At 40.6% G+C, this 72,089-nt stretch overlaps 2 protein-coding genes across 2 annotated transcripts; both read left to right on the forward strand.

Moving 5' to 3' along the window:
- Positions 1 to 1,204: 1,204 nt before the first annotated feature.
- MMP8 (matrix metallopeptidase 8) lies at positions 1,205 to 15,451 on the forward strand. Its single transcript, XM_052652987.1, has 10 exons — positions 1,205 to 1,315; positions 2,981 to 3,225; positions 4,124 to 4,272; positions 4,360 to 4,485; positions 7,010 to 7,171; positions 12,690 to 12,807; positions 13,546 to 13,679; positions 14,254 to 14,407; positions 15,080 to 15,183; positions 15,342 to 15,451. The coding sequence occupies exons 1-10, from the start codon at positions 1,205 to 1,207 to the stop codon at positions 15,449 to 15,451; spliced, it is 1,413 nt and encodes a 470-aa protein (XP_052508947.1).
- A 6,156-nt stretch (positions 15,452 to 21,607) lies between these two features.
- Positions 21,608 to 35,070, forward strand: MMP27 (matrix metallopeptidase 27). Its single transcript, XM_052652852.1, has 10 exons — positions 21,608 to 21,706; positions 22,507 to 22,745; positions 23,860 to 24,008; positions 24,096 to 24,224; positions 28,709 to 28,870; positions 29,050 to 29,167; positions 30,973 to 31,103; positions 33,112 to 33,271; positions 33,799 to 33,902; positions 34,829 to 35,070. Exons 1-10 carry the CDS (start codon positions 21,608 to 21,610, stop codon positions 35,068 to 35,070), a joined length of 1,533 nt encoding a protein of 510 aa, XP_052508812.1.
- Positions 35,071 to 72,089: the final 37,019 nt, after the last annotated feature.

Here is a 72,089-nt window from a genome sequence, read left to right on the forward strand (position 1 = left end):
GTTATATAAACATGTGTGAATGAATCTATTCAGAGCCCCTATGTGGTAGCAGTGGATATGCACATGGAGTCAGAATTAGTGGGACTGAGGGCCATGGGTTGAAAACAGGCCCAAGGGCCCCTGCCCAGCACAGCTGCTGCAGAATCACATTGTCTGGGAGTCCTCTATGAGTCCTTTGGGCTTACACAAGGCATCCTGTGCCCCTTCTTGCTGTCTTCTCCATCCACACAGCCAAGGTTTCCCAGCTGCCACAGGCCTGGACCTACAGCTCCACCTGGGCCAGCCAGGTGCTGGAGGGGAGACTAGAAAATAAGTCCTGATGAGTCAATCGTAGCTGCCAGTTCAGCCTCTAAACACACGCCCGATGATTGAATCCTGGCTCCTCCACAATGTTAGCACGTGTCTTATATAAGCCATATCACGTCTCTGGATTTCATTTTATCTACAAAGTGCAGGTAACAGTAGCATCCACCCTCCAAGGCCTTGTGAGCATGGGCCAAGTTCATATACATATAGCACGTAAGTCTGGGATGTAAAAAATATTTAGCAAATGATCGTTATTAGCATTACGATCAGAATTGTTTTCTATGTCTTTCCAAGGAAAATCCAGCTTGTGGACTGGGGTTTTCTATTGCATTGATGCCAAAACCACATCTTCCAGAAACTACTCTAGGACTCCCAAATGCATCCAACTTTGTCACAGCACACACAAGCACACATGCTCCTGACCTACCACAATGGGAGGAGGGTAAGTGCAGAGATTCTCCAGTTAGACTCCTTAGTCCCAAGACACCTACCACTAATCAAACAATATTCTACTGTTTAAGTTAACACAGCCTCAGCCTCTGACATATCCAGAAATGCTGTTTATTAACTTCAGAATTAGTCTCCTATTCCTTTTCCTTGACAATTTTGCAAAAGTAAATATGTAAAAGCCCCAAAAGCAGAGTAGCAAATTGTACTTTTTTTCCATTGAAAGGCTCCCCCATTTGAGGGTACTCAATCACATTATAACATTGCAGAACTGTCAGAGTGTAATTAGCCTGCATTGCTTCACATTCCTGATGGAGCAATTGTTTAAGACACAGCTTTATAAGGGACCAAATAAAGCGGTGAGAGACCTGCGATGCTGTGATCTTCAGGGTACCCGTCAGGGGAAGGGGCAGAAGGCAGGCCGGGAGAAGCAGTCTTTGAAGACAAGGCCATGTTCAGCCTGAAGATGCTCCCACTTCTGCTCTTCCTCCACGTCCAGCTTTCCAGGGCCTTTCCAGTATCTTTTGCATCCCTAGAAGAGAAAAATAGAAACATTGTTCAGGTACCTCAGCTATCATTTAGGTGGGTGGTTGATTTGCTGGTGATGAGAAAATTGTTTGGGTTATCTTCTCTTTTTAGTTGAAACCGCCTGAAGGAATTATGTAAATGATTTGCTAGAGGCTGAACATCTTGTTTCAATGATTAGGAGAGTTCCAAACAGGGCTCTCTGAAAGCCGGGCATGCAAACACGCTGAACTCTTCAAACCCTCGGAAAACATGGCTGCCAAGCTGCTCCAGCCGGGAAAACCTTTTAGAAGGAATGGTTTTAATTATAAAATTATTTTCTTTCTCAGTTACCTAAGACTTCCTTTCTAGAATGTCTGCAATACAGTTACTACATGATTGGTGCTTTCTATATGAACGTGTCTGTGCAGCCAAATATCTCAGGCATACAAGAGAGTGTGAGGATGGGAAACTATTAAGAAACCAGAAATCAGTTCATCATGTGGTCTTATTTCCTAAAATCAGACTATGGGGCTGTTTATAAATTCTTGGAAGCATTGTAAAAAGAAAAACTGATAGCTTTTCCCCCATTGTTTAGCTGTATGAAAGGCCAAGTCTTTAAAGAAACACAAAGGAATGCTGTCAGAAATTTGACATGTGCAATTTTCTTAGCATTACAGTTTTAGAAAAGCATTCTTTTCTTGTTGATTCTTTTTGTTTGACTTAAAAAAAAAAAAAATACTTCTTACCATGATACAGTAACCCATGGCTGATAGCCAGAAGTGATTAAGTACTTATTCTGCACAGGGTGTCCTGCTCAGCATTTCTCAAATATTGTCTCATTTCATCCTACAGCAGCCCTGTGAGGACAGATTATTGATTCCACTTTAGAGATAAAAGTGAATCTTAAATCATATAAGTGATGTGTTCAGGACACACAATTAATCCATGGCAGAACTAAGTTTTGAACCCAAAGCTATCTGATCTGTGTGAACACAAAATTGCTGTGTCCTGTGTCGCTTGCAAAGTGCCATTTAAGGATGCTTAAGGTGAAAGAAAGAAGTCTCATAATTGTCTCGTTAACAACCTTCAGAACCTTTACTTAATGAGTTTCTGGCCCCTCTTGAAGAGCTACTGTGGTGGATAAAAGGCTAATGAGAGTGATGTTGCTGTTACTCCAAAACATGTTTGGCATTCTTCTCTTAAAATTCTCAGTTCTCATTTGGGAAGCAATGTGGTGAATTGGGACCCGATTATCATCTTGGCAAGCTCCTTATTTTTTTGCATCTTCATGTCTGTGTGAATGATTAACCCTCCTCTACAATAGTTAAAAGAGGATAAAAAAAAAAGAATCTGCGTTGCTGCAACTAATACGTCAATAAGTCAAGAAATGCTTCTGCTGTTTTGTTTTGTTTGCTTTTTAATAAAATAAGAAGGCAGTCTCCTAACTGTATACTAGCATTTTGCTTGAGATGTCTATCTTACCCCTCACGAAATACCAGTGTTTATGAATAATAGTAACTGTAGCACTGAAGGGATGAACTGTTCTTTCCAGTAGGCGCTTTTCTCTCAAAATCAACCAGCAAATTTGTGCTTTTATCTTTGTGGCAATCAGGTTATTAGCCCTGGTTTGACCTCTGCAATACCTTAAAAAGGAATGCAAAACCCCAGAGAAGTGAAGGCAGTTTCACAGCAAATCCCTTATATGTTTGTCTTTTTCCAGAATTACCTAGAGAAGTTCTACCAGTTGCCAAGGTACAAATATAAGTCTGAAAGAAAGAGCAAAACTAATGTGATTGTTGAGACACTTAAAAGAATGCAGCAATTCTTCCGGCTGAACGTGACAGGGAAGCCAAATGAAGAAACCTTGGAGATGATGAGAAAACCTCGCTGTGGAGTGCCTGACTCGGGCAACTTTATGAGAACCCCAGGAAACCCCAAGTGGGAAAAAACTAAGCTGACCTACAGGTGATATTTCTCGAGTTTCAGAGTTTATTCACTGAGCCAGTGTTCACTGAACTCTTACTGTGTTAGATACTGATACAGAATTTGGAATCCACTAGAGACAAGTAAATATCCCTGTTCTTACACAGTTTAGATTCTAGTGAATGAGTGAGAGGATAAAGTGGCGAAGATCCTATGGGTTCTTGTCAATCCAAAGCCTGCCATTTTTGGTATCCTTTCTCTAACAGTCTAAAGAGGACTGTGGCAAAGTTAGGCTGTCTAAGAACTCATGTCGGTGGTTCGTGGTTTAGTCACTAGGTTATGTCTGACTGTTTATGACCCCATGGACTGTAGCCCACCAGGCTCCTCTGCCCATGGGACTTCCCAGGCAAGAATACTGGAGTGGGTTGCCATTTCCTTCTCCAGGGGATCTTCCCCATCCAGGGATCAAAGCTAAGTCTCCAGCATTTACAGGCAGTCTCCTGCATTGTGTGCAAGTGAATTCTTTACCACTGAGCCACCAGGGACCCTGCAAAAGACTTAATCATTGCTGGAGAGAATCTAGCCTCACCTTTCATCCATTTTGAAGATAATAACAGTAATAACGATACCCGATATTTATTGAAGACTACTATTTGCTGAGTAGTGAACTAAATGCTTTATATATATATTTACTCTCACAAAAACTGTAAGAGAGGGGTACTATTTTACCATCCTCATTTTATGAATAAGGAAATGGATTTTAAAGACATGTAGTAACTTGTCCAGAACCCAGGTCTGTCTTCAACCCTAAGTCCTTCACCCCCTTCTTACACACTGTTCAGTGGTAGCATGTCACACGTGCAACAAACTCCAAACTAGAGCAGTTTAATCTCCTGAGGGACTGCTGTTGTAAAGACTAATGTGCCTTCTCATTTTGAAGGATTGTGAACTATACCCCAAACTTGACACAAACAGATGTGGAAGCACTTATTGAGAAAGGCTTTAAAGTCTGGAGTGACGTGTCACCCTTGACCTTCAACAGGACCTTGGACAAAGAAGCAGACATCCAGATTTCTTTTGCCCAAAAAGGTGGGCTCAAAGAAGTCAGGCTCGATTTTACTTTCTCTGGCTAAATTGAAACTTGGCTAATACCTAATACAAATTGTTTTATTTCAGATCATGGGGACAATTCCCCGTTTGATGGACCCAATGGAATTCTTGCTCATGCCTTTCAGCCGGGCCCAGGTATTGGAGGAGATGTTCATTTTGATGCAGAAGAAACGTGGACCAAAACCTCTGAAAGTAAGTTAGCCAAGGTTATGTCCACATGCAGCTTCTCACTTAGCTTCCCATATTAGATTTTGCACGCCTACATGCATACACACACACACACACACACACACACACATTATTCTTATTACCTCAAGATAAGTTAATTTAGGTTTAGAAAAAATTTTAAAAGCTAAATCCTGACCTTGTTTCCTAAGGCAGGAATCAAAACAACAAATCATGGCTAAGTCCTTCCTGTTCCTATTTTTATACAAATAATGAAGTTTTATATACCACAGTATCAGAGCTTATGGCTCACAAAATCTAAAATATTTGCTATCTGGACTCTCATAGAAAAAGTCTGCTTACCACTGATTTAGCACATATCTTTATTTTAATATTGTGAAATTTTATGATGCTTGAAAAGATTTCTACTTTGTGACATTCAGAAATAATTAGATTTATTTAGAAAACTGACCTACTTAGGAAAGAGCAGCCATCTAGATATTCTTCTTTATCTAGTCATTTCATCTTCATAGAGCTATTTTTTCAAAGATATGTTCCCATATAGCAAACTACCCCTTTCAGGAGAAGACTCAGGGTAAGAATAAGATCACCTGAAGAGAATTGAGTGGTGCTTTAAAAGGTTATAGGGTAACAAGAGGCCATGGGACACTTTTTTGAAAATAATAAGAAAGGAACATTTTATCTTCACTTGGGACCTGTTCCTCCCACCATTTCCTCAACATCAGTGATCTAAGTATTTATTATGCCTAAATCCCTGTGCTTGAAGCTGTGTGTTCACAAAGATAATAAACTCTCCCCATGACTTCAGATTCTTGTTGCCCTTCCAGGGTTAGATCTAACCATTCCAGGTTAGATGGTCACTACTGCTCACCTGATCCAGAGTCCCACCTGGACTGTTCACCTCTGGTCTCTGTCCCTCTGACTCTCCCCAACACTGCAAGGAGTTTTGTTCTTGGAAAGCTCACGTCCACATTTGGAAAGCCTGGTATTTACATTTTCTAGGCCAGATATGTGCAATTGACACTGACAGCTCTTGGGGATCATCCAACATCATCTTTCATGGCTTGTCTTTGCATTTCACACAGAGCAGCCACACTGCAATTCACTGTTCCCAGATGACAGCATCTGCTTTCCAACCGTTCTACACTGGCTCACGTTGCTTCCTCTTCCTGAAATGCCCTTGCCCACACCCAAAGCCCCACCTTTCAAAATCTCTCTTTTTCCATACTATACCAATTGGTATGGAAACACCCCATTTTGTCTTCTTCTCAGAATCCTAGTAGCCTTTGTTTTGTCTTCTCTGACTTCCCTCCTCATTATTCTGCACATTCAAGTTTCTGCACGTGTCTCCCTGGCTAGTCTATGCATCATGATAAATCCCCCAGAGCCCCTTGCCCAGTATTTCAGGCACGCAAAGATTTTTTTTTAAGTATTCTTGAATGCAAGGTGGAAGGATGTGAGGATCAAGAAAGTAAGTCTTAGAGCATGGGTAGAATATTCCAGGCTAATTATCATCAGGAAGTGTTGAACACTGGAAAGAGCACAGGTCTTGCTATCATAACCAGGTTCAGCCCCAGCTCTACCACTTATTAGCTGCAAGACGAATAACAAGGGTCCAAAATCTCTGGGCTTCAGTTCCTTTCCTGTAGAAGTATTCCTAATAATATTTCATAAGAATGTTGCTGATAAATATTATTACAATGACTACCATATAAGAAAGTGCTCTACAACTATGATTATTTTTTTAAGTAGGCAGTGTTAGAAAATGCACCATGTGTTTGTGAGAATGGCACGTAGACCAGCTGGAGGCAAGGGTTTACATCAGAAATCCAGTCCTCAGACATCTGCCGGAGCCAAATGCAGTAGTCTTGGACTTGGCAAAGGAGCTTGGGCTTTGTTTGACAGGAAGTGCAAGCCTTGAAAGTTTTCCAGTTCCTAGTTACGAAAGGCACCGGACTCATGGAAGTCAAAAGACAAGAGTAGGGACCAATAAGTGGCACGGTTTGTCTCTTTCTGGTGGAAAATTCCTGATGCTTCCTGGAGAGCTCAGAATCAAGGAAGAGCAGGCACTAGGCTCTGCGTGGTCAGGAAGCCAAAGGGAGTCAACCCCACACGGGAGGCCCGTCTCGCAGGCTGACTGGCTTCTTTTCTATGCGCCTCTTCACTGCGACTCTGCTCGTGGTGCTGTGGGTCTGGGAGGCTGGCGAGGAGCAGGTATGGGATAGGGCCTCTGAGAGTCCTGAGATCTGTGATGGCCTCGTCATCATTTCCCTAAACCTCAGGTATGTGAATTATGAGAACTGGAAGAAAGGCAGTCCCTCTTGGTTCTAAGACCTGATGAGGCGCTCATTACTTTTAATCGCAACCTATGACTCCTACCTTGTTTCCTTCCAGCCTCTATTTCATCAGATAATGAAGAGGAAAGGGAGAAGTCAGGCAGTTTGGGCCTGGAAGCTGCATTCCTCAAGATCCTATTCTCACTACCCTTCAATCCACTTCAACCCATTCACCGCACATGCTTGCATTTCAGATTACAACTTGTTTTCTGTTGCTGCCCATGAATTCGGCCATTCCTTGGGGCTGGCTCACTCCTCTGATCCTGGGGCCTTGATGTATCCCATCTACACTTTCAGGGACCCCAGCAGCTACTCACTGCATCAAGATGACATCAATGGCATTCAGGCCATCTACGGTAAGGTCACCTGGGCACGTCAGGGATGCTCACTGCAGTCTGCTATGATGATGGATGTTGGAGGGTACCTGGGAGCCCATCAGGAGAATACACAGGGAAAATGTGGTGGGTGCGGGCCATACAGTAATGTGCAGCCCTGAAAAACTCTTAATCAGGTGGACACAGATGAGTCTTTCTGAGAAGGAAATGGCGACCCACACTAGTACTCTTGCCTGGAGAGTTCCATGGATGGAGGAGCCTGGTAGTCTACAGTCCATGGGGTTGCAAAGAGTCGGACATGACTGAGCGACTTCACTTTCTTTCTATAGTTCCTTTTGGAGAAGGAAATGGCAACCCACTCCAGTGTTCTTGCCTGGAGGATCGCATGGACAGAGGGGCCTGGTGAGCTACAGTCTATGGGGTTGCAAAGAGTCGGACACAACTAAGCAACTAACACACACACACAGATGAGTCTTTAAAACATTGTGATTCCTGGATAAGAAACAGAATGATACATATTACACAGTGTACAAATTATGCAATATGTTGAAGCCACACAAATTAAGAATGCATACAGACAAAGCAAAGCATTATCAAGAAACATGCTAACAAATATATATTTACATATATACACATGTTGAACATATCAAGATTATTGTCTGTGACAGAAAGAAGTGGGATGGAGTATGAAGAGATATAAATGTTTTTTTAAAGCTGAGACTGACGCTTTCCAGGGAGGAATATAGAGGCCTTTGGCTCTGTCTATGTGTGGTCTGTCAGACCTCTCCACCATGACCTGCTCATCTTGGGTGGCCCCAAGGGCATGGCTTAGTTTCATTGAATTAGACAAGGCTGTGGTCCTAGTGTGATTAGACTGACTAGTTTTCTGTGATTATCATTTCAGTGTGTCTACCCTCTAATGCCCTCTTGCAACACTACCGTCTTACTTGGGTTTCTCTTACCCTGGACATGGAGTATCTCTTCACGGCTGCTCCAGCAAAGCGCAGCCACTGCTCCTTACCTGGGAAGACGGATATCTCCTCACCACCGCCCCTCCTGACCTTGAACGTGGAATAGCTCCCCTAGGCCCTCCTGTGCCCACGCAGCCACTGCTCCTTGGATGTGGGGTCATGGTGGAGAGGTCTGACAGAATGTGGTCCACTGGAGAAGGGAATGGCAAACCACTTCAGTATTCTTGCCTTGAGAACCTTATAAACAGTATGAAAAGGCAAAATGATAAGATACTGAAAGAAGAACTCCCCAGGTCAGGAGGTGCCCAATATGCTTCTGGAGATCAGTGGAGAAATAATTCCAGAAAGAATGAAGGGATGGAGCCAAAGTAGAAACAATACCCAGCTGTGGATGTGACTGGTGATAGAAGCAAGGTCCGATGATGTAAAGAGCAATATTGCATAGGAACCTGGAATGTCAGGTCCATGAATCAAGGCAGATTGGAAGTGGTCAAACAGGAGACGGCAAGAGTGAACATCGCCATTCTAGGAATCAGCAAACTAAAATGGACTGGAATGGGTGAATCTAACTCAGATGACCATTACATCTACTACTGCAGGCAGGAATCCCTTAGAAGAAATGGAGTAGCCATCATGGTCAACAAAAGAGTCCGAAATGCAGTACTTGGATGCAATCTCACAAACGACAGAATGATCTCTGTTCATTTGCAAGGCAAACCATTCAATATCACAGTAATCCAAGTCTATGCCCCAACCAGTAATGCTTAAGAAGCTGAGTTGAATGGTTCTATGAAGAACTACAAGACCTTTTAGAACTAACACCCAAAAAAGATGTCCTTTTCATTATAGGGGACTGGAATGCAAAAGTAGGAAGTCAGGAAACACCTGGAGTAACAGGCAAATTTGGCCTTGGAATACAGAATGAAGCAGGGCAAGATTTAATAGAGTTTTGCCAAGAAAATGCACTGGTCATAGCAAACACCCTCTTCCAACAACACGAGAGAAGACTCTACACATGGACATCACCAGATGGGCAACACCAAAATCAGACTGATAATATTCTTTGCAGCCAAAGATGGAGAAGCTCTATACAGTCAACAAAAACAAGACCAGGAGCTGACTGTGGCTCAGATCGTGAACTGCTTATTGCCAAATTCAGATTTAAATTGAAGAAAGTAGGGAAAATCGCTATACCATTCAGGTATGACCTAAATCAAATCCCTTATGATTATACAGTGGAAGTGAGAAATAGATTTAAGGGCCTAGATCTGATAGATAGAGTGCCTGATGAACTATGGACAGAGGTTCGTGACATTGTACAGGTGACAGGGATCAAGACCATTCCCATGGAAAAGAAATGCAAAAAAGCAAAATGGCTGTCTGGGGAGGCCTTACAAATAGCTGTGAAAAGAAGAAAAGCAAAAAGCAAAGGAGAAAAGGAAAAATAAAAGCATCTGAATGCAGAGTGCCAAAGAATAGCAAGAAGAGATAAGAAAGCCTTCCTCAGCAATCAATGCAAAGAAATAGAGGAAAACAACAGAATGGGAAAGACTAGAGATCTCTTCAAGAAAATTAGAGATACCAAGGGAACATTTCATGCAAAGATGGGCTTGATAAAGGACAGAAATGGTATGGACCTAACAAAAGCAGAAGATATTAAGAAGAGGTGGCAAGAATACACAGAAGAACTGTACAAAAAAGATCTTCATGACCCAGATAATCATGATGGTGTGATCACTCACCTTGAGCCAGACATCCTGGAATGTGAAGTCAAGTGGGCCTTAGAAAGCATCACTACAAACAAAGCTAGTGGAGGTGATGCAATTCCAGTTGAGCTAGTTCAAATCCCGAAAGATGATGCTGTGAAAGTGCTGCACTCAATATGCCAACAAATTTGGAAAACTCAGCAGTGGCCAGAGGACTGGAAAAGGTCAGTTTTCATTTCAATCCCAAAGAAAGGCAATGCCAAAGAATGCTCAAACTACCGCACAATTGCACTCATCTCACATGCTAGTAAAGTAATACTCAAAATTCTCCCAGACAGGCTTCAGCAATATGTGAACTGTGAAATTACAGATGTTCAGGCTGGTTTTAGAAAAGGCAGAGGAACCAGAGATCAAATTGCCAATATCTGCTGGATCATCGAAAAAGCAAGAGAGTTCCAGAAAAACATCTATTTCTGCTTTATTGACTATGCCAAAGCCTTTGATTTGTAGATCACAATAAACTGTGGAAAATTCTGAACGAGATGGGAATACCAGACCACCTGACCTGCCTCTTGAGAAACCTATATGCAGGTCAGGAAGCAACAGTTAGAACCGGACATGGAACAACAGACTGGTTCCAAATAGGAAAAGGAGCACGTCAAGGCTGTATATTGTCACCCTGCTTATTTAAATTATATGCAGAGTACATCATGAGAAATGCTGAGCTGGAGGAAGCACAAGCTGGAATCAAGATTGCCGGAAGAAATATCAATAACCTCAGATATGCAGATGACAACACTCTTATGGCAGAAAGTGAAGAGGAACTAAAAAGCCTCTTGATGAAAGTGAAAGAGGAGCTTGAAGAAGTTGACTTAAAGCTCAACATTCAGAAAACGAAGATCATGGCATCCGGTCCCATCACTTCATGGGAAATAGATGGGGAAACAGTGGAAACAGTGTCAGACTTTATTTTGGGGGGCTCCAAAATCACTGCAGATGGTGACTGCAGCCATGAAATTAAAAGATGCTTACTCCTTGGAAGAAAAGTTATGACCAACCTAGATAGTATTGAAAAGCAGAGACATTACTTTGCCAACAAAGGTCCGTCTAGTCAAGGCTATTGTTTTTCCAGTGGTCATGTATGGATGTGAGTGTTGGACTCTGAAAAAAGCTGAGCGCCGAAGAATTGATGCTTTTGAACTGTGGTATTGGAGAAGACTCTTGACGGTCCCTTGGACTGCAAGGAGATCCAACCAGTCCATTCTGAAGATCAGCCCTGGGATTTCTTTGGAAGGAATGATGCTAAAGCTGAAACTCCAGTACGTTGGCCACCTCATGCGAAGAGTTGACTCATTGGAAAATACTGATGGTGGGAGGGATTGGGGGCAGGAAGAGAAGGGGACGACAGAGGATGAGATGGCTGGATGGCATCACTGACTCGATGGATGTGAGTCTGATTGAACTCCAGGAGTTGGTGATGGACAGGGAGGCCTGGCATGCCGCGATTCATAGAGTCTCAAAGAGTCAAACATGACTAAATGACTGAACTGAACTGAACTGATCTGAAGTGTGGTCTGGATCATTCCATCTCTCCTTCCCCTTGCCCTCCTACCCCCTAGTAGCTGTAGGAACAAGAAGCCAGAGAAAGGTTTGCAACTCTATCTCTAAAAAAAAAAGAATTAAAAGTTTTGATGGGAGAGGAGTGTTGTGGAGTCACAATGGGTAAAGCATTCTCCCTTTCTGGTAAGACAGCTGTATCAAAAGCAAGCAGGCTAGCGTTCCACAACTATGATTTTTTTTCATGACAGTAGAATTTTCAGGAACAATGAGACCTAGTCTAACTGCTCCTACTTCCCAATTCCTTTTCCTCTGAAAACACCTCTTTTCCTCGCTCACCCATATTGTAACTGCTTGCAACCTTTTGTTCTGCAATAAGAAAATACATTACAATTTAAATATTCATAGGAAAAATATTTCTAAAATTGAACTTAGATTTATGCTGTTTGGCAGAAAAGTGATAGATAACAGCTTCTTGAAGGTGGATTTTTTGTGGGAAACGAGAAAGTAAATACTGAGTGACTAAACATTCAGAAAGAGGAACCAAGAAGGGAAAGAAACGGGATTCTGATTTTAAACTGGCAGAGGGGAAGGGAAAGAATCCACATTTCTTTGCTTCACAACTTAACCTGGAACTGTCCCTAAAGTCACAAGTACTCTTTTGTTTATTTTTTTATCTAATTCTTCGGGTGTGCTGGGTCTCCGTTGCTGCCCAGGTTTTCTCCAGTTGCGGCGAGAGGCAGCCTCTCTTCCCTGCGGTCCACGGACTTCTCATGGCAGTGGCTTCTCCTGTCGCGGGGCACGATCTCCAGGGTGCTCAGGCTGCAGTGGTCACGGTCCATGGGCTCTCTAGTGGCAGTTTCCGGACTCTAGAGTGTGGCAGATGGGCTTAGCTGCTCCGTGGCATGAGAGACCTTCCCAGATCAGGGATCAGACCCCTGTCTCCTGCATTGGCAGGCGGACTCTTTACCAACTGAGTCATCAAGGAAGACCTGTTTAATTTTTTAATTATATAAAAAGACTTTTAAGAGAGCCTAATGTGTGACTGGAGAAGGAAATGGCAACCCACTTCAGTATTCTTGCCTGGAGGATCCCAGGGATGGAAGAGCCTGATGGGCTGCCATCTAGAGTTGGACACAGCTGAAGCAACTTAGCAGCAGCAGCAGCAGCAATGTGTGATTACTTTAACACCTTGTAGGATGGTCAGGTAGCATTTCTTTTCATATGAAGACCCTTCACTCACCTGAGATGTATCGAGTGTACACCCTGGGCTTATGTTTATAGAAAGTCTTTTCTAAATTTCAGGACCCTCAAGCAACCCTGTCCAACCTACTGGACCAACCACCCCCACCGCCTGTGACCCCAGACTGACATTTGATGCTGTCACCACGCTCCGTGGAGAAATACTTTTCTTCAAAGACAAGTATGAGAATGAAATATTCCTTTTTTTGACTTCTTTTACTGCCTAACTTAAAACTGTTCTAATTAAGTCACATATTACATATTACTCAGCTTTTCCTTTGAAATCTATGCATGTGAATATCATCGGAATTGATAGTGCTTTCTGGGTAACTCAAAACAACCCGGAAAAGAAAAAATAGTTAAAACATTTGTAAATATTCAGATGTTTCTGAAGACGTAAACAAACATGGGCTCTAGCTGTTAGAAACTCTGTGGCTGGGTTTCCCCAAGACCAAAATAGTATTCGGTCCTACTGAAATTCAGTCAGGTGAATGGAACCGGTCACTTCATAAGATGCAGGAAAAATCATCTGACTGAAGTTTTCAATTTTCCATTGGCTATTTTGTGACTGTGTACCCACAGGCTGAGTGTGCTTGTATTCTAAATATCCTCATCATATCGTAGCACCAGTAAGGAAAGCCTAACCAAATAAGACTTGTCGGTGTGTGAGAATGGAGGTAGTGTAAAACGTAATCGGGTAAGGCCCCTCCGGTCAGCTCCTCTGACATCTGCAGAGTTCTCACCAGATGGATGGGGTCACCACAAAGGACTGGGCATATGCTGGTCACTGAGCTGCCAGCATCCCCTTCATTGGGTGACACATCCTCTCAGTAGGCTTCCAGGGCCAGTGCCAGCCCCTGACTCGCAGAAACCGCCTTCGTAGACTGTCACGCGTGCATCTCTCCTTGTGTTCCACTAGGTACGTCTGGAGGAGGCACCCTCAGCTACCAATGGTGGAACTCAATTTCATTTCTCTCTACTGGCCGTCCCTGCCAAATGGCATACAGGCTGCTTATGAGGATTTTGACAGGGACCTAATTTTCATATTCAAAGGTAACTGCTTGAGGTTTTCCTCTTCTTTTAGTTCCTGGTGGAGGGAAGGGCAGGACTCCTTTGTGCTCTTTTCCAGGTTCAAAGAGGTGAGTCAAGGAGAGAGTGTTAACGCTGGCTGCATTTTTGTCGAGAGACCTGGGTTGGGTCCCCTGTCCACCACTAACTGCTGTGTGAACTTGAGCAGGTTGTACCCTCTTCAGGCATTAATCTCCTCATTTACAAAATAAGACTACTTCATTAGACCACCTTTAGCGTTCTTCCACCCTCATCCCAGGCATAATTCTCTAAGATTCCCCCAAGGTTCTAGTTAAATCTCTGTATAGAAGTCACATGAGATAAGACATTCAAGTGTGGGGCCCTGAATGCCAGGCTAAGAAGTTGGGAATATTTTACAGGTGCTGGGGAACCATGAGGGCTATCATAGCCCAATGATCTTAACTTGACCACCTTTTTCTTTTCAAGACTATTTTTTCCATTTTTATTCCTATGAAGAATTTATGCAAAGGTTAAGAAGTGATATACATTTTGTAGGAATGGAAAAACTTTACCTGACATAAATCTGAATCATTGACAGGCACCCAGTACTGGGCTCTGAGTGGCTATGATACTCTGCAAGGTTACCCCAAGCATATATCAAGCTATGGCTTCCCAAGCAGTGTCCAAGCAATTGATGCAGCTGTTTCCTACAGGAGAAAAACGTACTTCTTTGTAAACGACCAGTTCTGGAGGTAAGATTTTTTTTCCATGAGAGATTGAAATCTATGTTTTTCACCCTGTCTTGAAACCATCGATGATCAGGTATCTGAAAGTTTAACATAACTAGATGGTCTCTGATAAGCATTCTTTTTCACAAGATGATTGATGTTGCTATGGCTTTTGAAATGTTCATAAAGTTAAGACGCCTGCACAATGGTATTGAGCACTCTATATCCTGAAAAAGAGCTAAATTGAATAGAGCACTAAAGTGAGATGCAAAGAAAGAATTAGGCTAAGTCTCATTTATTCATGAAATTCTAAGAGTTAAATTCTGCTACACTCAAGCAAATGTTATACAGAACTTGATTCCCGAGTCAAAATTATTATTTATATTTATCAGATAGAGATGATGAATCAATTAAGTAAAAGCCTTAGAAACATAAGCTCTCCTTTTTGAAAATAACACTGCACCAGCAATCAGAAATCTGTCTTAGTATTAGTGATACCAGTACATTTTATAAATAGGTATGTACCCTTAGGTAGAGAAATTAACTATCATTAGTTCCAATAAATAGGATATTGTGAAGAACTAATGAGAAGATATGTGTGAAGGCACTTTTTAAAGTATATACAATTTAAAGAAAATTGTTATCATTGTATATTATATTGGTCTTAAAATATGGGATGATTTTTTTTCTCATCAGCTATGATGACCAAAGTCAATCTATGGAACCAGGTTATCCCCAAAGCATAGCAAGTTTCTTTCCAGGAATAGAAAGTAGAGTTGATGCAGTTTTCCAGGAGAATTGTAAGTAGAAAATAAACTTAATAAATTTGTTTAATTTTTTTAAATAGCTCATTTGCATTTGATAGTTATAATAAGACTGGAATGGGGTTTTTTAATTGAAAATATCCAAGATCTTTTACAAGCTAATTCAATACATTATATCTTTTTTTTATATATAGCCTTCTTCCTTTTCTTCAGTGGACCAAGATATTATGCATTTGATTTCCATGCTCGTAGAGTTACTAGAGTCGACAGAAGCAATAGATGGCTTAAATGTAGATACAGTTGAAGGAAAATTAAATGTGATTGTATCCATTTTCTGAATATGGAAGGGAAGTCTAATTTTCATATCTATTACACTGTATCCTATTTATATTTTCTCAATAATAAATCATGTTGTTTGCTATCACTGTATTCATTGGACTACTCTTCAGTGAAATTATATTTGGAGTATCCACTGTTTGCAGACATTGATTTGGTTCTCATACATTCCGTTTCATGTTAGTGAATCCATCACAAGAAGGAGATTAAGTCTTCTTTGCCACCTCAATCAATATTCATTATTACCTTAACTTGTTGATTTGACTTCTAAAATGCCCATTCATTCTTAAGTCTTTTAAATATGTCTTAAGTGTACCAGCTACATGTTATTTAGCACTGTATTTTGATTAGAAGTAAGGATTATGACCCCAGAGAAGGAAATGGTAACCCACTCCAATGTCCTTGCCTAGAAAATCCCATGGACAGAGGAGCCTGGCTAGCTATAGTCCATGGGGTCGCAAAGAGTAGGACACAACTCTTGAAGTGAATAAACAACAACAAGTACTATGAACAGCACAAGCCGTATACATTGCCTTGACAAAAATGTGATGTTATTTTCCACTCTTGGAAAAAAAATATTGTTGATACCTGTTGTGGATTGAATTGTATCCCCCTAAAAATGGTATCCAACTAGTCCATCCTAAAGGAGATCAGTCCTGGGTGTTCACTGGAAGGACTGATGCTGAAGATGAAACGCCAATACTTCGGCCATCTCATGCAAAGAGTTGACACATTGGAAAAGACCCTGATGCTGGGAGGGATTGGGGGCAGGAGGAGAAGGGGACGACAGAGGATGAGATGGCTGGATGGCATCATCGACTTGATGGACACGAGTCTGAGTGATCTCCGGGAGTTGGTGATGGACAGGGAGGCCTGGTGTGCTGTGATTCATGGGGTCGCAAAGAGTTGGACACGACTGAGCGACTGAACTGAAGTGAAAAATGGTATGCTGAAGCCTTCACCCCAGGCACCTATGGAACTAGCATCTATGTTGATGTAATTAGCTAATGTGAGGTTACACTAGATTAGGGTAGGTCTAAAAACTGATATTTTTATAAGAAGAGCAGACACTAGATATCCAGTTGAGAAGGCCTTGTGAAGGTGGAGCAGAGTGGGAATGATTTATCTACGTGCCAAGGATTGCTGCGACCACCAGAAGCTGCAAAGAGGCAAGGAAGGATATGCCCTAGAGCCTTTAGAGAGAGGGACATGAGCCTCCTGACTCCTTGACTTTGATTTGTAGCTTCCAGACTGTGATAAAAAAAAAAAGTCTCTCTTGTTTCAAGCTACCAAGTTTGTGACAGTTACAGCAGCTCTAGGAAGCTGAAATAGTACATCTGCACTTAAGGAAATGAATCAATACAGAAAGTCAGAATTGAAACCCTGGTAGAGATAATTGGTATCTTCCCAGAGGAGCTTCCTGCCTCCTCCTTGGCTTCTAGAGTCTGAGCAAATGGGCAAGTTAGATCTGTTGTTCTTCATTTCTGTTTTCCCTGAGCTCCTCCAAAGGACACCTTCTACAGAAAACTAGGGTTTGCCAGACAAACAGAACTGTGCTGGGCACAAAAATCAGTAACTCATATTTAATTGAATTAAACTGAGATGAGATGCATAAATTTGCTAACGGAATTTTCTATTAAAAACTTTAAGACTTGTGGGATCATAATGGTTAGTCCCGACATTCAAATCATTATAATATCCAGGGAGCCTAGGCTGGTGCTCTGGAATGACCTGGAGGAGTAGAATGGGGCAGGGGAGGGAGACTCAAGAGGGAGGGGGACATGTATATAATTATGACTGATTTATGTTGATGTACAGCAGAGACCACCATAGCACTGTAAGGAAATTACCCTCCAATTAAAAAATCGTTATAATATATTAGCAGTTGTTAGAATGTAATACAATGCAGCTCATTACATAATAACTATGTGAACTATAAAATATATTTAACACTATCATATATTTTGTTCTTTTTCAGTTAAAATTTTTGAGCCCAGCAGATGATTAATTTAGTATAATTTGATACTTAATTTTGGTTCAAAATTTATCTATTAAATGAATTTAAAATAAATATTTTAAATGACTGGTTTGTGATCTACTGATTTTCTTAATATACCACCACATAGTCCATCTAAAGTATAAAGGGAATTTTCAATATATTTGCGGGTATTTTCCCTTATCAGAAATATTATACTATTGATATTAAACTTTTAGATGTTGCTTCATAGATTAATGAAATATTTTGTCAGTATTCAATGTCTTCAAAGAGTCTCTTGAGTATGTCAATACTTTATTGTCAACTCATTTTATAAGATAAAATAAAAACTAGTATATACTATAATTTCATTTATTCACTTATTCTACAATTAATCACCTACCTGTTCCAGGTACTGTGCTAGGCAAAGTGAGGGAAATGGATAAGCAAGTCATTGTATCAATGTCAAATGGCAAAAGGACCTGCAAGAATTTGAGATTTCATTTTTAAGAGTCAATTTCAGACTATGGCATCTTCTAAAACTTCTTATGAAATCAGTTTTTACAGGCACAAAGATGGGAGATTCATCTCAGAATACCTGCTAGTTGTACCAGCTATTTATGACAGATTCATGGCCCAAGCCTCATCTGTGCATTTTCAGCACAAGACCTGAATCCATGTTATTTCTTTAGCCATATTCCACAGGCAAAGAAAGTGAACAGCAATATAAAGTATAGCAAAGAATTTTAAACATTAGCCCTTTTTAAGGTTTTCTTGACAACGTGTGGTATTTTCTGGATGCTGTGTTGAAGTTTTGAGTACAAGAGATGTGAGAATTTAAACTTCAAACTTTAAAGAAAAATATTACTTTTATCTTAGGTTGAGTTCCTTCCGAAGCAAAGGCTAAGGCAAGACCCTGGCGCAGTCACTTTATTGGGGACGTGGTCCCAGGAAGCAAGGGTGAGGTTGAGCAAGCAGAGTGAAACAGAAAGAGGGAAAGTTCATTAATTCAAGTATGTATCGCTGAGGTTTCTGCTACAGGAGCTGGGGCTCAATCCCAGCAGGACTTCCTGAGAAACTTACAGAACTCCTTTCAGTTGTTCACTTGTTCTCCAGTGTGTGGGAGGCTGGAACATTCGTCCTTCAGCTCCCCGCCCCACCACCAGGTAGCTCGAAGGAGTTGACCTGTCAGTTCCCATGGCAGCTTAATGCCCTGAGCAAAAAGTGCAAAGATACCCAATGAGTGGTTAAGGGTGGGCTGTGTAAAGTGAGTTACACAGACCTGTCCACAGCTGCACAGCTAAGCTCAGAGGTATGCTGGGAGACTGTCACACAGGGCTCCAGAGGCACCTCCTATAACTTTGTTGCTGGGAGATTAAAGTGGGAAACTGGAGGTGTCTTCTCTGGGAAAACTTACTCACCTGAGAAAAGGGATTTACAAATACTCGACCTATAGAAATCTCAGTGGGGGAAAGACTTACCAGTTACCTCTATTAACACGATCCCCCTCTTCCTTTGCAGCAGTAAATTTCATCTGAGGTAGCAATGCAGCTAAAAGACCATTTTGTAGCCTCGCTTATGGCTAGATATGGCCATGTGTTTAATTTCTTGCCTCAAAGTGTAAGCAGAATACTGTACAGGCTTCTAGAAAGAGACTTGGCATGTACTGTCTCTTCCTTCCTCTTTCCTGCTGCCTGTATGTGCTAAGTCACTTCAGTTGTGTTTGACACTATGCAACCCCATGGACTGTAGTCTGCCAGGTTCCTCTGTCCATGGGATTCTTCAGGCAAGAACACTGGAATGGGTTGCCATTTCCTTCTCCAGCTGCCTGTAATGCAGACGCAATTGCACAAACTTGAGAAGCCACCTGGACCATGAGGCACTGGGCCTGAGAGATGGTTGTTCCCAGGTGTCTGCTGCCTACATCCCTGATGATGTGGTATTGTCACACAAGCCTTGGACTACCAAATCTGGGCTTTTCTCATGTCAGGGAGGAAGAAATGTTTCTTAATCATTTGGTACTTGGATTTTTTCTATTACATTTCAACCAAGAAGTCCAACTAATATATCATATGAAGTGTCTGGAATCTGCCCTACTGCCCTGCAGTAAAGGTCATGGGCCAGCAACCCTGCCAAAGCACACATAGCTTCCACTCAACTTTCTTGTCTCTCAATATTAAACAGATTGCAGATCACATCTCCAGACACTTTTTAAAAAGCTCCTAATATCAAAAACAGACACCAAAACAGAAATTTTGAAGAAATAGAGACAATCCTGGAAGCAAAAGAAAATGTCAAAATAAATGAAAAAATACTTAACATTCTTTAAAAATAAGACATAGCTTACATCCAAAAAAATTAATGAAATACAAGGAAATAAAAGGATACTCAGAGAACTAGAAAAAGCTTTTGGACATTAAAAATATAACTAAGATAAACTCAATAGGTGAGCTGGAAATAAAGTTGATGGAAAGTAATAAAGGATATATTGGAAACACAGAGATTCAACCCAAGAGTTCCAATAGCTATGTATTCCAGAAAGAAAAAGAGGAAACTAGATGGAAAGAAATTATCAAAGAAATAAGAGAGGAAATTTTCCTTGAAGTTTTCATAATGAAAGAGCTCTCTTATTGCCAAGCAATGTACTGCAAAAAGACTCACATTAAGAGATATCTTTATAAAATTTCAGAATACCTGGGTAAAGAGACTTCCAAAATTGTTCAGAAATAAAAAGAAACATACCAAGAATAAAAGGCTTTTCAACAACAACACTAGATTCGAGAAAACAATGGAACAGAAACTTCAGAATTCTAAGGCAGATTGATTTCAGCTTGATATTCCGTAACCAGACGCAGTCTCTGTAGAGTATGAAGATGGAGTAAAGGGTATTCTAGACATGAAAGGACTCAAAACATGCACTTTCCTTGCAGCCTTTCTTAGACCCCCACCCCCATTGCCCATGGCTGCCTACAGGTGCATTTGCTCCAGTCCAGTCAGACCTCCTGCAGCTCATCTCTGCCATGGTCCCTGCTTCCTCTCATTGCACCCTTTCTTAGACATGGCTGCCTACACACGTATTGTCTCCAGTCCAGTCAGACCTCCTACAGCTCGTCTCTGCCGTGGTCCCTGCTTCCTCTCATTGCACCCTTTCTTAGACATGGCTGCCTACGCGTGTATTTGCTCCAGTCCAGTCAGACCTCCTACAGCTCATTTCTGCCATGGTCTCTGCTTCCTGTGGCCTCCCTCCACTCACATGCCTTCTCTTTTCCTCTTTGAGAACCAGTCCTACACACTCTTCAAGAGCCAGTGCAAGCTCAACCTGCTTGAAGCCTCTAGATCACACTCATCTTCAGTGATCACTCTACATTTGGGGCCATTTCAGTCTTCAGAATCTTTACTGAGCATTTTGCCGCTTTTCTCCGTTTTACCTGGGGTTAGTCTGTGTATATGTCTGAATTTTCCAACAAGTTTGGACCAGTGTCTTATTCTTTCTTCCATTAATAATGACAGGCAAAGAGTGAGTGCTCAATAAATATCTGGTATTTACCCAGTTAATTAGGATAATCTGATTCCTAAATCAATTGTGTTTTCACAATACCATGTCTTTGAAAACTTTGTTTTTTGAAAAACAGACATGCCTTGTTTATTAGAAGACAAGAAGTAAGGAAGTATCTGTATCAAGAGCAAGGCAATATGTGAAATCATATTCCTCAGAAGAAGCAAAGAAGCAAAAAATTACAATTTTGCAAGCATAACAGGTGATCGCAACAAAAGATAAAAATTTTTACAAAGAAAATTATCTTATTATACAAATATTGTGGGCTTTCATTCAAAAGAAAATTATTCAACTCCCAAGAATTTGTGCATAGGAAAGCCTCCAACTTTGCAAGGGCAAAAGTAGCTTGGAGCCTCAGTTCGTATTATTTTTAATTCAATAATAACAGTGACTATATTTACCAAACAAATTGTAGATCATGATTGTGAAATCAACTCAACCTAAGAAAAAAAAAGCATAACATGACACACTCCATGGCAAATGTCCTTTTCTGTTTTTAATTAAAGGATAATACAAGCCGATTCATGCCACGTCTCACTATTATTTTCTAAATTCTATGCAAACAGAACGAGGCTTCAACTGGAGATAGAAGAATGAAGAACCTTCTTCTGCTTTTGGTCTTTGCAACACTGTCCTCTGCATTTCCTGCAGACCGAAGGATGGAAGACGAGGAGAACCTGCGACTGACTCAGGTACTGTCTCAGTAAATGTCATTTGTGCCTATCCATAACAATTTCACCTTACTGATTGTCCAAGGACCTAAAAAGACAGCTCATTCTTACCAAAGAGTCCTGAACTTTTTTGTGAGGAGCTGATTTTCCTTTCCTTGGCCCTGAAGACATCAGGAATGGTGGGGCGTGGAGAGTTGGGTGGGCTGGGAGAAAGGCAGGATTTGCTATTTAAGCACTGGATACAAGTGAGGAGAGAGTGCGCAGAGACAGGGTCAGCTCTGTGAGAACGGAGATCTCCATAAAAGCATCTGAAGACCAGCCAGGGGGACCCAAGTGTAGTTTGGAGCTCCTTATCCTAGATGTACGAAAACCAGGCTGCTTTGGAGATTCCCTCTAAAAAGCAATCCAGTTACTTCGCCATATTTGATGGAATTACTTAAATGTGATTACATGTGAATAATCATATTTTCTCCATAATTTATTTCAAGGAAACACCAAATGAAAGTAACAGTAAAAATGTGTGTGACACAAGATCATCCCACACATAGAAGAAGCATGCTTCTCGTCTGTTAAAGTTTGGAGTTCCGTAGCTCTATGGGTGTAGCCGGTTCTGGTCACACACAGCTCAATGAGCTTTTGGAAACTGAAAGAGAGGGTGACTCTTCTCCTTCCTCTTTATTTTCTTCCTCTCCCCTTCGTTTCCCTTGTTATTTATTTCCTTTTCCCCTCCTGCTGCCAGAAAGGATCTCAGAAAGCTTGCTTATCCTGAGATAGTGGTCTGCTCCCCTGTAGTCCGTGCCTTTTTTTGTCTTTTCGGTCAGGCGTATCTCAACCAGTTCTACTCTCTTGAAATAGAAGCGAGTCATCTTGCTCAAAGCAGTAACAGAAGTCTCATAGATGGCAGAATCCGTGAAATGCAAGCATTCTTTGGATTGACAGTGACTGGGAAAGTGGACTCACACACTCTGGAGATCATGAAGACACCCAGGTGTGGGGTGCCTGACGTGGGTCAGTATGGCTATACTCTCCCCGGGTGGAAGAAGTACAACCTCACCTACAGGTAATGCTCCTGCTCTTAATCTAAATGAATGTGAATGTTATCTCTAAGAAGCAAAGATAATAATGGTTTATTTTACCCAGCACTTCCTGTGTGCTTAGCACTTGATAGGTTTTATATATTCCACTCTCTCAAAAAACTTGTGACATAGGCACCCTTGCTATTATCACCTTAAACACAGGAGAAACTGGAAGGAAAAAAAGCTTGTGTAGCATAGGCTAGTTTGCACAGCTCTTCTCAGCAGACTGGCTCTGCCAATAATGCTCTAATCTCTAGCCTCTGCCGTCTCCATAATAACTCAGGACCAGAACCTCTACAGTCTGACTGCAGATGCTTACAGGTACAGTTGAAGTGTGCTCAAGGGAAAATGAGAAAATGGAGTACAACCAGCTCATGTTGGAGACATGTATGAGTTAGACTGTCAAATCTCAGGTGGACCTTGGATATCACAAACGAAGGGGCTGGCTTATCGGCAGAAAGAGGTTGAAGGGTGCCTGTGACCCGAGATAGAGTCAGTGGCCTTGACCACTGCTCCAGAGCCCTCCTGGCTGGCCTTAAAAAGTCTAATAGTCCTTCCTTCTTCTTCTTCTTGAGCCTTAGGGATTGAGGTAAAAGTAGATTTAGCAAAACAGAGAATATAAACAAAAGCAAGAGCTTTTCCTGAGAAACAAACTCTTTGTGGCTCTCAAGTGAGACTTAATATATGACACATTCATAAAACGGATTTCTATAAGCTGTTTGAGAAAATGAATCTCAGTTCTTTTCAGAAGATACATATCATACAGTCATATGCACAGCAAATTCTGTGCATAAAGTGAATGATCTTCCACTTAAGACCTGACCTTAGGGAAGTCATTTAACCTCTTTGAGCCTCATTTGTCTAAGGGCAATCATACTACCTGATGAATAGCACAGATGAAAGACTGAATTATTTACATATAGCGTATGTAAAAGTACCTAATTTAAATGGTAAAGCATTGTACAAATGTAGCGATAGCACCATACCAAAACTTACTGCAGCATGTGATGGATAAGATAGAAATTGTTTTCTTTTCCTAGTATGTGTGTTTACATGCTTGCATAACAGCCAATTGATATATATCTGTTAATTTGTAAGAATTGTAAACTACACTCCTGATATGGCTCGACCTGATGTGGATGAGGCTATCCAAAAAGGTTTAGAAGTGTGGAGCAAAGTCACTCCACTAACATTCACCAAGATTTCCAAAGGGATCGCTGACATCATGATTGCCTTTAGGACCCGAGGTAAGGTTTTCAGCAGAGAAAGCAATATAGCCATTTTCACCTTGGGAGCTTTGACGAGGCTGATCTTCTTCCCCCGCTGTTTCCCAGTCCACGGTCGGTGTCCTCGTTACTTCGACGGCCCCTTGGGAGTCCTCGGCCACGCCTTTCCCCCGGGTCTGGGACTGGGTGGAGACACTCACTTTGATGAGGATGAGAACTGGACCAAGGATGGAGTAGGTAAGCCCAATTTTCTTTATGAACAAAATGTTACTATTCATCAAATCCCTGAAAGGAATAGCTTTGCAATTCGTTGCTTTTTACTTCCCAGTTTCCCTATTATGTTTCATATTCCAGATGACGCTGAAGAAAGTGTTCAATATCTATACAGACAACTGTGCTTGTACAGTTCAGAGCTTTATCCACACAGCACTTTCATAAAGCCACTGATCCTGTTATGATCAGAACATTCTTCCCTTACTCATATGTTCATTCATACATCTGCAATGCTTGAAGGGCCACTATGTGTCTGGAATTATGCAAGGTGTCATGCAGACCACAAAGTTGTTCTAGAAAAGTTCAGAGCTTCATGATCTTGGGTGATGTATAAGGCCTAGCCCCACTCACCACCATACAAGGCAGAAAGTACTGTGTATTATACTAATGGCAGAAGTCATCTCTAGCTTGAAGATTGAAAGAAAACTCTGGGAGGTGGTAATTCTAAGTTAGTGATTAAAAGATGCTATGTGGGTACATGGCCCATAGGACGTCCATTTATATACATGAACCTCTTCGTCTAACTCTTGCTTGTCTGCCAAAGAATTGGAACCTGGTCTTTATATTTGACTTATTTCTTTAGGCCATGGGCAGTGGTTTTATTTTTCTTATTGGGCCTCCCTGGCATGAAGATAAGAGATATTTTATTTCATTTCAAATTAAAAAAACAAAACTTTTTTATAGTCAAAATATGTACCTCTAACAAAGGAGCAGTTCAGTAGGCTCTCAGGTTCTCCCTACTCTTTTTTTCTGTCATTGACCACAGTCATCATGTCTCTGGTATCTGGTTTCCAGGGTTCCAGGAAAGAGGATGCTGCGGCTTTTTGGTGGGTGGTATGCAAGGCCACAATTCAGTCCTGACCACACAGCTCTATGGAGTCTGTGAGTCAGTCATAGTTTCTGCAAAACTGAAAGCCAGTGACTCAAAATGATGCATGGCCTCTCCTTGCTAAGTTTGAGCACATGATGGAAGTGTTCTTCCAAGAGCTAGGAAACCAAGAGGGGAAAGGACTCCGTGCTGGCTTGGACTTCAGGGGAGTTTGGAGGTGGTGGCTGCACTGCCACAGAGGTAACATTACAGCCAAGAAACTGAAAGAGGTAGGGTGACCCCAGGATCCAAATGACAGAGGAGTTGAAGGGACCGGGTCTGTCTCCTGCTGAGATGTGTTCCAATGTTTTCCTGGATTCGGCCTGAAGGTCGTGTGGACACATCCAATCAGGCAGGTATAAGAAATATTCTAGTGCTCACCAAAGTCAGAATGACTCCACTCACTCAGCCAGGCTTTACTGACATATCTAGAAGCAGAGATTAGTCTCAGGTTACACTATCTTTTTTTTTTTAAATATTTATCTATTTATATTTAGCTGCATTGGGTCTTAGTTGCAGCAAGTGGGCTCAGTTGTTCCATGCCATGTGGGATCTTAGTTCCCTGAACAGGAATTGAACTCATTTCCCCTGCATTGCAAGGCAGATTTTTAACCACTGGACCACCAGAGAAGCCCCCTCATTATCACTTTATCCCTGTTAGTTCCAATTTGTTGCTGTTTGTCGCTAAGTTGTATCCGACTCTTTTGCCACCCCGTGGACTGTAGCCCACCAGGCTCCTCTGTCCGTGAGATTCTCCAGGCAAGAATACTGGAGTGGGTTGCCATGCCCTCAACCAGGGAATCTTCCCAATGCAGGGATGGAATCCATGTCTCCTGCACTGGCAGGCAGATGCTTGCCACCTGGGAAGCCCATTAATTCCAACATTTAGTGGTAAAAGTACTATTCCCCATACTGCAACTGGCCCCTTGCCAAAGGCGATGTGCGGGATGGGTTATGAAAAAATCCAGAGGGTCCTGGGCCCCAAGTTGGCAAAACTTGCCTGAGCAAAGCAGAGGATAAACATAGCACTCCACCAAGTTCTGGGTGGATAGCCAGGCAACAATACTAAAAAGGGGTGTTTTGTAACTGCTTTATTATAATACATTCCCTTAGGGTTGAAATTATTGGACCTGGGGGATCCCTAATCTTGTAACTCTCAGCTTTCTGACCTACACAGGAAAATGTTTTCCTGTTCTCTTATAAAAATGTAAAGTCTCAAGCATCTGTAACCTCTAATCAAATGGATTTTTTAATAGAAAATTTGGCAATAATGTATAATATACCTTTTTACGTATATGTGGGCTCTCTTTAGGCAAAGGGCACAAAAGTCTTAGTGCCACTCTGTTAAAAGCAATAGACAGCAGTCATCTGCTAATACCACTGCTTCCTAAGGGTTTCGAAGTCACTGCATGGTGATATCAGAGAGATCTGAACACACGGTGAGGGTTTCCTGGGAATCTCGCAAAGTGAGGCTAGTTTCAAACCTGTATGTGAATGTAAATGCTTCACACACACATGCACTGGCACCAGGCAACTGAAACAGCCCTCAGAGACCACTACAGACGCAGGGCTGGGATGGAGAAGAGCAGTGGTCTGTGGCATGGGGGAACTTACATGCAGGAAGATGACACAACTTATCTATAATAAAGGCAAAAAAAAAAACTTGCAAAGCACCAGTCCTTAGCAAACATTCAGAAAGTGTTTAACACTGATAATTATCTTGGTGATTATTAATACTAATGATAATGGTGATGATTAAGTGATTTCTAGGAGAAAAAAAAATATTCACAAAGGTACTGATGTATAATGCCCAAACTTATCTATTTAGTTGCATCTCCAAGAAGGCAGAAATGAAATCTTTTTTCTACTGTATCATACAGCCTATAATGTTGTCAGTACATGAGAAATGCCCTACAAATAATACTAAATGAAACCTTTCAACAATCCTTTACTCAAAATCTACTCTAATCCACGCTTTGTAATAGAAATGGAATATACAATAGTGTACAAGACACAGACTCCACTCTCCAGGGGTTTACAGTCTAGACGGCACACTCTATAAATGGCATTTAAAGTTAGTATGATCAACCTTGGGATAAAAGGAACTATGGCAATGTAATAGGAGCACATAAAAGAAATTCCAGCCCATAAACAGAGGTCAGGGAGCAAGTAACACCAACATGAGACTTGAAGGCTCTGCAGGAATTCTGAAGCAAAGTGGAGTAAAATGTGTTCTAGACGGAATAACCCAACCAACTCAAGAATTGTAATGGAGCAGAAGGCTAAAATGGTGTAGATTAGAATCCTATATAGAGGGTCTTGAGAGCCACAATAAAAGTTTGCACTTCGTTTAGATGATCTGAATTTTAATTACTTTTTTAAAGAATCACTTGTCCTATCCCTGTCCAAAAGCACACACAGTGATATTGCCAGCCAGACAAGGAGAGGCAGCAAAAGCCAGAGCAAAAAGCATGAAAGTCCATGAAATAATTCTTTGCCTTTCCACGTTTGTTTTATGCAAACATCACTGGACAAGGCTCCATCACAAAAGGCTTAGCATTTTCCTTAGTATCCATAGGTTTAGCTGCAAGTCCAAGGACAGTCTTTTTGATATACTTAGAAGCTTACAGACTGTAGGAGAGACAGACAAATAAAAAGGCAATTCCAACCATGCATGGTACAACTTCTGGTGTGGATAAGTACAGAGTATTCCAGTCTTGTCCAGGAGGAGCATCTAACCATCCTTTCATCCAAATAAAAGCCTGGATATCCAGCACCCATTACTAAACAGTTTATCGGTCCCCAGGAAGATGATTAAGACATGGCCTCTGGACTGAAAGGGTGCACAACTTAGGGAAAGAAAAAAAGAATGCAGTACTTATTTGCAAAGACAGAATTAAGCTCAGTCTACAGAAGTGGAGAGAGGTGCAATTAAGTCAACCTGGATAGGAGCTGGGGGAAAGAAGTCTTGTGAAGATGACTCTGGAGGGGGTCCCTGAGGCCTAAGTAGGAAAGATGGGTGAAGGGGGGTGAGAGAGGTAATACTCCGGGCAGAAGTGATGGAGATACAGAGACACAGATGAAAAAGAACATGGCATAGATGAGAAATGCAAGTGATTCCACATGGCTAGCTCAGGGAAAATGAAAATAAAATATGAGGCTGGGGGAAAAAAGCAGGGACTAGTTCATGGAAGGCCATGTTTAGGTATTTGGACTTGGTCCTACAACCAGTGGAGAATCTCTGAAGAATATAAGTAGGGGAAATATGATCGTGTACAGATGCCTAACAACAACCCAAAACTGGTGGCTTTTTTTTGTTTTTTTCTCTACTATCCATTTCGAGACACCTGTTTTCTGCCATCTGCTTGCTCTGGGTTACATTTCTCCATGATTTGACTAATACCAATTATCACTGTTGAAAAATTTCCCAGATAAATGATGGTTCGTTCATATGTTATAAGAATTGTCTGTTTGACAAGCCTTTTTTTTTTTTTCATTTCTCTCAGTTATTTCCTAATCTCAGATGCAATCATTCTCCTGATTGACTAACGTACTCATGTTTTCCCTGTTTTTTGTTAAGGATTCAGCTTATTCCTCGTGGCAGCTCATGAATTTGGCCATTCACTGGGGCTCTCTCACTCCAATGATCAAACAGCCTTGATGTTCCCAAACTATGTCTCCTTGGATCCTAGCAAATACCCACTTTCTCAGGACGATATCAACGGAATCCAATCCATCTACGGTGAGCAACAAATCTGAGTATATGTGAACTGAATTGAAGGCTTTTCAGGAAGGACATTAAGAAAAATCACTTCTTGAAATATTATTACGAGGAAAATATTCTCTTGGGAAAGATCCTTCTGTAGGTATTTCCACATGCCTTCTTAATTCACTGAGATATTTCTTTTCTCATCAAAGCAGGGCCACCTAAGGTACCTGCTAAGCCAAAGGGACCCACTCTACCTCATGCCTGTGACCCCAATTTGACTTTTGATGCTATCACCACTTTCCGCAGAGAAGTAATGTTCTTTAAAGGCAGGTAAACCCATTCCCTTAAACACCTCAACTTCCTGTGAAGTTTTTCTTTTCAAGAGATTTGGGGATAAGAGAGTTGTTGGGATAGTGAGAATGTGTCTTTGCTTTTTGTTTTATAACTGTCTACATTGCTTGAATGTTTTACTCTGTGCACATACCTCTTACCTGTTTCATAATTTTTTTTTCAAATAGTAAATATCTGCTTAATTTTTTTGAGTAACTGCCATTCCACTTCCCATGGAGGTGGCACCATTTTACATTCCTACCAGCAACAACTAATGTTCCAGTTTCTCCACATCCTCACCAATACTTGAGCTCCATTTTTCATCCCTGCTAAATGTCACCTCTCGGAGAATGTGTTCGGTGACCTTTCTCTCTACCCTTCCAGGTAGAGATGAGCCGCTCTTTCCTCTGTGATACCACTGTTTTCATTTACACCCCATCCCATCCCCTATCAGTCATTCAGTAGGTCTTGTCGAGTCCTACTGCAGACACATCGATGGTCTACGGCCACTCCCTTCTCCGTCTCCACCACCATCTCCAGCTCATCCAAGCTACCATCATTTCTCATCTCCTACTCCAGAAGCCTGTTTACTAGCCTGCTTGTTTCTGCTCCCATCTTTCATACATGCAACAGTGAAAGGGATCTCACACTGATAAATTAAGTTTTAAATATTTTTAAGCCAATTTTTTAATTGCCATTGAACCAGGGTCTACTTTCAGAAACTTCATAACTAAAATAATACCCCTATCCCAACGATGTCCTGGACCTGGCTTATACCATTTCGGGATCCAATTATTAAATTTTCAAGAATTTTGTAAACTAGCTCATATTGATTTAGTACTGGCCTTGCTTGGAGTACCTACACCCTGAAAACCACCAAACGATAAAAACTATGTCTTTTTCCTACCTGGAGAGCCAGTTGTGAAATATGCATCAATGGACCATTCCTTGAAGTTGAATCAACAAAGTGTTAGCTGTGGTAGGAAATCTCTTCTCTCACAATGTAATTACTGCACTTAACTTGCAACATGGTGTGTCAGTTATGTATACCATGGCCACACTTTCAGAGCAAAGTGTCAGGACATGTGCCATCTGACAAGGATATAGGGGCAAAAGGAAAGAATATGTGAAATCAGACTCCTTCCATCTCTGACTACGTGGCCCTACAGTTCATGGGGTCACAGTGTCAGATACAACCTAGCAACTGAAAAACAACAACAATGACATGCTGTCATACAGTGCTCCTAATAGCTGAGGCTGAGAGACAACTCGTCAGGGATGGGTTCCCAGCATGGGAAGAAAAATGAGCTCTAAGGACTTTTTAGCTCTTGCTCATAGATCTACCTCAGAGCTTTACAGCCAGAAGGGAAATCTGAGGAAATATTTAGCAATGACAATAACATTTTTAATTCTAGCAATCAATACCAGAAATTTTTTCTTAGAATGCTTGGTGTTGACTTAGAATATTGGCAATTGCTGCTTTGGCAAAAATGAGGTGCTCGAGTACACTGAGAACTGTTCATGAGACTTCCATGGGTAGTACTCTAAGTACTACTCTAAGTACTACTCTAAGTACTACTCTAAGTACCCAAAAGAGTGGGCACAAAGGCATGTCCTGGCTTTGGTGGTCCCAGGGTAGAATTGAACTCGCAACCACCTAAAATTTCTGAGGAAAATTGTGCTAATGCTATAAACTGAGGAAAATATCAACCAATTAGATAAAGTCAAGTCTTAGGTTTGCAGTGGTTTCATTGAAATAGATACATATAGACAGTATATAAAGTATGGTTTCCTGTCTAACACAGGCACATATGGAGGATCTATTATGACATCACTAACGTTGAATTTGAATTAATCTCTTCATTCTGGCCATCTCTGCCAGCTGATATTCATGCTGCCTATGAGAACCCCATCGACAAGATTCTGGTTTTTAAAGGTAACATTGCTTATCATTATTCCTCTTCTCCTGTGTATGCCTGAACTAGTTAGCGGATATTTTAATTCCAGGAATATAATCTTCATGCATGAGCAAAATGGACAGGGCTTCTGCTCTGACCTTAAGTTCCTATTATAAAGAACAACTATCCAAGGATTCTCTCTGGCTATAAAGATAAACATCATCCCAAGTGCACAGGAGAAAAGAAACCTGTATAACAAAAACTAAAAACTCTTTTTTTCTGCCAAATAAAGGTAACCCATCTCTCTTCTTATTTTCCCTTTTTACTAGGGCTGCTAGATGTGGCAAATAAAAATACAAGATGGTTTCAATTTCAAACAAATAAAAAATAATGTTTTAGTTTAAGTATGTCCATTATAACATTTTGGTTATATTTATCACAAAGAGTCAGACACGACTGAGTGACTGAAATGAACTGAACTGAACTGAACTGAACTGAACTGAATACCAAAAATTAATCACTGTTTACTTGAAATTCCGATTCAGATTCAGTTGGTATCTTATATTCAATCTAGCAACCCTACTTTCCAGGTGGATTTTATCAGATTACTTGCCTTTGAGAACACTAGGGTGTGGAAATTTAGGAGAACAAATATACTCAACGGTTTTGTCAGAATTAGAAAAGAATCAATATAATGAACTCAACTGACATGGGTATGCATACTATTAACTATGAAAGTGAAAGTGTTAGTTGCTCAGTCGTGTCTGACTCTTTGTGACCCCATGGACTGTAGCCTGCCAGGCTTCTCTGTCCATGGAATTCTCCAGGCAAGAATACTGGAGTGGGTAGCCATTTCCTAGGTATATATTATTTGTGTAACATTAATGATATGCAGGTCAGGAAGCAACAGTTAGAACTGGACATGGAACAACAGACTGGTTCCAAATAGGAAAAGGAGTACGTCAAGGCTGTATATTGTCACCCTGCTTATTTAACTTATATGCAGAGTACATCATGAGAAATGCTGGGCTGCAAGAAGCACAAGCTGGAATTAAGATTGCTGGGAGAAATATCAATAACCTCAGATATGCAGATGACAACACTCTTATGGCAGAAAGTGAAGAGGAACTAAAAGGCCTCTTGATGAAAGTGAAAGAGGAGAATGAAAGAGTTGGCTTAAAGCTCAACATTCAGAAAATGAAGCTCATGTCATCTGGTCCCATCACTTCATGGGAAATAGATGGGGAAACAGTAGAAACAGTGTCAGACTTTATTTTGGGGGGCTCCAAAATCACTGCAGATGGTGACTGCAGCCATGAAATTAAAAGACGCTTACTCCTTGGAAGGAAAGTTATGACCAACCTAGATAGCATATTCAAAAGCAGAGACATTACTTTGCCGACTAAGGTCCGTCTAGTCAAGGCTATGGTTTTTCCTATGGTCATGTATGGATGTGAGAGTTGGACTGTGAAGAAGGCTGAGCACCGAAGAATTGATGCTTTTGAACTGTGGTGTTGGAGAGGACTCTTGAGAGTCCCTTGGACTGCAAGGAGATCCAACCAGTCCATTCTGAAGGAAATCAGTCCTGGGATTTCTTTGGAAGGAATGATGCTAAAGCTGAAACTCCACTACTTTGGCCACCTCATGTGAGCTGACTCATTGGAAAAGACTCTGATGGTGGGAGGGATTGGGGGCAGGAGGAGAAGGCGACAACAGAGGATGAGATGGCTGGATGGCATCACGGACTCGATGGATGTGAGTTTGAGTAAACTCTGGGAGATGGTGATGGACAGGGAGGCCTGGCGTGCTGCGATTCATGGGGTTGCAAAGAGTCGGACATGACTGAGCAACTGAACTGAACTGAACTGAATGATATGTAAGCAGCTAAAGAACGTGGTAAGAATAAATGGAGACATAAGATTACTAAATCTTTAAGATTTGAACCTGAAAGGAACTAGGAATCTAATTATTTTCAAACTTCTTAAGACACCTATTTCTCCCTTTAGGAAATAAATCAGAAGATAATCACTCTCCCTCTCGTTCTAGATGACAACTTCTGGGTGATCAGAGGATATGCTGTCTTATCAGATTATCCCAAATCCATCTATACTCTTGGCTTTCCAAGACGTGTAAAGAAAATTGATGCAGCTGTGTGTGACCGCAGCACAAGAAAGACCTACTTCTTTGTGGGTATTTGGTGCTGGAGGTAAGTTTGCAGACAATTGGCCCCTTGTTTTAGTCTGGAGAAAAATATCCACAAAGCATCACTTTAACACTGTCTTCCAAAAGTGTTATGTTGAGGACAATCTTAGGTGGATGGCATTTACCAAACAAAAGAATGTTTCAGTCGGATCAAAGATTTTTCTCCAGCTTATAAAAATAAAGATAGAATAATAAGGCTGGTGGTGCCAACCAAGCTGCCAGTGACAAACATATTCAGTCAAAATCATCGAAACTCCGGAAAGAGCCCTTTGATTTAACAGTTCCTCAGAATAGTATCGATCAGGTAAATTATGTGGCTTTTTTCCCCTCATAATTCCTTGTTTTTAAGACACTGTCAGAAATCTGACCAAATATACTCTTTGCCATTTTTAATTATCAATCCTATTTTTCTTCCAATAGGATTACTTTTTTCCTACATATTTGCTTGACTCCAAGTTGTGCAGTAAAAAAATTAATCTTCTTTCCCTGTAACAAAGGTCCCCCGAAAACCTTTCAAATCCATGTCTCCAGGTATGATGAAGTGACCCAAACCATGGACAAAGGGTACCCACGTAGAGTAGTAAAGTACTTCCCAGGAATTGGCCTCCAAGTGGACGCTGCTTTCCAACACAAAGGTAAGCATCAGTGCCTGACTATTAGGGTACTTCAGAGACTTTACTGACTGTGAAAGAATTCAGCACGAAAACTTAAATGTTTCCATTTTAATGTCATTTTACTACTTTGAGTACATGTAATAATAAACTTTGAAGAACTTATCAAGATTGAATAGTAAGTTCTGAGTTATATTCTCTGACATACTACTTTGAAACTATGCAAAACGGTACCAAAATTATCACTGATCATGGATGTCTGATAAAGATAACCCCTGAAGAGTTTCAAGTGTGAAACGTGACTGGGCATCTGAACTGAACAGTGATTCTCAAACTTCAATGTATATAGTTTAATAAACACAGTTTAGGATTTGTATATGAAGAGACAAGTTCCTTAGAGTTTCTGAGGCAGTAGGACTGTGGGTAAGATCCAGGAATCTACAAGTTTTAAAAGAACTTCGGGCAAATTAATGAATCAGTCCAGCTACTATATCTTCAAAACAACAAAGCAGACCATGGTGTAAGCAGAAGTCTAAAGATATTTTTGAGTATTGCCATCTTTTATTCTAGTGAAATCTAATATGGAACCTCAGAACTTTAAACAGATAAAGCAGAGCAGCTTTAGGAAAATGAGATAGGGCCCAAGGCCATACTCACAGAGGCCTCTTTGTCCCGCCTCACTGGGACATTTTTTGGAAAACTAGTCTGAGAACCTCTGGTATAAACGACAGCCCCTTGAAATTCATGTTTCATACCTTGGCTTTTTCCTTGGGGAAATAAAACTAATATTTTTCATGTGACTGGGTAAAATAAAATGTATGTATATAGTTACACATTTATTTTCTTTCCATATCAGGTTCAATTATTGTATTCTACATTCATAAAATTGAAAAAGTTTGGAACAATTATACAGTTGCATAAGATAACTAATCATAATTCTCTCTCTCTAGGATTCTTCTATTTCTTCCGTAGATCAAAACAGTTTGAATATGATCCTAAGGCAAAGACTGTTACCCGAATAATGAAAACCAATACTTGGCTTCAGTGTAAAGAACCATTAAATTCATCATCTGATTTTACAATCAGTGAGGGAAAAGTATATTCAGGAGTGGAGATGTTTCATTATAAAAATTTAAGTTTTCTTATTTTTAGTATTGTTCACATGATGAACAAAATCTACAGTTACCAATAAATTCATAGACCTAAAATAAACCTCAAAGGATCTTTTAATCTGAACTCTGCTTCAAATTGGAACAGAACTGTTCCTTAACGTCAAGCCACCAGGCCTAGTTATAAATATCTATTGAATGAAGAGTGAAACTGCTATTTTGAGCTGCCTGATTCTTTTTACAGGAAGTTACATATAAACAAAGCTCTCACTGGACTTTAAGCATATTTTATGTTTTGTAGACTTGAAGAAGGAAGCTATGTGTCTTGTAATAACAAAATACTGAAGACATTTATTAAACCAGTCTTTAGCATTCTGTTTTGTCTGGACCTTTGGAGTTGGAGAGGCTCAATAAACTGCCACCCATATCCCTACCCATGTTTTGAATCTACTAAGAAATATACAGTTGGGAGAGTACAATACCACCTTTATTACTGAAAAGCTTATGTTAGAGAATGTATCTGTGGATGAGCAATCTTCCTAATATCAAATTCTAGAGTGAGACATACTTACTCACGTCATGGGAAGAACTGGAAAGCACCCTGCCTCCCCAAGGAAAAGTGAGCTACCTATAGACTGGATGGAGCCCAAAGAGAAAGAAGTGAGGATGGAGGTACATGTGCCTAGTTTCTGCTCCTAAATTCACCAATCAAATAAGCGATTCTGCCTCCCAAAGAGAGGAGTGAGAACCTAGAGAGATGCAGGAAGTGCTACACTAAAGATGACCCCCCAACAATTCAGAAACTAGCAGGAGTAGGCAAGTAATGTTCCTGCCAACCCTCACCCTCCAAGCAGAGACCAGTGCATTGAACCATTCCTTAGAAAGCTGAAAAGCAAGTTTTGTGCACACTGTCCTCATGTATCATATACAAGAAATGTGGAAATTTCTTGTGTTTCCTGTGTATATGGGTTGTGTGTGCTCAGTCATGTCTAACTTTTTGCAACCCAGTGGACTATAGCCCACCGGGCTCCTCTGTCCATGGGATTTTCTAGGCAAGAATACTGGATTGGGTTGCCATTTCCTTCTCCAGTTTATGGGTCAGCTCTCCTTATACCTATTGGTAGAAAGTTCCTGTCCTCTGTTATACATGTACATGTTGGGTTTCTAAATTCTTATGGTTAAGTTTTGCCTTGACATGCTCAAAGCTGAATGCTTAGCAAAGCTCTACATAAGTTTTGTGACCCCAAAGATGGGAGGTTGTCAGTTGAACTTGATTCTGATCAGGTGATAGATTGGGTAAGTATCAATCGATAGAAAGTGAGAACAGAAAATCTGAGGAATTCCTACAGCTAGTCCTCGAACTCAAACATTTTTCCTTGAGTTAAGTATTATCATATTCCTAAAAGAATGGGATCTTCTTTTACCTCGAAGAAAAAAGTAGTTGCATGTTTGAAACAGAAAGTAAGTTTTAAGAAGTACAGTTTAATACCTAGCATGTAGGAGATAGTAGGCCAGTCTTTGGAAAAAAAAAAAAAAATAGTGCTGGAATAATCCAATATCCAAACACATAAAAAAAACTTAGATTAACTCACACTGTTCACAAAAATTTGCTATAAAACAGGCCATAGACCTCTAAATAGAAGAATTAAAAATATAAAGCTTCTAGAAGAAAATAGTTTTCAAATGTTGTAGCCTTGGATTAAACAAAGGTTTTTAGATTTTTCAATAGGACATAAAAAGTGTGACCCATAAAAGAAAACTTGGTGAATTGAACTTTATGCACATTCAAAAACTCTGCTTTTCAAAAAAAAAAAAAAAAAGAAAAGAAAGAAACACCACACATTAGGAGAAAATATTTTCAAAATATGTGATAAAGGACTTATATCCATATAAATAATTCCTACAACTCAAAAATAAGAGGGCAAACAGTTCAACTTTTTCAATGGCTAAAATATTTGCTATGAGTGGCAAATAATACATGAAATGATATTCAACATCTCAATCATTAGGAAAATGCTCATTAAAACCACAGTAGGATACTGCTACATACCCACCATCATGGTTAAAACTTAAGACTGAAAATACCAAATGTTGACAAGATGCAGAGTAACTGGAACACTCTTAGAGTGTTGGTGAGAGTTAAAAATGATGCAGCCATTTTGGAAAATGGTCTGGCTGTTATAAGTTAAATACACATCATGTGACCCAATGACCTCACTCCTAAATGCTCAGGAACAATGAAAACATGCTCACATAATTAGTTATACAGAAATGTTTGTGATAGTTTTATTTATATCTAAAACCTGGAAACAACCCAAATGTCTATCAAACTGACAGTACATACAGACAGTGGAAAACTATTCAGCAATAAAAAACAATAAATGAATGATACATGCAACAATATGGATGCATCTCAAAAGCATTCTGGTTAAGAAGACAGACATAGAAGACCTCATATCTATTCCATTTATATGAAAAATATAAGAAAGCAGACTATAGTGATAGAAAACAGATGGCTGGTTGCCAGTGGTCAGAAGTGGAAGAAGGGATTGACCACAAAGGAATATATGTGATAGAAATGTTCAATATCATGATTATGGTGGTGGTGACACTACTGAATATATTTTTTAAAACCATGCACCTAAAATTAGTGAATTTTATTATATGCTAATTCTATTTCAATGTTGCTTATTAGAAAAAATAGTGCAGCTTAGTATTAAACATTGGACTTCTCAGGGTGGCGCTAATGGTAAAGAATCCACCTGCCAATGCAAGAGACATGAGATGGGGGTTGGATCCCTGGGTCAGGAAGATCCCCTGGACGAGGGCATGGCAACCCACTCCAGTATTCTTGCCCAGAGAATTCCACAGACAGAGGAGCCTGGCGGGCTAGAGTCCATAGATTTTTTGTAGAGCTGGACACAACTGAAGCATACATGTACACAGATTTTCAAACGTTGATCAAAATTCCTTTGTTTCCTTACATCTGTTCTCAATTCTATGGCATAAACACCTGGGGTATTTAGAGAGCATCTGAAATTGCACTCAGATTTGCTTATAGGTATTTACTTTCTCCTTAATTTTCAACACTAAAAACAGTTTTCCAAGGAATCTATGTTGACTATTAGAGCTATATTAAAGATTTATAAGTGTAACTCAAAGATCAGCTGATTTCATTCTTCCTTTAAAATATTAATGAACTTAATTTTGAAAAGCCTCTGGAGTTTTCTAAGTCCCTCCACCAAGCTATTGGGGGAAAAAATTCATATTCTTAATGTCCTTTAACCAACCCACCTCCAGTCATCTCACCAGTCACTTCTCCCCTGGACTCCTGCTCCTCTGTCTGACCCCCTCTCTGCTTTGCCCTCAGGAACCCAAACTCCTCCTTACTGAATTATTTTTCTTTTTAAACATAAAGCAGTTAAGCTATAACTTTGTTTACTGTTTCTTAAACATGCCATCCGGAGAAGGCAATGGCACACCACTCGAGTACTCTTGCCTGGAAAATCACATGGACAGAGGAGCCTCGTAGGCTGCAGTCTATGAGGTCGCTAAGAGTTGGACACAACTGAGTGACTTCGCTTTCACTTTTCACTTTCATGCACTGGAGAAGGAAATGGCAACCCACTCCAGTGTTCTTGCCTGGAGAATCCCAGGGACGGGGGAGCCTGGTGGGAGGCCATCTATGGGGTCGCACAGAGTCGGACACGACTGAAGCGACTTAGCAGCAGCAGCAGCAAACATGACATCAGGGCCTCCCTTTACTTGGAAAAGCAGCTTGTTTTTTCTCCTAGGGAAGAGGACCAAAATGCACTTTCACCTTGCTTCATAAAGATGATTTAGTTTCCCTTTACCAGCTTGGAGGCTGGGGAAGAGTATGCGCTCAGGAGCCAGGTTGCTTAGACTTGCAGCCCACTTCCTCCACATAGCAGCTGTGGAACGTTGGGCAAGTTACTGACTTCTCTAGACCTCAGCTTCTCCATTTGTGAAAGGAGAATAGGAAAGGATCCAGATGCTGAACAACTAGTCACATATAGCATGTAGAATTAGCACTTGAGACACACTGCTTGGTAACTGTGAACTATCATTATTGGAATTAGGCAAATTAAACTGTTTGTCCAACAGTAAGTTAAACAATTTATCCAAAAGTACAAACAGTTGGAAAAACTAGAAGCCTGCTATATAATACACTTACTGGGGATAAATTAACTGGAAGAACAAACTTTGTTCCAGTTTGCTGTGTCCTTTCTGATTTTCTCAAGGACCTCTGCTCAGGTTTTCAAAGAAAGAAACAGCTTTAAAAACAAGCATGAACAAGACTATGTTAACAAATATTTATTCATTTTGGAAATTTGAGCAGCTGAGATGGAACAGAATTAAATTCATACGCAGAGAATGTTTTGAATTATTCTTGCCTTGGGACAAAGAGAGAAGCTCATAATCTTTCTGTTATTCACCATAGATGGACTCTCCTAAGAGTGTCATCTAAATGAATCATTTGTCCCAGAGGAAAACACGATGATTTGTTGTTTTTGGTTTTGGTCTTGAAGTTATTTTGAACTCATGACATCTCCTTAGGTTAAAATTCAGTCTCTTGTTTGTCTTCAGGTATAGAGAATCTTAAAAAGGAAGATCAACACCTACAAAATGTTTCAACATACTGAAACTGGTCACAAAACCATTCATTTTGGGTCTTTATTCACTCCCCAATACCATTATCTATCTGAAGTTTCCACATGAAGATAAAAACCTACTTTAAATCACTTAGAATTTGATCTCTAGGAACATCAAGAAAGTATAAAGAAGATAGTCAGCAATGAATTTTAAACCTCCTTACAGTTGTAAGTTCCCAGAACAAAGAAGTGTTTCTGTCTGACCACTATGTATAGTTTCATGCAGTATTTATTGCTTAATTGACCATAAAGCCAGATTTGACTTTAATCTTGAGCTTTGATTAATTAATGATTTTTGTCCATTTTTGTGAATTATAGTGCTCAATTTCATTAGTAACAAATAGAAGCATTTACTTCAAAGTTCTTGCATTTTTTAACAAACTGAGTGCAGAATTTCAAGTTTCTTGAACTATTTGTAAAACTGAGAAGCAAAATACTTCAAATAGGAAATTTCAACTGACAAATTCATGAAGTTAAGTGGAAACAAAATGGGTCTAAAAACCTCAAGAAATATGATACTAAGGATCTGAAGGAACCATGTGAGAAAACACATCTTAGATTATAAGGTTTTCAAACAAACCTGATCTGATCTTCTCAGGAGTCTTGTCTTGGAAAATCTGTTGAGATGGATTTCATCGAAGATAGCACATTGTTATTTTTCACGTAACACTTACCTCGGTATTATAATTGCTAATGTCTCAATTGTTCAATATATGTTTATCTAATGCCTGCTGTAAATCAGATGTGCTGTTGAGGATTATACTTTCATTAAACAATTATTTATTAAGTGCTTACTCTGTGCCAGGCACTGTTTTAGGGCCAGGGATAAAACAGTGAACAAAACTGCAAAGCGCCAGGCTTCATGGACCAGTCAAAATAAAGAAACGACAAATAAACCAAAAACTGTAAGTATGTCAAGGATGATGAATGCTCTGAGGAAAAGCAGGGAGCAGACTGTGTGGGTGCTGGGCCTGCTTGCCTCGGGGTTGGATTCCACGCTCAGAACGGGGTGCCGCGCCTGCAGGCCGAGCTCCGGCCTCAAAGAGTTCATCTGAGGAGAGGCGCTGAGAGCCCTGGGCAAAGGAGGAGAAGCCTGCACCGACAATGGGGGCCGTTTCCCCAGACTCAGCTCTGCCACAGCCTCTGGGCTGCCTGCTCCCTGCCGGAGATGCGGGCGGCTTTCCCCCACCTTCGCGGGGAGACAAGGACTGGCGGCTTCCGCTGTTCCTAGGTCCTGGGTTGCGTCTTTGTCTCTTCCAGCTTCCCAGCCATCACTCAAGGAACTAATTTCCTGCGTTAAACCCCTCCTGTTTCAAATGCTTGAGTGATTTCTGTTTTCCAGTTGACACTTGACTTAATTCTTTGAGTACGGGGACAGAGAGCATGGTGGACGTGGGTGTTTTGGGGAGAATCACGCAGAGCCCTTGATGGAAAGCTGACCCGACGTCTACAGGAAGTGAGCGAGCAACCCAGCCTGGGCGGCATGGCGCCCCGGCGGAGCCGCGGGGCAAGGGCCTGAGGCTCAGCTACAGAACAGTGACCTCCCGTGACCTGGGGAAACTGGGCTAAGGGTGCAGGGAGGGACGGAGATGAAGTTAGGGAAGCGGCAGGAAGACAGGTGGTGCACGGTCTTGTGGGGCTTTGTACAGGCTTTATAGAGTCGAGAGGATTAAGAGGAGAAACATCAGTTGACTTGCGTTTTAAAAGAATCACAGGCTACTCTGAAGACGATAAGCTGTAGGAGCAAAAGAGCAGAAACAGGAGGTGTTTATCTGCCACCGCAGATGGTGGTGGTTAGCAGCGAGAAGCCTGAGGGTGTACTTTGAAGGTAGGACCGCAGAACTTGCTAGCTGACTGGATGAATGGTGTGATGTGAAGAGAGGAGTCAGGTGTCACCCAACTTTGTTTCTGAACAACTGGAAGACTGGAGTGTGTAATCACTAAGGTGACCAAGTCTTGGGGAACAACTCTGAGGAGAATATCAGTGTGTCCAGTTGCCAGTTGGATACACACACCTGAAGTTGGGAAGGGAGCCTGAGCATGGGTTGGGGGGGGGGGGGGGGGGTGGTAATAAGTCTATTTAATGCAGAAAAAAAGTTAAGATACATACTGAGATAATAACAAAGATGGAATTCATATTAGATACCCTGGCTTGTGGTTCTGTGTTCTTTTTACTATAACTCTTTTCTGTATAATATTCTTTTCTGTATAATATTCTTTTCTGTATAATATTCTTCTCCAACTTCTTTTATGTTGTCCATCTGGGGGATACTGTGTAGAGACACAGGATTGGACGAGGTCACTCAGATACAAAAGAAATCGAGAACTGATCCCTAGTCATTGACAGATTAAAGATAAAGGTAAACTGTGTTGTACATTTTGATCCCCACAGCAGTTCTATTTATGTACCTGGGCAAGTTCTTCCTGTTGGGTGTGCATCAAGTTCATGCCAACAATATATGTCATCATTATATTTTAGATGTACAGCTAATAAGAGCTTCCCAGGTGGCTTGGTGGTAAAAGAATCCATTTGCCAGTGCAGGAGACACAGGATACACGGGTTTGTGCCCTGGGTGGGGAAGATATCCTGGAGAAGTAAATGGCAACCCACTCCAGTTTTCTTGCCTGGAGAATCCCGGACAGAGGAGCCTGGCAGGCCACAGTTCATGGGGTCACAAAGAGTCGGACATGACTGAGCATGCACATACACACATACCTGTAATACATTTGTATCAGTGTGGAAAAATCTATGCAATGAGAAAACTGCCACCATGCCATCCTGAGGAGAGACCTATTATCTATGGTGGAGGAGCACTGTGCTTCTCCTTGCTAAGTGGCCTGCAAGCTCAGTTTCCAGTGGGCTCTTATGACTTTATTTTAGCAAGCATTATAAACACTGAAATTTTTTTCTTTTTCTATAAGAATGGAACTTGTTTTAAGAAATCACAAAAAGAATCAATGCAAGAATTTAAGATTAGAGGTAACATTTCTTTAAAAATTCACTTGATCATTTTCCACCTCAGTCATTCAAATCAGGAAAGCATCTTCCTCAACACATATCAGAATGGAGCACACACCTTATTTGAAGCAGATACTCAGATGGAAAATAAGTTTTATATTTTTAAGCCCTTATCTTCACTGTTAAAAATAGGTTATCTGCAAGCTTATAAGGACTGTTTAAATAATCATAGTAATAGTGACCATGTATTAAACACAATATTAAACAACACTAGTTATTTTATGGAATCTCATTTATCCTTGTAACAATCCTAAAAAATCCTAAAACTCCTATTGCACTTTATAAATGTAGAAGTGGGGTTTAAGAGATTATTTTATTTTTCTGTCCAAGGTCATATGATAAATGTCAAAATCCAAATTCTGTCTCATAAAGTCTCATTTTCAATGTTCTCATGCAATGTGAATGTTTTAACATTCTATTACGTCCAGGACTCACCACCACTCAAAGCAATACATAATTTCCTTGCACACATTTGTTATTTACCTATGAGAACCTGATTCTCCTGTTCACTCCCCAGACTGCAGCTGCACCCAGCAGGCTCCATTGCAGCATGGTTCCTGGTTCTTCTGTAATACGTTTCACCAAAATTCTGATTTCACGATTGCTGTGGTTTATTTTCTCAATATGTATAAAGGAAAAGGAAAGAACACAGTACCTTCCCTGTTAAGCAATCCTACAACACACCAAGTAACCAAAGGCAGTAACTCAGGTTATGGTTACTGGACCCAATGGTGCCTGCATCCTTCCATGAAAACACTCCCGCTGAATGCAGTTATCAAAGAGGCTCTGGGAAACCCAGAAGTCTCAACTCTTCAGCCTCTTGGCCAGGAACTCCCTTATTTTATAGTAATTAAAAAATAACTAAAATATTGACTTGCAAGTGATCTGTACAGAACTGCCTAAGCAAAGTATGACAATATGATGATTGAAATTCTGTATTTCACTAATTATTTCACATCCATGACCTTATTTGGTTCTCAAGATGACCTTGGGAGATTAAAAAAAAATGGTGGTAATAAGTCTATTTAATGCAGAAAAAAAGTTAAGATACATACTGAGATAATAACAAAGATGGAATTCATATTAGATACCCTGGCTTGTGGTTCTGTGTTCTTTTTACTATAACTCTTTTCTGTATAATATTCTTTTCTGTATAATATTCTTCTCCAACTTCTTTTATGTTGTTCTTACTATTGTTTTGGCCTTTACTGACTCTTTTCCTAAATGTAAGGACCATGCCTTAGGAAGTTTTATATTTAATTCAATGTCTACTACCTAAGAGGCCTCAAGGAATATGTATTGGGTTGGAATAAATGATCTTGTAGTCATACTCTTATGATCTTGTTTAGGCTTTCATGTTCCCTGCATTTATTCCATGAGAAATAAGCCTACCTGAGGTCTCAGTAGTGGTTTGGGAAATATTAAAATCCATCTCACTGCCTTGCATCATCCAAAGAAGACAAGTATTCAGGAAATTTAAAATTTCACACCCCAAAACATAAATGCCAGTCACCCTAAGTGTTATAAGACAGTGGAAGCAGCCTTAAGTGGAAACAGCTGTTTACAAACCCACAGAGCTGCAGCTTTCTAAAGATGTCACATATACAGACAGCCAGTTAGTTAACCTGAATGAACAAGATGCTGATGTTTCTTGGGGAAGCTGCAGGTCAATCCTGATGGTCATCCAGTTGGCAAGCACAGTCCTAACAATCTCCAAATATTGCCTTCCCCTCTTCCCTGAGCTGGCCTCTCTGCTGGCTAAACTCAGCCGGGCCTCAGGCAAAGTCCAGACTGAGTCCCATCACTTCTCATGGTGGGACCTGCCCACCTTTCTCCTTGGTTGCAGCCTTTGGACCGGTGATCCTGGGCTGGGTTGGAGTTGGAGTTAGACTGCCAGACCCTCCTTTTCTTATTCCTCATTTTGGTTTTTCATGGCCATGGGTAGTAGCTAGATCTTAGTTCTTTGCTTCATTCCCTTATGGGAACCTGAAATTTTTATTGAATGATGTTGAGCTATTTATAACACCTGGGCTAGAGTCATCATCTAGCACAGAAACTCTGAAACCTACCCCTTTTGAGAAAAAGCTGTGATAACTGAGCTCTTCTAACTGAGCTCCAGTAAATCTGCAGAGAAAAATCATTTAAATCTCTTAATATCTGTGTGGAAGGGACTACCTTTTCTGCCTCTCAAAAAACATAAAACACACTTAACAATTTCTTCCTTAGAGCAGTAATTCTTAATTCTAGAGGCATTCCTCAGTCAGTTTGACTGCTGTAACAAAATACCATAACATGGCCTAAACATGGATTTCTCACAGTTCTAGTGACTGGAAGATCAGAGTGCCAGCATGGTGGACTTCTTGGTGAGAGATCTCTTCTTGGTTATGTCCTCACATGGCATGTTATATCCTTCTTGGTGTGTATGAAAAGGGAGAGAGAGAGATCTCCTGCCTCCTCATTTTATAAGGGCACTGATTTCATCATCAGGGCCCCACCTTTATGACTTAATCTAACCCTGCTTATCTCCCCAAAGCCCCATGTCCAAATACCATTATACTAGGTATTATTAATAGGATTTCAACATATGAATTTTGAGGGGATATAAACATTTGGTCCAAAGCAATGCCAATACACAATTAGAATTATTTGAGGAGCTTTTAAAATTACTAATAATTAGGCTGTTTTCTCGCAGACCAATTACATTAGAATCTCAGGAGAGTGGGGCTCGAGATTGCACATTGCTAAGAAGCTCCCAAATGACTATCAACTACAAATTGGCATTTGCCAAGAGCCTTTGCCACCTGCCTCTGCAGAGACTGAATCCTATGCTGCTGCAGCTGTTGACCCTCAACATGCCCTGAAGGCAGTTCAGGGTGGAGAGTGAGGTACTCTGTGCTCCAGGGAAACTGGGAAACAGGTCTTTAGATAGTTAGATATTTTCAGGAACTGATTTCACGATTACTGTCCTTTCATCTCCTCACATCTCGAAAAGCTTTCATGGTGACATCAGCCCCTGGTGACTATCAGAAAACCTTTTGTAAAGTAAGCCTTGATTGCATTGATCTCCACCTTCACCAAAATCTTATGCCCATGTGACACAATCACTAAAGCCTACAAGCTTAGAGCCCATGCTGTGCCACAAGAGAAGCTGCCAAAATGAGATGCTCACACACTGCAACTAGAGCATATCCCCCACTCACCACAACTAGAGAATGCCTGTGTGCAGCAATGAAGACCTATCCCAGCCAAAAATAAATAAATAAACACATTTTTTAAATTAACTGGAAGGTTTCTAGAATACAGATTGTTAGGCCCCACTTTAGACTTAAGGATTCATTAGGTGATGTTGATATGGTTGGTCGGGAGACCCCACTTTGAAATCACTATAGTGTGCCCTGCCCCCATCAGCACTGCTCCTGCTTTTTTGGTCCTCCTAACTCATTGTGGCTGCAATGGTGAAAGTCTGAGAGGACAGAAAGCACAACCAAGGAAGACAGGTAGAAAACCCTATCCCTCAACTGTGCTTGGATCTGGGTCTATATGTTGTTATTGTTGTTTAGTGTTTCAGTCCTGTCTGACTCTTTGCCACTCCATGGATGCAGCATGCCAGGCTTCCCTGTCCATCACCAACTCCCAAAACTTGCTCAAATTCATGTCCATCGAGTCAGTGATGCTATCCAACCATCTCGTCCTCTGTCATCCCCTTTTCCTCCGGCCTTCAATCTTTCCCAGCATCAGGGTCTTTTCCAAGGAGTCAGTTCTTTTCATCAGGTGGCCAAAGTATTGGAGCTTCAGCTTCAGCATCAGTCCTTCCAATGAATATTCAGGGTTGGTTTCCTTTAGGATGGGCTGGTTTGATCTCCTTGGTGCCCAAGCGACTCTCAAAAGTCTTCCCCAAAAACCACAGTTTGAAAGCATCAACTCTTCAGCACTCAGGCTTCTTTATGGTCCAACTCTCACATCCATACATGACTACTGAAAAAAGCATAGCTTTGACTATACAAACCTTTGTTGGTAAAGTAATGTCTCTGCTTTTTAATACACTGCCTAGGTTTGTCATAGCTTTTCTTCCAAGGAGTGAGTGTCTTTTAATTTCATAGCTGCAGTCACTGTCAGAGAAGGCAATGGCAACCCACTCCAGTACTCTTGCCTGGAAAATCCCATGGACGGAGGAGCCTGGTAGGCTGCAATTCATGGGGTCGCGAAGAGTCGGACACGACTGAGTGACTTCACTTTCTTTTTTCACTTTCATGCATTGGAGAAGGAAATGGCAACCCACTCCAGTGTTCTTGCCTAGAGAATCCTGGGGATGGCAGAGCCTGGTGGGCTGCCATCTATGGGGTCGCGCAGAGTCGGACACGACTGAAGCGACTTAGCAGCAGCAGTAGTGAGTGATTAAAGACAGCTGTGACAAGAAGGAGAGAGCAAAGTAATATAACTCCAGTGTTTGTGACAGCCCAGGGCTTTGTGGCTCAGCTAGTAAAAAATCTGCCTGCAGTGCGGCAGACCTGGGTTTGATCCCTGGGTTGGGACGATCCCCTGGAAAAGGGAAAGGATACCCACTCCAGTATTCTGGCCTGGAGAATTCCATGGACTGTATGGTCCATGGGTTCACAAAGAGTTGGACACAACTAAGCGACTTTCACTTTACTTTCACTTTTCAGGGCAGTCCAGGCAGAACTAACCAACTGCCCTGGCTAGCTGGACTTTGGAATCAGCCATTACTAAGTAGGGTGATTCCATCAGGGAAAGTGAAAACTCGATTTCTAGGGGTTAATAGAAATCAATCAGGTTCCACAAACTTCTGCAGAGTTATTAGAAAATATGGGAACCAGCCATTGACAACATTCAAACCACTGACTAGAAGAGAATGAAACAAGATTACAGAACAAGGCATAGACCTGAATTAGCTCTCTCTTAACCTCTGTCTTAACCTCTTTCAACTCTCATAGTTGAGTGGACCCAATAGGTCAAGTCTGGTTTTTACAATTTGCTGAGCTTAATTCTTTAAATCTTGACTATTTAAAAGTCTCCATGTGTCACCTAGTGAAAACTGTTTGAGCTGAAACATGTGCTATTTCATCTATTCTGCAGGGTCTGACTACTGTTTAGTCAAGGGGAAAATACATATACAATCTACTCCAGTGCTTCTCTAATGTTAATGGGCATTTGAATCACTGAGGGAGCAGGGTACAATGAGATGCAAAATAGCCTTGAGTACAGCCTGAGATTCTTTAAAAAGCACTTAAATCTATCCCATCTGAACTGGTATTATGGATTATATCACAAATGTCAAATATTGAAAGAAAACATGGGAGAATTTGTTTAAACATTTTTTTCCCTTCTATATAAGTTACAAATGCAAAATCATAATAGAAAAAAACTGAAAAATATGACAAAAATCTAAATTTCCTCAAAGTAAAAAGTACTATAATCAGGGCAAAACAGGAAAAATATTTGCATATGGAAAGGGATTGTTTCCCTTTTTAATGTTGAAATTTCTTCACTAAGAAAATGACTGTCAACTTAGAAAAATTGTCAAATGACAGGAACAGTTCAAGGTCAGTAGAAGGAAGGCTTACATATGAATCTATGCTCAATATCGCTCATAGTTGAAGAAATAATATAAAAAGTAATTGAGATATACATATGTATATATAGATACAAACAACTTTGATGATCTTAGAGGTAATATGCATTTTACCTCTAAGATCATCAAAGTTATTTGTTTGCTTTTTACTGTGAAACACTGTTGATGGGAGTTAATGAGAGTATAGGATAAAAACCATTACCACATCCTGCTAGTAGACATGTAAACTGTTGCAATGTAGTTGATGGGCAATTAAAATACATACAGCTTATGATTCAGTGAAGACCATGTCCAGAAATTTATCCTAAGGATTTATTTGCCTATATACATATGTGTTCCATGTCCAGTTCTAACTGTTGCTTCCTCACCTGCATATAGGTTTCTCAAGAGGCAGGTCAGATGGTCTGGTATGGCCATCTCTTGAAGAATTTTCCACAATTAATTGTGATCCACACAGTCAAAGGCTTTAGCATAGTCAATGAAGCAGAAATAGATGTTTATATGGAGGTCAGGAAGCAACAGTTAGAACTGGACATGGAACAACAGACTGGTTCCAAATAGGAAAAGGAGAACATCAAGGCTGTATATTGTCACCCTACTTATTTAACTTACAAGCAGAGTACATCATGAGAAATGCTGGGCTGGAAGAAGCACAAGCTGGAATCAAGATTGATGGGAGAAATATCAATAACCTGAGATATGCAGATGACACCACCCTTATGGCAAAAAGTGAAGAGGAACTAAAAAGCCTCTTGATGAAAGTAAAAGAGGAGAGCGAAAAAGCTGGCTTAAAGCTCAACATTCAGAAAATGAAGATCATGGCATCTGGTCCCATCACTTCATGGAAAATAGATGGGGAAACAGTGGAAACAGTGTCAGACTTTATTTTTTGGGGCTCCAAAATCACTGCAGATGGTGATTACAGCCATGAAATTAAAAAACACTTACTCCTTGGAAGGAAAGTTATGACCAACCTAGATAGCATATTGAAAAGCAGAGACATTACTTGGCCAACAAAGGTCCATCTAGTCAAGGCTATGGTTTTTCCTGTGGTCATGTATGGATGTGAGAGTTGGACTGTGAAGAAGGCTGAGCACCAAAGAACTGATGCTTTTGAACTATGGTGTTGGAGAAGACTGAGAGTCCCTTGGACTGCAAGGAGATCCAACCAGTCCATTCTAAAGGAGATCAGCCCTTGGTGTTCATTGGAAGGACTGATGCTAAAGGTGAAACTCCAGTACTTTGGCCACCTCATACAAAGAGCTGACTCATTGGAAAAGACCCTGATGCTGGGAGGGATTGGGGGCAGGAGAAGGGGACGACAGAGAATGAGATGGTTGAATGACATCACCGACTCGATGGACATGAGTTTGAGTGAATTCCAGGAGTTGGTGATGGACAGGGAGGCCTGGCATGCTGTGATTCATGGAGTCACAAAGAGTTGGACACAACTGAGGGACTGAACTGAACTGAACTGATACATATGTGTGTATGTGCACATATACACAAGGTTGAGTTTCCCCAGAAAATCACTGTGGCCATGCTTTTAGTAAATTGTTAGAAATAATCAATATGAATAAAGGACCAATTAAATAAATTACTATACATCAGTACAACTGAATACAATGCAACCACTAAAAAGACTAAAATATAACATACCATTGATATTAAAAGATATCTAAGAACTTCATCAAAATTTAAAACCTTTGCCCCATGAAAGGCCCTTTGATGATGACAAAGAAACAAGCCACATTCAGAATACCCTGGACCGCATAGCCAGCCATATAAAGAACTAGCCCCTATCCACCATCAGGCACAAAATCAGGGCCCTGCAACCAGAGACCTCAAGAAATGGCTTGATCCACCAGCTGGGTGGCACCAGATCTCAGACAAACCACCCCAGGATCCAGCTGTACTTTCCAGTGGGCCAACACCAGCTTTAGAACACCCTAGACCCCACAGCCAGCAGTGTCAGGAACCAGCCCCACCTACCAGTAGGCCAACACTAGAACTGAGATACCTGACCTTGCAACCACCCACCCCAGAACCCAGCCCCACCCACCAGTGGGCGATCACCAGCCTGAGACCCCAGGTTTCTACAGTCGGCTGCCTCATGATGTGGCCCCACCCACCACCAGCCAGCAGCCTCCTCAGGCCAGGGGCCAGCGGTGCCTACAAGACTTACCATAGTAATCAGCCCTCTACAACAGAAAGACTCAGAGTTCACATAGAGGGCACCCTTAGAACATATAGTTCTGGTGACCAGAGAGGAGTGCATTTCTGGGATGCATAGGATGTCTCATACCAAAGGCCACTTCTCCAAGATTGAGAAATCCAACCAATCTACCAAATACACAGAAATAAGATTAGGAAATCAGGCAAAATGAAGCAACAGAGGAACATGTTCCAAATGGAAGAACAAGATAAAATCCCAGGAGAAGAACTAAATGAAGTGGAGATAAGCGATCTACCCAATAAAGAGATCAAAGTACTGGCCATAGAGATGACCAAAGAAGTTGAGAGAAGAATGGATGAACAGAACAGAAAAGTTAGAATAAGAACCAGAGATGCAGAATACAATAAATGAGATAAAAAAAATACACTAGACAGAATAAATAGATTAGATTATACAGAGAAATGAATCACTGAGCTAGAAGACAGAGTAATGGAAATCACTGATATTAAACAGAAAAGTGAAAAGATAAGAGAAATGAGGACCATTTAAAAGACCTCTGAGACAATAAAGAGTAACTTTTTAAATACTAGCATTTGCATTATAGGGGTCCTAGAAGGAAAGAGTGAGAAAGAGGCAGAGAATATTTGAAGACATAGTTGAAGACATTGAAGACAAGATACACTATATTTTAAATGCCAAAAATTAAAGATAAAGAGAGATTATTAAAAGCAGCAAGGGAAAAGCAATAAGTTATGAAAAAGGAAACTTTCATAAGGCTAAGAGCTGACTTTTCTGAAGAAATCCTGAGGCCAGAAAAAAGTGGCACAATATATTTAATGTGATGAAAGGAGAAACCTACAACCAGGAGTATTCTATTCAGCAAGGCTTTCATTCAGATTTGATGGAAGAGATCAAAGATTTACAGACAAGCAACAGCTTAAAGGGTTCCACTCCACCAAACTAGCTTGACAAAAAATGTTAAACAAACTTATCTAAGTGAAAAAGAAAAGGCCATTACTAGAAACATGAAAATTACAAAATAAAAAGCTCATGGATATAGGCAACTATATAGTAAAAACGGTAAATTAGCCATGTACCAAGTTAGTAGGAATGTTAAAGACAAAAGCAGTAAAATTAGCTACATCCACAATAAGTAGCTAAAAGATATACACACAAAAAAAGCAATGTAAAATATGATGTCAATAAAGTAATTGGGGTGAAGGGAGGCAAAAATGTCTAAATGTGTTTGAAACTAAAGATCAGGAACTTAAAATAATCATCCATTACCAAAAATCTATAATAGGTACACATATACACACACAAAAAGGAATCTAAACACAACACTAAAGATAGTCATCAAATAACAAAGGAAGAAAACTAAAACAGAACGACCAAAAAGAACTAGAAGACAACCCCCAATTAACAAACTGGAAATAAGAACATACATCTTAATAATTACTTTAAATTTAAATGGAACAGCACTCCATAACAAACATAGGATGGTTGGATGGATATACAAAAAGACTCATACATATGATGCCTACAGTAGAGTCACTTCAGACCTAAAGATTCACACAGATTAAAAGAGGGTGAGTTAAGGTATCTTTTGAAAATGGAAATAAAAAGAAAGATAGGGTAGCAAGACATATCCAACAAAATAGACTTTAAGATAAAGACTGCAATAAGAGACAAAGAAAAACATTACAAAATGATCAAGGGATCAATCTAAGAAGAAGATATAACAATTTAAAATATATATGCACCAAACAAAGGAGTGCCTAAATACATAAAGTAAATATTAACAGACACAAAAGGAGAAATTGACAGTAACACAATAATAGTCGAAGACTAACACCCCACTTACGTCACTGGAAAGTTCATCCAGACAGAAAATCAATAAGGAATCACTGGCCTGAAGGGACACATTAGACTACATGAACTTAACAGATACATAAAGGACATTCCATCCAAGAACAGCAGAATACATATTCTTTTCAAGTGCACATGGAATATTCTCCAGGATAATCAGATGCTAGGCCACTCCACAAGTCTGAGTAAATTTTAAAAGCCTGAAGTCATATTAAGGGTCTTTTCCAATCACAATGCTATGAGACTAGAAACCAACTACTCGGGGGAAAAAAAAAAACTGCAAAATACAGAAGCAAAACTTATGGTCCACTGCTGAAATCAAAGAACAAATTTTAAAAATACCTGGAGGCAAATGAAAACAAAAAGCACAACTTTACAAACTCTATGGGATAGAGAAAAAGAAGTTCTAAGAGGGAAGTTTATAGCAATACAAGCCTACCTCATGAAACAAGAAAAATCTCAAATAAACAACTTAATCTTGTGCCTAAAGCAACTAGAGAAAGAACAAACAAAACCCAAAGTTAGTAGAAGGAAAGAAATCATAAAGCCCAGAGCAGAAATAAATGAAATAGTGACTAAACTATAATCGAAAAGACAAATGAAACTAAGATATGGTTTTCAAATAAAAGAAAGATAAAAATTGGCAACATTTATCCAGACACAAGAAATGAAGACAAGCTCCTCTTGGAAACAATAAAATTAGTAATGAAAAAGGAGAAATTACAACCAGCACCACAGAAATAAGAAGGATCACAAGAGATTACTGAGAATAACTATATGCCAATAAAATGGACAAACTAGAAGAAATGGACAAATTCCTAGCAATGTATAATATCTCAAGATTGAATCAGGAAGAAATGGAAAATATAAACAGACCAGTTACCAGTAACGAAATTGAACCAGTAAAAAACAAACAAAATTTCCAAAAAAGAAAAGTCCAGGACCAGATGGCTTCACAGGTGAATTCTACCAAACATTTACAGAAGAGTTAAACCTAACCTTTTCAAACTATTCCAAAAAATTAAAGTGGAAGAAATGCTTCTAAACTCATTCTACAAGGCAAGCATAATCCTAATACAAAAATCAGACAAAGATATGACCAAAAAAGAAAATTACAAGTCAATATCACTGATAAACATAGATGCAAAAATCCTCAACAAAACATTAGGAAACAGAATTTAATAATAATATTAAAAGGATCATACATGATGATATAGTGGGATTTATCCCAGGGATATAAGGATGGTTCAACATTCACAAATCAATCAGTATGACACACTACATTAACAAATTGAAGAAAAAATAAATATATGATCATCTCAATAGCTTCAGAAATGCTCTTACAAAATTCAACACCTTTATATGATAAAAATTCTCAGCAAAAATAGACACATAGATCAACAAAATAGAGATTCCAGAAATGAACCACACAATTAATCTATGACAAAGGAGGCAGTAATATGCAATAGGAAAAAGAAAGCCTGTTCAATCAGTTTTGGGAAAATGAACTGCTGCAAGCAAAAGAGTCAAACTGGACTGCTCTCTCACATCATGCACAGAAATTAATTCAAAATGGATTAAAGACTTAAATGTAAAAGTTGAAACAATAAAACTTCTAGAAGAAAACCTAGGTTATAAGCTCTTTGATATTGGTCTTGGCAATAGTTCTTGCGATATGTCTCCTCAGACAAGGGAAACAAAAGCAAAAATATACAAATGGAACTACATCAAATTAAAAAGCTTTTGCACAGTGAAGGAAACTATCGACAGAAAACAAAAAGGCCACCTACTGAGTGGGAGAAGATATTTGCAAACAATATATCTGAAAAGGGTTTAATATCCATAATATGGGCTTCCCTGGTGGCTCAGCTGGTAAAGAATCCACCAGCGATGCAAGAGACCTGGATTCAATCCCTGTATTGCGAAGATGCCCTGGAGAAGGGAATAGCTACCCATTCCAGTATTCTGGCCTAGAGAAGTCCATGGACCGTATAGTCCATTGTGTTGCCAAGAGTCGGACACGACTGAGTGACATTCACTTATCTCGCTTATCCATAATATGCAAAGAATTCATGCAATTCAACATCAAAAAAGCAGATAAACCAAATAAAAATGGGCAGATCTAAAGAGACATTTTTTCCAAAAAAGATATAGAGCTGACCCACAAACAAACTAAAAGATGCTCAACATCACTAAACATCAGGAAAATGCAAATCAAAACCACAATGATCTTCATGATCATTTGAATTATATAGAATATTGAATTACTATGTTGTGTAACAGGAACTAACATGGTGATGCAGATCAATTATTCTTCAAAAACGAATAAACTCAGAGAAAACAAGATCAAATTTATTGTTATCAGAGATGGGTATTGGGGGAGGTGGAACTGGGATGAAAGCTGTTAAAAAATACAAACTTATAGTAAGATAAATAAGTGCTAGAGGTGTAAGGTATAACATGATAAATATAATTAACACTGCTGTATGTTATAGATGAAAGCTAAGAAAGCTAATCCTTTCATTTTGGTTTATTAAATTTTGTATCTATGTAAGATGATGATCAACTATTACTATATATAAGATGATGGAAACAAAACAGTGATAATCATTTAATGATATATGTAAGTCAAATAAGTCAAATCATTATGCTGTACACCTTAAACTTACATGGTGCTGTATGTCAATTATATCTCAATATAACTGAAAAAAGTAAGAAAAAGTAATTTTTAAAATTGCTAAATAAACAAGCTATAGACTGGGAAAAATATTTGCAAACCATATATCTGACAAAGGCATTTGAAAAATGCCAATTAAAAATGGGCAAAGGACATTAAGACACTTCCTCTCATTTGAAAAACTCCAATTAAGAAATGGGCAAAAAACATTAAGTCTGGAGACCCCACCTCCCATGGGCCTCCATTCTTGAGTGACTGAGTGATGTCACCCAGTCGTGTCCGACTCTTTGTGACCCCATGGACTGTAGCCTACCACGCTCCTCCATCCATGGGATTTTCCAGGCAAGAGTACTGGAGTGGGTTGCCATTTTATTCTCCAGAGGATCTTCCTGACCCAGGGATTGAACCCCAGTCTTCCACATTGTAGGCAGATGCTCTACCATCTGAGCTACCAGGGAAGTCCAAGAATACTGGAGTGGGTTGCCATTCCCTTCTCCAGGAGATCTTCCCGACCCAGGTATTGAACACGGGTCTCCCGTACTACAGGCAGATGCTTTACTGTCTGTGCCACCAGGGAAGTCTTGGTTCTTGGTAGGACACAAAGGGGAATCTATACCCAATGCAAGAAAATTTATTGAAGATAAGGAAAGAAAGAACAGAAAGAACACCTCAGGATAGAGGTTGGTCAGTCCAAGAGACGTCCTGGCCGGGGGTACAGAGTTTTTAAGGCAAAGTCATTTGCATAATCCAGGGGTTGTTGACTGGCATGGAGAATTTTTAAACGGTTAATGAGTCCAATGGGCTTCCCTTGTGCCTCAGCTGGTAAAGAAGCCACCTGCACTGAGGGAGACCTGGGTTTGGTCCCCGAGTTGGGAAGATCCCCTGGAGAAGGGAAAGGCTATCCACTCCAGTATTCTGGCCTGGAGTATTAAAAAGCAGAGACATTACTTTGCCAGCAAAGGTCCGTCTAATCAAAGCTATGGTTTTTTGAGTAGTTATGTATGGATGTGAGAGTTGGACCATAAAGAAAGCTGAGCACCAAAGAACTGATGCTTTTGAACTGTGGTGTTGGAGAAGAATCCCTTGGACTACAAGGAGATCAAACCAGTCCATCCTAAAGGAGAACAGTCCTGAATATTCACTGGAAGGACTGATGCTGAAGCTGAAATTCCAATGCTTTGGCCACCTGAAGCGAAGAACTGACTCACTGGAAAAGACCCTGATGCTGGGAAAAATTGAGAGCGGGAGGAGAAGGGGGCAGCAGAGGATGAAATGGTTAGATGGCATCACCAACTCGATGGGCATGAGTTTGAGCAAGCTCCAGGAGTTGGTGATGGACAGGGAGGCTGCAGTCCACGGGATCTCAAAGAGTCGACACGACTGAGCAACTGAACTGAGCTGAATGCATCCGGTGGCACCAAAGTTTACCTGAGTGCCTGATAGTGTGAGATGCGCGCATGTGCTAGAGCAGGGAAGTCCCACCAGTGGCCCAGTGGGGAATGTTTCTAGCCCCCTGACTGTTTTGGAGTACTGAGGGGCATATTTGGAGTGGGCCTGGTGAACTGCTTGGTGGGATTAGGCAACCATTGAATATTTAGCTGAAGGGGCTGCCTCTCATTGCTGTTGGCTGCCTTCCTGTCTAACAAGACCACAGTGATATATCACTGCATCCATTAGGACAGCTAGAATGAAAAACAGTGACAATACCAAATGTTGGCAATATGGAGAAAATGGCCTCTTATATATTGCTAGTGGGAATGTAAAATGGTACACTTGGGAAATCAGTATGGTAGTATTTTTAAACAAAACGTACATTTATACAACACAGTCATTTCACTTCCAAGCATTTGTATCAGAGAATGAAAACCTAGATTCACATGAAACCAATAAATAATTGTTATAGCAGTTCTAAGTTTTTTTAATTGAAGTATAATTGACATAGTTTCAGGCATATAATATAATGATTTGGTATCTGCATATACTGCAAAATGATCACCACAATAAGTCTGATAAAAACCTGTCACCATAGATGGTTACAATTTTCTTATTGTGATGAGAACTTTTAAGATTTACTCTTTGCAACTCTAAAATATGTACTATAGTATTATTACCTATAGTTACCATCTGCACATTATACCCCCTAGGACTTACTTATTTTACAACTGGGAGTTTGTACATTTTTACCCTCTCCATTCATTTCATCTACTCCCTACTCCCTTGAATCTGGTAACTATCCAACTGTTCTCTGTTAGTCAGCTGTATCTATGAGCTCAGTTTTTTGTTGTTGTTTTAGATTCTACATGAGTATTACAGCAGCTTTATTTATAATAGGCAGAAACAGAAACAAACAAAATGTACCTCAATAGGGGAATGGCTAAACAAACTGTAGTACACTTATGTTAGGGAAAGCACACTGACTGAAACTGTCCACCCTGGCCAGACACCATAGTAACCATTTGAATGAATTGTTTTACAATAGGAGGTCCTGATAAGGAACACGGAACTAATAAGCCACCACCAACAGGGAGAGTTCAAGAAAGTTCAAAAAGTGACACCACGTGTCCAACCACCTCCCAGAATCCTTCTTGCTGGCATCCATCTTGTCTGAACAAGGCGTGCACCACCAGGAAGGACTCTGAGTCAGAATGACTGGCTAAAAACAACCCGGAAACTAACCCCGTCACCATAAAACCACACTGCCAGAGCACTTCTGGGTTCCCCTAGCCTACTGCTCTCCACCTGGGCGCCCCTTCCCGATAAAATCTCTTGCTTTGCCAGCACCTGTGTCTTCTCGAACAATTCATTTCCAAGTGTTAGAACAGAGCCCACTTTCGGGCCCTGGAAGGGCTCCCCCTTCCTGCAGTACCTATATTGTGAAAATAAAAAGAATTAATTAACTCAGCAATTGGAATGAACTACTACTACACACAAGAATTTGGATAGATTCAGAAAGACTTTATGCTAACTGAATTCTTCCTTTCTTATGTACCTCCACTATATTGGGACAATTCTGTTTCCTTGTTTCCTTCTTGCATTCCCCCAGCTCCTCAGCCATCACTGTGGCAAGGGGCAGCATCTGATGGATCAAAGTTTTGGGAGCCCTCATTCACATCTGGAAAACAAAAATCACTGATGGCTGTGACATTTCTTACTAATATGGCAGGACATATTTTCATTTCACATTTTAAAATGCTTTTAAGCCCATCAAATATATGACAGCACATCTCTTAAAACACTTCTAAATTACTCAGTGATCAACAACCCAGATACCTAATGGGCCAGGCAAGTAAGATGTTTATTAGGCCATGCGTGGTATTTAGGAAATGGCTGAGACTGTGACAAACTGGAAAGAACTCCAAGACAAAGCGCTCAAATGCAAATATTTATATGACTCAGCCTGGGCCAGACAAAACACAGCAATGTCCTACCAGCAGTTAGGAGCAACCCATCCTCATCTGCCTGCTGTGGCATCCTGTTTCACTGCAGACGAGTCCAATTACTAGAAACGCCTTTATGCTGAGCTGATATTTATCTGTGGCAATTTCTCCCTATGAGCTCTAGTTCTGAGCATTTCCTTCACATGAGAAGTGTGGACCTGATTTCACAGTACATTAACTGAACTTGTTGGCATGCAGTTAAGAACTATTTCCTTCATTAAGTGCCCAGAGATGCCTACACGTAGGCAATGTTTGTCCTCACACAAACCAGGGTAAATGCAAACTCTGTCATTTAACAGATCTAAGACATTGAAAATGTGATTTAATCTTTAGATATCTTCCTATTCAAAATGAGGATAATAATAATAATGGCCAATTTGCAGAGTTACTGGGAGGATCAAAGATGGAATCATTAAAATGCCAAGTAGATGTCAAGGAAAATGCTTCTGTCAGAAAATGATTGTGACAGAGGACACGCTGGGGCTTATTGCTCAACTTTCTTGGATTTTGTGAGTGGAAAATATGCAAATTTTCAGAATAATTGCATAGCCAAGGATCCAAGGTTGAGCTTCCTCTGTTCCCCATCTCCCAGGCTCGTTTCTTCATTTTGCCACTAGATGGCAATTGCTCCCCAGAGCATTTGAGCTCCAAGGACGTAAAATCTCCAAAGCTTCTCAGAGGCTTTCTTTGATGTTACAAATCAGGCCTAGAGCTGCACCAAGTAACAGGGAGGGCTTGTAAAGAGAATGTGTTTTACCCAATAATTAAGAAATCCAGGGCCCTTTCCTGAAATTGAACTGGGGAAGGGGTGATGTCCAGAAGAGCCACATGTGACTCCCTCACTCCCTCAGCCAGCCTGGGTTTGCTCCTGCCGCACACAAGGCCTTTGCACTTGCTGGCCCACCCTCCTAGGACCCTCTTCCCACTGCATTTGGACAGCATGCCCCGTTATGCCTTTACTTGCTAGCTCGCAGCCCCCTACCGTAAGTCCCAGGACAGCTGGGGCTGTGTCCTGTTCCCTAGACCATCCCCAACCTCTATAACTGTGCCCACTACATAATAATAAACATTCGCTCGATAAATACTTGTCAAACGAGAGTTAAAGAGTACCCAAGTTCTCAAACGTTGCTCTTCCACTAGCTGAAAAGATACTCTTTCTCTTTTCCTTACGAAAGCAAATCCAGGTGCCAGAGAATGAGAGAGACACTCCAAACAGCCCGGAACTGGGTGTGGCAATGGTCCCCACCCCCCAGTGATGGAAATCACATCTCATCTCCGACGTATACCTTGAGTCTCCAGTGACGACAGTAAGGCCAATAAACTAACCTGAGATACTGGGGGAAAGTCAGGAATGATGCTTTTCTTTCCTTATCAGTAAACATGGCTTCTAATATAATAGTCATTGTGGAGAAAAAGCTGTTGCCAAAATCTCAGATTCCTTTGTTTGGTTCGTGCCTCAAACTCAAATTAATTCATCCTCTCCTTCCACAGTCTATCCCTGATGATGGCGTCATAGCTACAGGACTTCAGTCATCGCTCTCCCTGGAACCCACAGGTGGTCGTCACCCTCTAATGATCCTGCCTAAACCTAGCCTCGATGTCCCCTTCTGCATCCTTCCCTGGGCTGTCACAAAAGACTGTTTGATAAAATGCACAGCATGGACTATGACCCACTCAAAACCGTCGATGGACCCTTTTCGTTTCATCTCGTTTGTGAAACTTTTCCTCTCCCTGCCTCTCTGAGTAGAAATGAACCTCTGTTCCATTAGTCTCCACTAATCTCGTGTAGCTTTTTCTCAAAGCATCTATCCCTGTTTATTGCAGTGAATTTTGATCTGCTGCTTTTCACTAGAATAACATAAAAGCTGGACCATAGTTTACTCATTTGTTTGCTGTTTTTTTATGCCCAGCACCTAAAAATGTATCTGGAGCATTTTGATGCCCACGGTTGTTCCCTATTACCTACCAAATAAATTCCAACCTCATGTCCTATATCATTCAAGGCGAACAGCACGTCCCTTGGTGACTTCCCCTCATGTCCCAGCCACTCCCAGGCAGGTTGAACACCCTGTGTCCATGCTAGCACCTGTCAGTGCCCCAGAGGGAGGCCTCTGATAAACTTGAGTGTATGATGGCAGATCTTACATCTGGTGGGATCTAGAGCCAGAATGTGTGCTAAGTCGCTCAGTCTGTCCAACTCTTCGTGACCCTGTGGACCACAGCCCACCAGGCTCCTCTGTCCATGGGATTCTCCAGGCAAGAGTACTGGAGTGGGCTGCCGTGCCCTCCTTCAGGGGATCTTCCCAACCCAGACTGCTTGGGTTCAAATCTCCCTTTCACAATTTACTGACTATGTGACTTGGAAAAGTATTCCATTACCTCTATGGGCCTCTCTTCATTGGCAAAAAGGTGCTGATGTTAGTATGTTTCCCATAAGGCTTTTTTGGGGGGGTGGGGGGTAGTTTTGAGGATTTGATTAATATATGTGTGGAGAAGGGATAGGCTACCCACTCCAGTATTCTTGGGCTTCCCTTGTGGGGAATCCACCTGTAATGCAGGGGTTGCAGAGTCAGACACTACTGAGTGACTTTCACTTTCACTTGAAAATATGTGAAGCTCTGGAAAAATCTTGATACATAGTAAGCATACAATTAATTCTAATTATTATTAAGTGCCTACTATATGTAAACCATGGGCTTCCCTGATGGCAGAGTGGCAAAGACTGCCTACAATTCAGGAGTCGCATGAGATGTGGCTTAGATCCCTGGGTCAGGAAGACCTCCTAGAGGAGGGCCCAGCAACCCACTCCAGTATTCTTGCCTGGAGAATCCTGTGGACAGACGACCTTGGAGGGCTATAGTCCACAGGGTCGCAGAGTTGGACACAATTGAGCGATTGAGCATGCATGCCTATATAAACTATGGTGCTAGAAACTTGACCTATATTACATCCAAACCTTACAACACCAGAAAGAGGGAAATTTTCCTCCTTCAACTGATAAGAGGTCTACGGCCCATAGAGGTTAAATATCTTTATCAACTCACATGGTCAGGAAGTGCTGGGACAAGGATATGAACCCAAAATTGTCTCTTTCCTCTCTGCTAACTTTCTGAACCCTTTCAGTCAGCTGCATCCCACTTATGAGACTTGTGCCATATGTGTGCTATTGTTTGCCAATTTTCTTTAATTTGGCTCTTTTTCCTATGACTAGAGTGTAAACGTAAACTTCACTTCACTTTCACCAATGAGACTGATGTGTTCACCAATCATCCTAAGTCACATTAAAATAAATACTAAATGATTAAATGTTTATCCATCTTTCACCGAAAAATATAAAATATTTCACACTCCTTGGCCAACACAGTACTGGGCCATGCTGCTTAACCTGCTTGGATCTATATGCGTTTCAGTGTTTGCTTTGGCAGCACATATACTAAAACTGGAACAATATTGGAGTTTTACAAGAATGAGGTAGTTGGTCTTCTGTATTACAATGTGCATGTATTTAACAGTACTGTACTCTACACTTAAAAGTTTAAGAAGGCAGATTTCATGTTGCGAGTTTTTTGCCACAAGGGAGAGTGAGAAAGCAATAAAAAAAAAAATTACAAATAAAAATAAGAGAGAGAGCCAGAAATGCATAGTTAAAGTAATACAGGACCTCAATTCCAGACTTCAGTCTACTGCTCAATTAGCTGTGATATGTTCAGCAATTAACTCAATAGTTACTTTCTCTTATCTCTTGCACACGGATAATGCCACATGCTATAGATCTCTAAGATACTATAGGAAAAATTAGCAACTTTTGGAGTAATATTGTGAGAAATGTAAAGTACCCCATAAATCAATACTTTAATTATTCCTTTTGCAAAATAATAATAACTTGTATTCACACCAGAATCAGATTGTAATAATACAGGACCATAATGATATGCTCTTGTCAATAATCCAGTAGAAATTGTTATTAGATTTCAAACCAATCAACCCTTTCAAGGGAAACTGTGCTTCTCATAAAAATGGAATTTCCTTGACTAAGTTTCTCCAGGAGGCAAAGTTTTCTCTTTATTTTTGGGCATACAAATACAGTGAAGATGCAGTTCAAAAATTTTTATTCTGGCAACAAAAGATTGAAAATGATTTGTGTTCAGACCAGAGAAACTGAAAAGTTCAGCATCCACTTGCCAATTACAAAATCCTATATGCTGAACATTTTGAACATGTTCTCAAGTCTCATCTTGGCCCTGCATACAAGATGAGACACAAATTAACCTGGATTTTACACACAATCAGTGCCCTTTCTATACACAAATACAAACAGCTCAATACTGCAGGTGATATTTTCCCATAAATTTAAGTATTTATTCGCATCCATGGAGTCTCTAAGCTAGAGGAAGTTCTGGTGCCATTTTACTTTATTGCATGTTGCTTTTCACTTTGCTTAACAGACATAAATAATACACTTCACACACAAATACTGTTGGTTTTACAATTTCTGTCAACATAGGTGAAAATCAAGCACATTAGAATTTTATTTTCTTAAAAAAGAATTACTTAACTTCTAAATAAAAAAGATCTTGAGGCTATTTATTCTTGGTAGGAGTAAACTTCAATTTATATGCCAATTTTGAGGAACTGGCAATGGCTATCTGGAATGCTCTGTTGGACACAAAGAGAAAACACGCCATAACGCTCTCTAACTGCCAAGGGCCCAGGTGGCAGGGGTGAGGCGACTGGTCACCTACTTGCCATTTTTCATCTAGTCCAATCTGAAACTGTCCAGACGTTATTCCCCATCAGCTCTCTTTCTCCCACCACGGTTCCCTTATTGGATAAGCAGTAGAGCCAAGTTTTCCCAGAGACGGTAGTAAGTAAGCAAGGAAGGAAAGTCTGGCAACTCTCCTGACCCCAGAGTGATGATGATGCCTTAGGGGACCCAGAGCCACCAGGAAGGAGCTGAAAGGCTGAGAGATGATGTGCTAGATGGGGCATTTCAGCAAGGAGGGCAAAGAAAGAAACTCAAGGCACGGAACCAGCCAGACACAAGAGGATCCTGGCAGGTAAACACTGTTTAATGTGATGACTGTGTATTAAACCTGAAATCAGCATGTAGCCCCTGTCAGTGAGCCAGCAGGATGCCTCTAAGTGCTTACTCTGGCTCTTGCATGTGTATATTTTCCTGCTCTAACACATACTTAAGGCAGATGCTGGGTTGCGGTGAAGGATCTCATTTATGGTTATTTACTTGAGCCAAGCTGTGATGCTCATGTGGACAAGTCTCTACTTATTTTGTCCCTTTTGAAGAATTAAAAAAAAAATCCTCCTACTGATTCTCCTGCTGTAATTCTTCCTGTTTTTCCTGGTTCTTAGGAAAGAAGGAAAGTTTGTAGAGTGGTCATGCTCACTCCAAAAACTACAAAAGAAAAGCCAGAGGCCCTTCCTTTGCTAGCAAGACTAGAACTCTTTTTCAGAAAATGTTAAAGGACCACTGTGCCTTAGAATTAATTAGCAGACCTGAGGTGCTATCCTTAGAAAGCTCTGCTTGCAAGGTTGGCCTTTGGATGGCTTTCAGAAACATGATTTTGGAATGGTTCCCACCATTAACAGATTGAGTGGCTTACTATGCCTAAACTGCTTGTGCAAACAATGTGGTTTATGTGGAACACCTGCTTTCCTTGTGGAAGTCTGGAATTTGGATTCATGCCTGGCAGAGGCTGGAAGAGGGGCCATGTCAACTGCACCCAATAAAAGCCCTGGGCAATAAGTTGCTAGTGAGCTTCCCTCACTGAGAACAATTCACACATCTCATCACAACTCATTGCTCGGAGATTTAAGAACGTCCTATGTGATTCCATTGGGAAAGAACACTTGCAAACCTGCACCTGGCTTCCCCTAGACTTGGTCCTTCTGCTTTTGCCTTTGCTGACTCTTCTCTGTGCCCCTTCACTACAGTAAATCATAGCCATGAATATGACTGTATGCTAAGTCCTATCCATTCTCCTACAAACTATGCCACGTCTTGGGCACCAAAATCACTGCAGATGGTGATGGCAGTCATGAAAGTAAAAGGCGCCTTCTCCTTGAGAGAAGAGGTATGACAAACCTAGGCAGAATATTAAAAAGCAGAGACATTCCTTTGCCAACAAAGGTCTGTCTAGTCAAAGCTATGGTTTTTCCAGTGGTCATGTATGGATGTGAGAGTTGGACTATAAAGAAGGCTGAGCACTGAAGAATTGATGCTTTTGAACTGTGGTGTTAGAGAAGACTCTTGAGAGTCCCTTGAACAACAAGGAGATCAAGCCAGTCGATCCTAAAGGAAATCAACCCTGAATATTCACTGGAAGGACAGATGCTGAAGGTGGAGGTACAATACTTTGGCCACCTAATGGAAAGAGCTGAATCATGGGAAAAGATCTTGATGCTGGAAAAGATTGAAGGTGGGAGAAGGGGACGACAGAGGATGAGATGGTTGGATAGCATCACCAACTCAACGGACATGAGTTTTGAGCAAACTCCAGGAAACAGTGAAGGACAAGGAAACGTGGTGTGCTGCAGTCCATGGGGTCACAAGGAGTCAGACACGACTTAGCCACTGAACGACAAGGATGAACGTGGGGAATCCTTCAGTACAACCACTTTTACTTTACCATACTCTAGGGATATAAGAAGTGGGATCTGAAACTTAAACATAAGGTGTGAACTCCATAATCATCAACTAGAGAATCAATCTATGTCTTGGACATGTGGGGAAACATGATGAACTTTCTGTGGCAATTGCAGAAGGGATATTTTTCCCTTGAAAAGTATCATTTAATTTGTAACCTGATCCTGTATAGAAGAAAAGAAAGTTGCTGCTGTGTAAGTAAAAGCTAGTTAACAGGAATGATCTTCCTTGCAGTAGATCTCAAAACTAGACATACATAAACTCCATCTGTCCTCAAAATAACTACTAATATTTAAGTGCATGTATCAGAAAGAAAAATTTTTTCAAGGAAAAAATGAGCAACTATAATATATTGTGATAGATTCTACTTACATAAAGTAATAAGAAAGAAAGAAAAAAGAAATTGGGTATTAAAATTTCAATAGAAGGTAGTGACTACAAATCTAATTTTGACTAGAAGATCTAGTACTGAGAGAGACAGAAAATTAGATATAATAACCATGTTTCCATTTTAAAACATACCTTTCCAGCAAGGATCTAAATGCTTTAGATCCAATATGGCAAAGACAGAGGCCAGAAACTTGAAGAAAGGCTGTCTACACTTTTATTTACCTTGATTCTTTGCTAATGTAAGGTTAGGCATCTGTGTACCCTTTAGTTATATTCACTCAGGTGCTGTCAGCAGAATCATTGCACAGGTTCAGAGCGGTGTTGAGAATGTACTTTCCAGTTATATATGCACATCTTTCTAAGAGGTAGACAACTTGGTCTCCTAAGAAAAATGACTGTGTTTGCAAGACTATTAATCTCTGTGTTTGGCCAAATAGGAGACTAGCAAGGTTTCAAGGGCCTAAAATAAGTGAATGTTGTGGGCACACACACACGTGCACACACATATGCACACCAGGGAAGACAGACAGAGAAGTATAGGGAGGGGCAACACTTCCGTTGAACAATAGCAACATTCCTTTAGGCATCTGGCTAAAAAGATTGGATTTGTTCCAGTGTTTGGAAACATGACATAGCTACAGCATTTGAAAGAAACTGAGAACTTGCCCTGTAAAAACTTGTCCAAGTTCTACTTCTGGTTCTGCTATTTACCAGTTGGTGGCATGGTGTGTGTGTACCGTCTCTTCAGTTGTGTCCTAATCTTTGCAACCCCATGGACTATAGCCCGCCAGACCCGCTGTCTATGGAATTTCCCAGGCAAGAATACTGGAGTGGGTTGCCATGCCCTCCTCTGGGAGATCTTCTCAACCTGGGTCTCTTATGTCTCCTGCATTGGCAGGCAGTTTCTTTACCACTGAGCCACCTGGGAAGCCAATTGGTGGGCATTGGTGATACAGTAGTGAGCACAACTCCCTTTCAAATGGGCTCCTGCAAGCCATTTCATATCTCTGAGCCCATTTTCCCATCAATAAAATAAGAATCACAGTATCCAAGTTAGTATAATTTAGACTGTCTGTGATAAATACTTAATACATGAGTGCTCAGATGGTAGTTATTGCTGATAAAATAAAACAATTTACATAAAAGCACTTTGCAATCTATACAGCTATTGAGAGTAGGAGGAAGCCAAACCTTCAGTTCAGTTCAGTTCAGTCACTCAGTCGTGTCTGACTCTTTGCAACCCTATGAATTGCAGCACGCCAGGCCTCCCTGTCCATCACCAACTCCCGGAGTTCACTCAGACTCACATCCATCGAGTCAGTGATGCCATCCAGCCATCTCATCCTCTGTCGTCCCCTTCTCCTCCTGCCCCCAATCCCTCCCAGCATCAGAGTCTTTTCCAGTGAGTCAAATCTTCGCATGATGTGGCCAAAGTACTGGAGTTTCAGCTTCAGCATCATTCCCTCCAAAGAAATTTCAGGGCTGATCTCCTTCAGAATGGACTGGTTGGATCTCCTTGCAGTCCAAGGGACTTTCAAGACTCTTCTCCAACACTACAGTTCAAAAGCATCAATTCTTCAGCGCTCAGCTTTCTTCATAGTCCAACTCTCACATCCATACATGACCAATGGAAAAACCATAGCCTTGACTAGACAGACCTTAGTCGGCAAAGTAATATCTCTGCTTTTGAATATGCTATCTAGGTTGGTCATAACTTTTCTTCCAAGGAGTAAGCATCTTTTAATTTCATGGCTGCAATCATCATCTGCAGTGATTTTGGAGCCCCCAAAAATGAAGTCTGACACTGTTTCCACTGTTTCCCCATCTATTTCCCATGAAGTGATGGGACCAGATGCCATGATCTTCGTTTTTTGAATGTTGAGCTTTAAGCCAACTTTTTCACACTCCTTTTCCACTTTCATCAAGAGGCTTTTGAGTTCCTCTTCACTTTCTGCCATAAGGGTGGTGTCATCTGCATATCTGAGGTTATTGAGATTTCTCCCAGCAATCTTGATTCCAGCTTGTGCTTCCTCCAGCCCAGCGTTTCTCATGATGTACTCTGTATATAAGTTAAATAAGCAGGGTGACAATATACAGCCTTGACGTACTCCTTTTCCTATTTGGAACCAGTCTGTTGTTCCATGTCCAGTTCCAACTGTTGCTTCCTGACCTGCATGTAGGTTTCTCAAGAGGCAGGTCAGGTGGTCTGGTATTCCCATCTCTTTCAGAATTTTCCACAGTTTCTTGTGAGCCACACAGTCAAAGGCTTTAGCATAGTCAATAAAGCAGAAATAGATGTTTTTCTGGAACTCTCTTGCTTTTTCCATGATCCAGCGGATGTTGGCAATTTGATCTCTGGTTCCTCTGCCTTTTCTAAGACCAGCTTGAACATCTGGAAGTTCACGGTTCACGTATTGATGAAGTCTGGCTTGGAGAATTTTGAGCATTACTTTACTAGCGTGTGAGATGAGTGCAATTGTGCGGTAGTTTGAGCATTCTTTGGCATTGCCTTTCTTTGGGATTGGAATGAAAACTGACCTTTTCCAGTCCTATGGCCACTGCTGAGTTTTCCAAATTTGCTGGCATATTGAGTTCAGCACTTTCACAGCATCATCTTTCAGGATTTGAAATAGCCAAACCTTACTGGAATGCTAATATTTAGAACTAAGGATTACGATTATTAAGGGCCTCATTGACTAAGGAAGGCAAATAGTTTTCACTTGGAGGGACAGCTCTACTCAATGAGTATCTGCTGAAAGAAATGCTGCCTTGTGGGAGAAAAAAAATCCAGAAGCCATATCCAGACTCAGAAAGACTTTTTAAGAAATTATATCTTCCATGAATACAGAAGGAAAACGAATTCCAACACTCATGCCTGGCATTGTAGACTTAGGTCGTGGAAAGAACTCTGACCTCAAGCTCACCTCCAGCACTTATGGAAAAGCTCCTGCTTGCATCCTGGCTCCAATCTGCAGCTGATCCTTTTAAGGTAAAGATTTCATGAACAGAAAATATCAGTCATAATATCAGACTCGTATGGTGTACACATGGGTGAGACCCACAATATCCCGAACTTTGCAATTTCATCCAAATACATAATCTCAAATTACTGAGTAACAGCAAAAAAGAGCAGGGAATCTTCCCCACCACAATCCAAAGACAATATTGGGCATCAGTTTCCACTAACATGAGAGTAATTATAGTGCTACTTTTCAGGTTTTATGAGGAATAAATTAGATGAATAAGTTAAATGCCTAGAACAGGATCTAGAACATGACAATCTTTCAATATTATTTAGCTGTTATGATGATGAATATGATTTATTATCTGTTGTTTCAATAATTTATGATGATTTGATTTAGGTCATACCTAAATGGTCTAATGTTTTCCCCTACTTTCTTCAATTTAAGCCTTAATTTTGCAATAAGGAGTTCATAATCTGAGGCATAGTCATCTCCTGGTCTTGTTTTTGCTGACCATGTAGAGCTCCTCCATCTTTGGCTGCAAAGAATATAATCAGTCTGATTTCAGTGTTGACCATCTGGTGATGTCCATGTGTAGGTAGAGTTGTCTCTTGTGTTGTTGGGAGAGGGTGTTTGATCAGTGTGTTATCTTAGCAAAACTCTGTTAACCTTTGTTCTGCTTCATTTTGTAGTCCAAGGCCAAACTTGCCTGTTAATCCAGGTAACTCTCTTTTTATATTTTTTAAAAATTTATTTGTTTTTTTAATTGAAGGATAAATGCTTTGCAGAATTGTGTTTGGTTTCTGTCAAACATCAACGTGAATCAACCATAGGTAAACATATGTCCCCTCCCTCCTGAACCTCCCTCCCTCCAGGTATCACTTGACTTCTTATTTTTGCATTCCAATCCCTTATGATAATGTGAAGGGTATCTTTGTTGATTTTAGTTCTAGAAGGTCTTGTAGGTCTTCATAGGACAATTCGACTTTAGCTTCTTCGGCATTAATGGCTAGGGCATAGACTTGATTTACTGTGATGTTGAATAGTTTGCCTTGGAAACAAACCAAGATCATTCTGTCATTTTTGAGATTGTGCCCAAGTACTGCATTTCAGACTCTTGTTTTGACAAATAGATTCAAGAGATTAATTTTGGTAGACAGAGTTCCTGAAGAACTATGAATGGAGGTTGACCAAACTTATCCCAAAGAAAAAGAAATGAAAGAAGGCAAAATGGTTGCCTGAAGGGACCTTAAAAATAGCTGAGAAAAGAAGAGAAGCAGAAAGCCAAGGAGAAAAGGAAAGATATATCCAACTGAATGCAGAGTTTCAAAGAAAAGCAAGAGGATATAAGAAAGCCTTCCTCAGTGATCAATGCAAAGAAATAGAGAAAAACAATAGAATGGGAAAGACTAGAGATCTCTTCAAGAAAATTAGAGATACCAGGGGAACATTTCATGCAAAGATGGGCACAATTAAAGGACAGAAATGGTATGGACCTAACAGAAGCAGAAGATATTAAGAAGAGGTAGCAAAAATACACAGAAGAACTGTACAAAAAAGGTCTTAATGACCCAGATAACCACGACAATGTGGTCACTCACCTAGAGCCAGACATCCTGGAGTGCAAGGGAGCCTTAGGAAGCATCACTGTGAACAAAACTAATGGAGGTGATGAAATCCCAGCTGAGCTATTTCAAATCCTTAAAGATGATGCTGTTAAAGTGCTGCAGTCAATATGCCAGCAAATCTGGAAAATTCAGCAGCGGCCACAGGACTGGAAAATGTCAGTTTTCACTCCAATGGAAAAGAAAGGTAATGCCAAAGAATGTTCAAATTGCCATACAATTACATTCATTTCACATGCTAGCAAGGTAATGTTCAAAATCCTTCAAGCTAGACTTCAGCAGTATATGAAGCAAGAACTTACAGATGTACAAGCTGGATTTGGAAAAGGCAGAGGAACCAAAAATCAAATTTGCCAACATCTGTTTGATCATAGAAAAAGCAAGGGAATTGCAGAAAAGCATCTATTTCTGCTTCACTGACTATGCTAAAACCTTTGACTGTGTGGATCACGATATACTGTGGAAAATTATTAAAGAGATGGGAATACCTGTCAGGGAATGTTTAACGGGAGGATTCCTACATGCTGTTTCTCGCAAGTCCTTTGTTTCTTTTTAAGCAGAACAGCATGCTGCTCCCAGGAACTGGGGTCATTGTGTGAGACAGGCTTGAATCTCCTTTAGTAAACATTCTCTTTACAACAAAACTGCTTAGTCTCGATCCCCTTTCTTGAGATATGGATTGTCTCCTGACCTTGTAACCATCATCATCCCTTGTTCCCTTGGTAACGGTTACTGTTCGTTTGGTTTTCTGATCTTTATCATTAACGAAAGAAACTTCTTGTACTACAGACTATATATACTCACAGAAAAATCATTAAAGCACCTTTGCTCCATCAGAGCTTGTGTCCCCGTGTCTTTCTTTCTTTCTCTCTCTATCTCTCTCTGTTTCTCTGTGTCTCTGTCTCTGTCTCTGTCTCTGTCTCTCTCTCTCTCTTTGGCTGATTCCTTGGAGCACAGAGACCTGTCTTGCTCACTCTCCTGCCTTCACCCCCCATCGAGAGGGCACCCAGTGCCTTCATGAGAGAAGCTAGTCCTGTGTCAAGGACTTTATTGGTTTTCTGCATAAACCAGGGAGTATCAGCCTCTATCACTTTCAACCTCTTTCACTTTCTTATCATTGCCTCCAGACCACCAGGTCCCGGTCCATTAAAGGACCCCAACAAATACCAGACCACCTGACCTGCCTCCTCTGTTCAGGTCATAGAAACCTGTAGCAGGTCAAGAAGTAACAGTTAGAACTGGACATGGAACTACAGACTGGTTGAAAATTGGGGAACATCAAGCCAAACATGGAGAAGCTCTATGCAGTCAACAAAAAAGACCGGGACCTGACTGTGGTTCAGATCATGAACTCCTTATTGCCAAATTCAGACTTAAATTGAAGAAAGTAGGGAAAACTGCTAGACCATTCAGGTATGACCTAAATTAAATCCCTTATGATTATACAGTGGAAGTGAGAAATAGATTTAAGGGTCTAGATCTGATAGATAGAGTGCCTGATGAACTATGGAATGGATTCATGACATTGTGCAGGAGACAGGGATCAAGACCATCCCCATGGAAAAGAAATGCAAAAAAGCAAAATGGCTGTCTGGGGAGGCCTTACAAATAGCTGTGAAAAGAAGAAAAGCGAAAAGCAAAGGAGAAAAGGAAAGATATAAGCATCTGAATGCAGAGTTTCAAAGAATAGCAAGAAGAGACAAGAAAGCCTTCTTCAGCAATCAGTGCAAAGAAATAGAGGAAAACAATAGAATGGGAAAGACCAGAGATTTCTTTAAGAAAATTAGAGATACCAAGGCAACATTTCATGCAAAGATGGGCTCGATAAAGGACAGAAATGGTCTGGACCTAACAGAAGCAGAAGATATTAAGAAGAGGTGGCAAGAATACATGGAAGAACTGTACAAAAAAGATCTTCACGACCCAGATAATCATGATGATGTGATCACTTATCTAGAGCCAGACATCTTGGAATGTGAAATCAAGTGGGCCTTAGAAAGCATCACTATGAACAAAGCTAGT

This window comes from Budorcas taxicolor, chromosome 15 (genome assembly GCF_023091745.1).
Source record: "Budorcas taxicolor isolate Tak-1 chromosome 15, Takin1.1, whole genome shotgun sequence".
In the NCBI taxonomy this organism is placed as follows: Eukaryota; Metazoa; Chordata; class Mammalia; order Artiodactyla; family Bovidae; genus Budorcas; species Budorcas taxicolor.

Bases quoted from the DNA above. Each gene is read 5' to 3' on its own strand.
- MMP8 (XM_052652987.1), top strand. From the start codon at position 1,205: ATGTTCAGCCTGAAGATGCTCCCACTTCTGCTCTTCCTCCACGTCCAG. The intron at 3,226-4,123 runs GTGATATTTCTC...CTCATTTTGAAG, and splicing joins AAAACTAAGCTGACCTACAG to GATTGTGAACTATACCCCAA. The intron at 4,486-7,009 runs GTAAGTTAGCCA...CTTGCATTTCAG, and splicing joins GTGGACCAAAACCTCTGAAA to ATTACAACTTGTTTTCTGTT.
- MMP27 (XM_052652852.1), top strand. From the start codon at position 21,608: ATGAAGAACCTTCTTCTGCTTTTGGTCTTTGCAACACTGTCCTCTGCA. The intron at 24,009-24,095 runs GTAAGGTTTTCA...GCTGTTTCCCAG, and splicing joins GATTGCCTTTAGGACCCGAG to TCCACGGTCGGTGTCCTCGT. The intron at 31,104-33,111 runs GTAACATTGCTT...CTCTCGTTCTAG, and splicing joins CAAGATTCTGGTTTTTAAAG to ATGACAACTTCTGGGTGATC.